General features: G+C 39.2%; 5 protein-coding genes across 8 annotated transcripts; 3 read left to right on the plus strand and 2 right to left on the minus strand.

Annotated features, from left to right (window-relative positions):
• Window positions 1-3,788: 3,788 nt before the first annotated feature.
• On the minus strand, window positions 3,789-13,814 carry rgra (retinal G protein coupled receptor a). 2 transcript variants are annotated; one of them, XM_084949252.1, is made up of 8 exons: window positions 13,440-13,814; window positions 12,988-13,144; window positions 12,506-12,627; window positions 11,828-11,981; window positions 11,612-11,729; window positions 6,963-7,076; window positions 6,482-6,674; window positions 3,789-5,097 (listed from the first exon to the last, which is right to left on the minus strand). In XM_084949252.1, the coding sequence occupies exons 1-7, from the start codon at window positions 13,516-13,518 to the stop codon at window positions 6,531-6,533; spliced, it is 888 nt and encodes a 295-aa protein (XP_084805378.1). In that variant the 5' UTR covers window positions 13,519-13,814; the 3' UTR covers window positions 3,789-5,097; window positions 6,482-6,530. The 2 variants fall into 2 exon arrangements, with proteins under 2 accessions (XP_084805378.1, XP_084805377.1); XM_084949251.1 differs by having other exon boundaries at window positions 3,789-6,674; window positions 13,440-13,813.
• Window positions 13,815-16,055: 2,241 nt separating this feature from the next.
• lrit1a (leucine-rich repeat, immunoglobulin-like and transmembrane domains 1a) lies at window positions 16,056-20,999 on the plus strand. Its single transcript, XM_084949570.1, has 4 exons — window positions 16,056-16,465; window positions 16,894-17,354; window positions 18,192-18,497; window positions 18,795-20,999. The coding sequence occupies exons 1-4, from the start codon at window positions 16,344-16,346 to the stop codon at window positions 19,859-19,861; spliced, it is 1,956 nt and encodes a 651-aa protein (XP_084805696.1). The 5' UTR covers window positions 16,056-16,343; the 3' UTR covers window positions 19,862-20,999.
• Window positions 21,000-21,087: 88 nt separating this feature from the next.
• lrit2 (leucine-rich repeat, immunoglobulin-like and transmembrane domains 2) lies at window positions 21,088-27,004 on the plus strand. Of its 2 annotated transcripts, XM_084947636.1 has the most exons (4): window positions 21,088-21,393; window positions 21,617-22,407; window positions 23,330-24,069; window positions 25,106-27,004. In XM_084947636.1, exons 1-4 carry the CDS (start codon window positions 21,284-21,286, stop codon window positions 25,130-25,132), a joined length of 1,668 nt encoding a protein of 555 aa, XP_084803762.1. In that variant the 5' UTR covers window positions 21,088-21,283; the 3' UTR covers window positions 25,133-27,004. The 2 variants fall into 2 exon arrangements, with proteins under 2 accessions (XP_084803762.1, XP_084803761.1); XM_084947635.1 differs by having other exon boundaries at window positions 23,330-27,004.
• Window positions 27,005-30,188: 3,184 nt separating this feature from the next.
• On the minus strand, window positions 30,189-41,924 carry cdhr1a (cadherin-related family member 1a). 2 transcript variants are annotated; one of them, XM_084948927.1, is made up of 17 exons: window positions 41,646-41,923; window positions 40,900-40,995; window positions 40,328-40,473; window positions 40,188-40,238; window positions 40,006-40,095; window positions 39,826-39,912; window positions 39,074-39,190; window positions 38,788-38,931; window positions 38,192-38,270; window positions 37,999-38,099; window positions 37,429-37,632; window positions 36,627-36,779; window positions 36,360-36,524; window positions 34,956-35,023; window positions 32,492-32,720; window positions 32,163-32,420; window positions 30,189-31,012 (listed from the first exon to the last, which is right to left on the minus strand). In XM_084948927.1, exons 1-17 carry the CDS (start codon window positions 41,722-41,724, stop codon window positions 30,467-30,469), a joined length of 2,613 nt encoding a protein of 870 aa, XP_084805053.1. In that variant the 5' UTR covers window positions 41,725-41,923; the 3' UTR covers window positions 30,189-30,466. The 2 variants fall into 2 exon arrangements, with proteins under 2 accessions (XP_084805053.1, XP_084805054.1); XM_084948928.1 differs by having other exon boundaries at window positions 30,920-31,865; window positions 41,646-41,924.
• A 6,474-nt stretch (window positions 41,925-48,398) lies between these two features.
• On the plus strand, window positions 48,399-60,467 carry chst3a (carbohydrate (chondroitin 6) sulfotransferase 3a). Its single transcript, XM_084948930.1, has 4 exons — window positions 48,399-48,940; window positions 50,904-51,060; window positions 54,420-54,956; window positions 55,224-60,467. Exons 2-4 carry the CDS (start codon window positions 50,918-50,920, stop codon window positions 55,918-55,920), a joined length of 1,377 nt encoding a protein of 458 aa, XP_084805056.1. The 5' UTR covers window positions 48,399-48,940; window positions 50,904-50,917; the 3' UTR covers window positions 55,921-60,467.
• Window positions 60,468-70,797: the final 10,330 nt, after the last annotated feature.

Here is a 70,797-nt window from a genome sequence, read left to right on the forward strand (position 1 = left end):
ATATTGTTTTTATATTCCCATTTCCTGTGTTGTAAAGCACTTTGTGATTTTTATCTGTGAAAAGCGCTATATAAATAAATTTTACTTACTTACTTACTTACTTAAACCTAATAACTGGTTGGGCCACTCTTAGCAGCAATCTTAAGTACCTTCATTTAGAAGCTGCTTTTTGTCTTTACTTGTTTTTTCTTTGTCTAGTATTTGAATCTGTTTGATAAACTTAAATATTTAATATGTTGTGTGAATGTAAATCATGTGAAGTATGAAGTGGCCTCAGACCGGTACATCCTATTCTGGTCAAAGTGTGTGGTTTAATGATTTAAAACAGTGATTTCTAAAGAGCAGTGATGCACAGCCCCCCTTTAATCCAGATTATAGTGAAACACTAATCCTGTAAAAATGTGGTTTCTTCAAAACAAATATGTTTTTGCTAATATGTAATGTGCTATGTATACATTGTTATTGGTAAGATGAATGTGAATATAGTGTTCACATGTCCATTCATTTTCTGCAAATCACACTGTGTACAAATAGTGGGATTTCTAAAATTCAATGAACTGATTGGAGGAGCAGCTGTGTTCAGCATTACCATTGATTGTCCTGTGGCAGCTCAACAAGAGCATTTGTGTTGCTGTGTGTTGTGTGTGTGCATGTGCAGTCTCATGTTGTCAGGGTTATATAATCGGCTCCACATCTGACAGTCAAGATCACAGTCAAGAGAGTTTGGTCAACCTGAGGCAGCCGACTGATGTTTTATCTTGTGTTTGTGCCCGGCTGGCCTGGGGTCAGTCATGAGGAGCTGAAATCCCTCTCTGGTTCTATTAAAAAGGGTGGCAGAGGAATTAGCACCCCAGGTTGGGTCTCTCTTTTCATTCCTCCTCACCAAAGGATTTAAAATAAGACCAATTGGGCCCTGTTGCACATTTATACTTTATTAATATTTTGAATTAAACCTGCTGAAATGTATAATTTATTCATTTATATAACAAACATTATTAAACACTTATTTTTATTTTTATACACATTTTAATCCATTCAGATTGTGATTATCTTTTCAATAATGGGCAGACCAATCTGAATGTGGGGCATTGTCACACATGCAGCAATTACTACCTGTATGTTTTTCAAAAAGATTGATTATAAATTTATTATAAATTATCGTTATGAATGATTTTAGATATTTTTGTTTTTCCAATATGCTATGTTAATCACCGTCATCCAAAGCCATGTAATAACACACCTCTGCCTCTGTTGCACTCGCTCGGTTTCCTGTAAAGTTCTCTTTACAGTGCTTTGACCTTTGTGAAATCATTGTTAAGCAAAGCATTGTCTATAAAAAATAAGAAGCTGTGCTCGAATCTGCTTTAAGGTTCAATGTAACTCAGCTGTTTGACTATTAGCAATTTCCTGGTAGCCACATTAGCTGTCTATTATTAAGGTAGGAGGTAGAAGCCAGTGATAAAATGATAGCATAAACATATTAATATTATATTAATAGAAAGTATTACTCATTATCAAGCTAATTTACTTTTTTTTGTTAGCAATTTTTCAGTTTGTAGGTCCAGCTCTATAAAGACGTACTGATGTAAGATTTAAGACTGACTAAGACTGTGTATGAAATAGAGCTAGGTCTCCTTTTGGTTTGTGAAGTCCCATTTTGAAATCTGATCTTTTGCATTTGGGTGTTTGAGATAAAGTAGTAAACATATTTAGACTGGAAGGTGGAGTGCTGTATTTTCATATACCTTGCAAATCTAGTGAGCATGATTGTGTATCACACAGAAGGATACTTGGTAATTAGGGCAAAGTCACATATAAATAAAATACTATAATATCAACAAAAAATAATTAATTAAAAACTGTAGACATTAACCACTTTGTTTTTTTTTTTTAAACAGTCTGTGCTTGAGACTACAGGATCCATTCAAACAATGCTCACATGCTATCTAGACTTGTTTTGGGGGCCTCAGACACACACACACACACACACACTTGCAATCGTATTCCTTCCAATCTTCCACATAATTTTTTTATAACACTGATTCATGACTTCTTTCTTTCTCGAACAGTCCAGACTCTCCTTGTCCCCCCCGCCTTTTCTCCAGCACTTGTAGTCATGTTCCTGTGTAATCCTCTCAAAAAGCCCATATGAAAACTTCATTGGTTGACCAGACATAATCCTCGGTGAACTCTAAGTACCTGAATATGTTTGACTGTAAGAGAAGGAAAGCCGATGGAAAAAAAAAAAAAGCTACCCGTGCTCTGCTGCCAGACATTTGGATTCAGAGTATAACATAATCCAGCAGCTATTTGAAGTAAATCTTTGGCCAGCGTGGCTTAAATAATTAATCCGCAGACATCATCTATGACGACACTTCATGATTAGCTATTAATAAACCCTTTAAAGAGATTTTATCTCTATCCTTAAGTATTTCACAGCAATTCTTCATAGTTAGGGATAACATACTGCACAGAAACAAGTATTTTCTTATTTTCTTTTCTTGTTTAATATTTTATTATCTAGAAAATATAAGCTTACTTCCTGTACTTCTCATTTTACTTCAAATTGCTGAGTTGAAGATGTTCCACTATTTTGATTCCTGGAGAAATTATGGTGATACCAGAAAGGAGCTGAAATGATGAGAGCTGGGTGAGCTTACTACTATTTTACTCTGGTGGTGAATTGACTTTCTAATTATTTCTTGCACAATGCTCTTTGAAACAACAGATCCTTTCATGTTGGCAGTTAATAACTGCCTGCAGTGGTTCAGGAAGTGGGGTCAGAGTAACCCTTCCTACCAGATGACAGCTCCATATGCCCACCAGTGTCCGGGGACTTGAATGTACATGTCATTAAGGCTCTGGTGGTTATTTTATGTTGATAATTACTAAAATAATCTCTAGAGGACTCTTGCATCTAGCAGAAATAGTCCCTTTTTTCAAGTACAGATCAAGGAACCATAAATGTCCAATTTTTAATGGAAAATGGTTGACTTACCTGCAATAAATGAGAAAGTTGCTGATGACACATGTGTCAGCAGTTCTTAATTATGCAATAACACACTCAACTGACAGACTGTCATCAGTTAATCTGCTTAAAAACACCAACTGGGGGCTTCTACTGTATGTTACATCCACTGAGTGTTAGGTCCACAATGCTGGTTGAATGAATACTACAGTGTAATCACCCTGACACACATCCGGTGGAGGAAGAAATACCCAGAGCTAAACTCAAGTACAAATAGCGATACTGAAGAGTAGAAATACACACAGCAATACATACTGTATACATCAGATCTTTATACAGTTAGATCTTGATGCTTATTTTTGATAATGGTGAATTTTATTTGATAGTTTACCTCTTGTACACAACTACAGTGGATTTTAAAGCAAACAATCAAGATGTGATTGACCTGCAGTGTTTTAGCATTAATTCAAGCTTTTCAGAAAAATTTGGAATTAGTTTTTTTTAGGAATTACAACCCCCTTCACACATCATTCCATATTTTCAGAGGGTCAAAAGTAATTGGATAATTCATGGACAAGCAGTTTCATGATCAGGCAAATCCTTTTTCCTTGTTTAGCTGATTCCAAGTGTTGAACTTGCTCTGTGCATCTTTTCATTTGAATTCTCAAGTTAAGGTTCAAGAGAAAGAGGTTTCCAGCACTGCACACATAACTGCTATTTAAACCTCACAAGGACTGTCAGTCATTAATGGTAATTTACATTTGTTAGATAAGCATCATAATATTTTTGAACATGAATAAAACGATAAGAAAAGACAAGAGAGTTTATCTATCTGCAATTCTTTATTAATTATTTGATTATTGAATGGATATTGAGTGCATGTTGTCACTGTTTTAGATTAATCAGGATGACTGCAAATTATAAACATTACATCAACCACACAAAAACAACGTTTTCCAGTATTTATAGGATTTTATAGGGACCGGTCATTATAATAATGGATTGCATTTATATAGCGCTTTTCGAGATCCTCATAGCGCTTTACAATTCCACTATTCATTCACTCTCACACACTGGTGGAGGCAGCTACAGTTGTAGCCACAGCTGCCCTGGGGCAGACTGACAGAAGCGAGGCTGCCATATCACGCCATCGGCCCCTCTGGCCATCACCAGTAGGCGGTAGGTGAAGTGTCTTGCCCAAGGACACAACAACCGAGACTGTCCGAGCCGGGGCTCGAACTGGCAACCTTCCGATTACAAGACGAACTGCCAACTCTTGAGCCACGATCGCCCAAGAGTTGGCAGTTCGTCATATGCAAAATTATACAAAATCTACTGTATACATTGTAGAGTAGAATTGTTGTCTTTCAAATTCCACCAACTAATATTTAAGATTTGAAAGGACTTCATTTATTTCATTCATTGCATTTTCCCAGGAAAGTCTCTTGGAGACATTTCTAAACACCTGCCAGTCCACAGTAATCAGTTCAATTAGTTGTACATAACGATGAGTTATTTAAATGTGTCACCGCTTTGCCAAGTACTGAAAAAACCCCAAACTGTCACCCTCAGATGAGAGCAAACTGATAATGATGCTCAGAAACAACACAAGACTGAGGGTACCAACAAGAATAAAGCCTTTGCTCCAAACTCAACACCTTCAATCTTGACTAAAATTTGGATCTGCCCAATTAATACGTCAAATGACTTCAGGAGAAAAGTTTAATTGTATGGTCAGATGAGACAAAGATTGAGCTATTTTGGCACAGTCACAAATACACATCAAAACTGATTTTGGAATCAATAAATTAGGCTAACAATAAACTTCTGAAACAGCCTTCCCAAAGCCCTGACCTCAACCCTACTGAAAATTTGTGGACTGTGCATAAAATCCATTTGTGCCAGGAACCCAACTAATTAAAATGAACTCTACTGATTCTGCCAAGAAGAAGAATATTAAACCACAATTATGCAGAAGCTTGTTTATGGCTGCTAAAAGCATCTGGTTGAGGTGCAACTTGCTAAAGGACCAAATAGTAGTCGGGGTGTGTGTATACGGGTTGGAGAAAAATAAAAGTACATTGAAACTTGGGCACCAAATTCTTGTTTTCTGACTCCAATGACTCCATCTGGGAAAATGAACAGTTCAAAGAAATCATTAAAAGCCCAGAATTATCATGACATTCATGTCCATGATGAGTGTGAATGATTTGTGACCACAAATGTATTTTATGTTGTAACATAAAACAGAAAAATGATTTTTTAAAGTAGTCCTCATCTTTAAAAACATATCCTTTTTAAAACAACTTTTATATTAAATTCTGAAGCACTCTGCTGTTTTCCAAAAGTTTACGTGTGTTATACATTTTAACATTTCATATTACGAGTATCAACAGTCGGTAAAAGAAAACCATAAGAATGTGGTACGTGGTTTTTGAAACCTACTTAAAAAAATAGTCATTTTCTAATAACCAGTATGGTACTGTGTATTGTTCAATGTCGTGCTTAAACAATAGTGTATTTTACATAAACATCAAAGTAAAAACAAATTTCATGATATGCAGAAGTCAAATGGATGAAGTGAAATGTTCCTTGAACATTAATTCATAGAGCACTCTGGACCAGACATGAATTCGCCTCAGTAAATAACACTGATTTATTCAGTTCTTGGTGATATTGTATTGTTATAGCAAACTTTGGATGCTGGCATGGAGGAAAGAAGCATGTTCAGTCGATCTACAGGCAGAGACTGTTGTGGGGGCTGTGAATTCAAGAATGGTCCTCTTTTTTAGAGGATTAATGCACTTCTATCCTGGTGAGAGAGATCACTCACAACCCTGCAACACATGATGGGATATCAGTGGCCTGAATGCACTTTCATATTTCATTAACAGGCACCATAAAGATTAAGAAACTGAATGTCAGACTGTGATGTCTCTTTTTTAGCTGAATTAATCTATTTAAGAGCCTTTCATCTTCAACCAGATAGCAAAATAGGCAACTAGTAAGGAGAAAATGCTCTGATTGCTGTCTGCAAGGACATTTGCACTATAAGCAAAGTGAAAAATGATTAAAATATCCCAGGCTGCTGTAGCAGAGTCCGTAAAAGAATAAATAGTCATATTTGCTCTGTGCATCACTTGCTCTGCAGGAGTGTTTGCATTAAAACTAACTGGATTAACATGAATGGATGGATATGTTTAATTCTGAACTCAAAATTAAAACAAATCACATTTGAATTGAGTGACAGAGAAATTTATGTGGTTACAGATGTAGCCAAGCCCAAAGTTTCTGCTGTTGTGTATGGAACTGTATATTATTAAACAGCACAATAAACTAATGCTGATCTCCCAAAGTCCATTAGGAGGTACTTGTTATTTCATATGTTTATTTTGTAATGTGACAATCATTTTAGAACTACAACTGCAGACACAACGGGGAGCAGAACAGGTGCAATGGCTACCACTGCTCAAGACACACAACATGCACAGACACTCACAAACATCTATGTACCTGCGAGAAACCACAAGGACAGAATGCATGTAATTATTGCATGCTCAGTTTATTTGGACTTGTTCTCAATTTGAGGCACATCAATCTTTTCCCCGGTGATTAACTGCCAAATGCCGCCTCTGTAGTTCTCATTTCCCAGTGCGTACAGGAGGGCATTGAAGGTGGGAGTAGTCTTAGCCAGGATAGGCGCGATCTGCAGAGACAGGACCCAAATATCATGGTCAATGAGATTTTTCTTAGCAGAAATATTAGGAAATAATTTGTGTTGTTTATTCATGTTTTGGACTCCACATGGCGCTTTGCATGTCTTCTGTAACAAAGGGCAGAATTCTTTAAATTCAAGGAAAAAATGTTTTATATTAAATATGTACATTTGAACTACATGCAAAAACAAGCAGCTAAGCTAAGCTGTATTTCTTTAATGCATTACTAAGTGGAGTCAGAAAAACTTTGTGCCAAAGTATGTAATGATAGTTGTTACCATTCTGAGCTTAGGTGAGACAAGGTTTGCATTCTCCACAGCAGCATAGAAAGCCAGGATCCCATAGGGCCCCCAGCAGAACAGCATAGTCTTCAGAGGAGTGTTGGGGTTGAACTGCGGAGGGGAAACAATAGGTAGTGGAGGGAGGATTAATGTGCAAAGGAATGAAAAGTGGGGAAAAGAGAGGATAAGAACAAAAACGATTAGCAAACCACAAAGAGTGAAGGTGAGAAAAAGGCTTTGTGTCATGAGGTTTTCTGCTTGGAGGCAAGTCACATGCCCGGGTGAAAACGAGTTTGTGCTAAGATCATTAATGCTAAGCTACAAAACAAAAACAGTGAGTGGGTGAATGAGAGGGCAGGTCGGTGTAATCCAAGGCTGAAAGCAGACATTATTCTGCACCATAGTTCACACGTACAAAGCAGCACTGACAAATTAACATATAGTTTTCACAATTCCTACCTATAAGTAGCTTTAGTTTTCTTAACATCGTTTCACTGGACACTATATTACCTTAAAAAAAAAAAAGATTTTTGACCTCACAGAACTGAACACTTTTGCTTCCTGTGCATACAAATGTCTATTTGTCACTTTTTGGTCATTTAATTGTATAGTAACTTTTTGGGTTACTGTGTCCACAGATTGAGTTTAGATTTACTCTGTTCACAGAGCTCCACAAATGTATGCTACACATAAGAAATGATGAAAAACTGGGGTTTATGTTTGATTTAAAAGTGGGATGAAAAACATATGATTTCATTGTGAAGCACTTTGTGATATTTATCTTGAAGGATGATTTATAAATAAATATTTACTTACTTATTTAATAGGCTATCATTACACACTCAGTTTGCACTGCCTGGGAAACAGACCGTCCATAGGGAAACCAGTGAGTCCTTAAAGACCCATTGTAAAAGGAAAGTCCGAACATTTTTTTTCTAAAAAATTTAATTTGATAGCTGGGGTCGAGATAAAAAAAAGTGTTAAATTTCAGTAAAACACATTTCTGTATGCACCAAAGCAGCTTTAAAACATTCTCCATAATGATTTCACACATTTCAAGCAGCACCCACCTAACTGGGCTACCATCACAACCAGCTGCCTCTTATAAAGACATATAAGTTCTTATTTTGCTCCTGATTTATGATATAGTAATCTTTTGAAAACAGGTGCCAAGCAATCAGAGTACATTAGTGATTTTCAAATATTTTGTGGGCTTTCATTTTTTTGTATCAAAGCAGGTTTAAACTTTAGGCTCTATGAGGACGATGTTGGCAGTGCAGTCTAGGTGAACTGCTACCAATTTGGTAGAATTGAATGAACTGACTTTCAAATGGGAACATTGCATTAGCTAAACCTCTATAAACAATTTGTTTTTAAGGCCATTTTATCAAATGTGTGTTTGTGAAAGACCGTCCTACACTGAGTGTTAATGTTAGCTCAGTAAAATGAGCTTGCTTCTAGGTTCATAAGGTAAATAAAATAGTTTTGTTTATAGAGGATCGTTTAATTTATCCCCAGAGAAAGATGAAGACTCCAAAATGCTCCAAATAAAGAAGTGATAACAATCAGACCAAGTCAGACAAGAATAGACAAAATTCTCTGTGTTTAATGATACTTTATCAAAATAAAGCCATATGCACTGTAGTGCTTTTGCTGGACATTAGCCTGATTTAAGCTTATAAAAATCCCATCTGTCCATCTATTTTCTGTATCACCCCTGACAGTGGGTGACATACAGAATACACACTAGGCAGGCTGCCAGACGAATTACAGGGCTAACACAGAGCCAGCCATTCATGCTCACATCCACACCTACATCAAATTTAGACTCACCAATTAACTTAACATTCGTCTCTTTGGCCCGTGGGAGGAAATCAGAGTACCCAGAGAGAACCCACAAAAGCACAGGGAGAACATGTAAACACTGCACAGTACCACAAAGTCTCTATTATTAAAGCTAAAAAGACGGAAAAAATATTGCTGACTTAAACAGGCTGTACTTAAAATAACAGTAAATATACTAGGCTTACAAAAAACTAAATAAAATTGTCCCAACAGCTATAATGGAACTATAGCTAAGAAACTGTGATCTGTCTGAGGTGTGGAAGAGTACACAAAGTCACTGTCTGTTAAATCCTGATCAGGCACTTACTGCTGTTGTGCCTGGCAGATAAATCTGTGGCTCACAAACTACTGTGTTCTGTCTTTTTCTAATACAAACAAACCAAAAAAAAAAAAAACCCTCAATGACATACGAGTCCACTTAAAGTCAAAATGTCCAAGTGTTCTAGCACCATGGTGAATCTGTGTGGTGCTGAGACTGTGAAAAGAATCTCCGAACTCCATCCACATATATTGGGGATTCCCTACATACTTATATTTAATCATCTGTAAGTAGTTGAAAAGAAACACTGACATTTGCTTATGCTTGAACCTTTCCAGAAGGGATAATGATCAGCTCTGTAAAACTGATTACACATTTACAAGATGTAGTTTTCTTTTAGATAACCCCAAATTATTTATGACCATTTTCTCTCCTTAATTTAGGTTGTGTCACATTCCTAGGCGTTGTTCTGCTTCCAAGTTTTAATGCAGACTTTCCCCCTTTTCTAATAATTTGACTGTAAACTGTTTGATTATTACATAATTACTGTTCTCTGGTAGAAATGGACCGATCCAAATATTAGTATCGGTATCGGTCAGATACTGACGTAAATTGGATCGGATATCGGAGAGAAATAAAAAATGTAATCGATCCATTAAATATAAAAAAAAAGCACCTCACAAAACTTGCGACAAGGCATAACTTGGATCATTAACCGTGGCAGCAGTATGCCTCAGGTGATAGAGCGGCTGTGTGTATAGCCTACCAATCCGGCATTTCATCTCCGAGGAAGTTATCCCAAGCAGAGAGAAGTAAAGCAAGTATGTAAGTTCATCTCTGAATGTTTGTAAAGCATTTCCGCGTTAAGCTTTACAACCGATATATGGAGCGACTGTCTCTTCTCTCTCCCTCCCTCTCCTGCTGCTACTTCAATCATGAAATCATGAAACTGATCAATGATCAGCTGATCGGCTTTTCTGTCGCGAGTCCGTCTCTCTTGCTTGTCTATCGCTCACTTCGCGCCAGAAAGAGGAAACCAGCGGCTGAACAACAGCAGCACGTTCAAGCTTGATAAGCTGTTGTTAGAATTTATTTATTATTACTTTCTAGACCAGGATCCTTTTTTACATAGCTGACGGCTGGTAACTGTGCAGGGGCAGTTCTAGCAAAGTTTAGCCAGGGGGGCCGATAGGGCATGAACAGGGAAAAGGGGGCACAAACACATACTTTTCTTTCTTATTCTCATTTAAAATGTCCAGCTTTTAATAAATAATTATCTGAATCTTACAACCAAAGTTTTAATCTGATGTAAAATTTATAGAAGTCCATTACTGTACATAGTAACTATTAAGTCTAATATACCCTAGTAAGCTATAATACTTTTTCCTTTGGGAAGATACCATCTGTGCAGTCTGCAATTCTGTTGAAGAAAGATGTTGAATCTATTTAATTATTCTTGAAAAATAATTGATTTCTGTGCATTTCTTTTTCACACTGCATCAAATTAAAGTTGATTACATCAATTAAGCATCACGAGGTGGGGGGTGGGGGTGGTTCCCTATTTTTATTTTTTTTTTTGCTGGGAGTTTTAGAGCCCTATTAGTTAGGTTGCTTACTCTTTAAAATACCAGAATAGGAAGGATGGAGTAGGTTTAAGTTTATTAGATTGATCAGTATTGCTGAACTATGAAATATTTTGGGTGCAGTGCATTTTTTGCATACAGGTATAACAGAATAGCTTTAGTGTTTGTTTGTTTTTAAACTTGAGTATGAACTTATACAAAAAGCAGCAAGATATTTAAAAAAAACTGTTTTATTGGTTAAAAAATACACTATATCGGATTGATATCGGTATCAGCAGATATCCAAATTTATGATATCGGTATCGGTATCGGACATGAAAAAGTGGTATCGTGCCATCTCTATTCTCTGGTGGAGTACTGGGTGTATCTACTGGGCAGTTTGTGTTTGTAATCAAAGTGTCCCTCCAGCCAGCTCGGATGACTGTAAGTAATGAGCTTATGCAACACAAAGAGGGTCACCTGATTCAACCCCTCCAGAACTCCACTCTTGAACATTGTTCTTCTCACTGCACACCAGTACCCACATTCCCAGCTAAAGCCACTGATCTTCACCCTGTGGTAATGACCTACATATATCCCAGCGTAAATGCTCTTCATTCACACTCTGTTTTGTGTCTCTGAATAAAGGCCACATGAGGCTATTGTGCTTACGCTAGGTTGAGGAGAATCCCTCTGATTTCTTTCAGTGGGCAACTTCAAAGCATAGAGAGCCTTTACAAGGACTACATATTTTAGAGGATTTATGCATCTGTTCTTATAAATGTCAGATTCTTTGATTTTGGAGTAATTCCCAAAATTCAGTTAAACTTGTTTGGATTTGTTCCGTATGCGTTTCTTGCTACTCCAAAGTGAATCTGGATATCAGTGCAATCTACAACACTTTTTTTCCCCAGCAAAAGACATCTTCTTCTAATCTTATGTTGCTAAAGTTTGTGCATAATTTAATTTACTGAACTTACTCTGGGGTTTCCTGTCTTCTTGAATTTCTGTGCAATGGACTGGTAAGAAGACATGACGACAAACACCTGGATGCCCATGTTGAAGATGCTCATTGGAATCAAGTAGGACACGTAGTTTCTATGGACAGAGACACACACAGCAGGTTAAAAAAAAAGTGAAAATAGCATATATTTATCTTGCAAGCACTGTGCAGAAATTATGTTTGTATATGGTACCTGTCTCCCTTGCTGTAGTCCAGTGTGCAGCAAGTCCTGAGGGGCTCGTAGTCGTACTCTCCCCAGCCAATGAGGGGCATGGCGGACCAGAAGGCAGTGAACAGCCACACAAACACAGCCAGAGTGATGGCACTGCTCCACTGCAGCTTTGTCCCTGGGAAGAACAATATTCTTTATGACTAGTCTAAACACCAGCAACACAATGAATGCATACTCAAGTAGGCTACTGATTTTGTTTCTGTTTTAAATGTCACACTGCTGCTAAGAAACAAATGTGCATTCTTAGCAAAACTAATATCTTAACTAGAGCTGGTTGTTTGCAACAGTTATAACAGAGTTAACAACAGTGTAATAATCCCTGCACTAACTGTTCAAACCAAGGGACATTTGAGTTGAGTCATTTCCTCTTGCCCATGTACCCTGGTAATGATGTTTAAAAATAGGGTGTGGGACTTATTGTTAACACTCAAGCCTTCCAGGTTGCAGTTTTAGTACAGAGGTGTCAGCCTGTGTTATAGCAACTGTTCAGGTTGCTATTTATTTGCATATTCTCTCATTATTTTGTCTGTAGAAAATTTAAAGACAGCAGCGTACTTGGCTGATTTATGTGCACATTTGTGCAACATAGGAGAGGAAAGGTTGACTGCATTTGGTATCATCAGCCAGATATTGACTTACTGGTGCAGTACTGGTGATATCTGTCCCAGGCAACGGCAGCTACAAAGTGGATGCTGGCAAGAGCTGTCATGAAGCCCTGGAAACCATGAGTCTGGCATCCATCAGAGCCATAAGGCCAATACCTAAAGACAGAGGATGTATTCAAAGTTGACTGACACAAGAAACCCCTTAAGCACCAATTTTAGTAAAATACATAAACAAATCACTAGTATAACATTTAATCCATGAACTGGTGAACACTGAGAGCAACGTGTCTCGTTTCCTGATTGCAGTTTGAATATGCTCTGTACTGACCCTCTTCACTGTACAGCCTTAATTGGACCACTCTACATCGATTATACAGCTCTGTACAGATGATTCGTCACAACAGGTGGCCAGCAGTAGCCTATTGTCACCGGCATTATTTTCTCATTACATTTCATCCCACCCACATGCGGATGGACCTCGATGTCCATTATGAAAGGGGTGGTTACATCACTCACCTCAGAAAGCTGGAGAAAGCGGCGATCGTGGCGTTCATGGAGATGCCAATATCAGCCATCGCTAAACTGAATACTAGGAAATTGCTGGGAGTCCTCAGTTCTCTCACTTTGAGGAAAGCAAGCATTGTGACCGCATTTAGAAAGAAGCCCAGCAGACCTTTGGGGAAGGGGAACAAAAAACACACACAATGCAAATCAGCGCGCACAGCGATGCTTACTGCGAAATAGCTCACACCTCAAGGCGAAAGAGAACACGCTCTAGACATGCGTCGCATTCATTTTTATTTTATTTTATTTTGTTTTTAGACCATAAGCAAGCATTATTTTGCAAGTTTACAGAGAAACGGGTCCGTGTCAGTGACCGGGAGGAGACATGTCCTGGCGTAGGTTAATGGCAAACACAGCAGGCAAAGTCCTCGTAGTATTTGGCTGAATTCCAAGACAAAACTTACCCTCCACAAGCAGACAAGATCCCAGGGAAAACACATCAAACTCGGAGAAGCCCTCTGGTAAAGGGTACGAAGAAACCATCCTGAAGCCTGGTTTGACACACCAAAGTGCAGCTGTCACAGACTCCTCTCGGTCCGCTTGTTTACGATGCCCCTCGGTGTGACCGAAGAGAGCCGGCTTTTAAAGGGGCATTTCACGTGAATGCGTGCAGTTTATTATGTAAAGCCTCTCTGTCGCCCCAATCCGCGCAGGAATGTCTTAATGAACGCAGAACGTAACCCTTAATGCGCATTTACGCGCCGCAACAATAAAGCCTTGCACAACAAGCCTTTGTGTTGTGGTGTCTCGGTGAGGTTGCAGCGGCTGCTGAAGTTAAACGACGAGACTCGGGTTTGACCGAGTCCACAGCCGTGTATATACACAGGTTTGCTTTATGGAGGCACAACAGGTGTTTGCAAACCAATGCCCCTGCCAATCAGAACCACATTCCCCATGCATCAGTGTTTAGACTTAAAAATGAAAAGCCTAAAAAGTACAACTGAAGCCATAATACTAAAAATACACAGTGATAAATGTCTGTGGGCATTTGCTGTTATCTGCATTCATACACATTATTCAAAATTAAGATTAAGATTAAGACTACCGTTTGCACACCAGTGCTTTGCAGCCTGTGTGTGCAATGTGTTGCAATTCAGTAAAGCTATCTTAACCAATTATTTATTGGAAGCACTCTACAGCGGAGCCATGCCAGTGCTGCTGTTCTGTATTTCTGTTTATAATTTTTTGTTCTTGTGTGCAAAGAATCAAAGATTTTGATCGACAGACTGACATCAAGTGGTTAAATCAGCTGTGCAAGGTGCCTGAAATGATAGAGGATAAAAACAAAAACTGGACACTTTTGGACCAGCATAAAAAACAAACAAACAGTATAGCAGACAGTGGGTTTGTGTGATTCAAGACAAAAACTTGTGAACACTAACAGTCAAGTTCAGATTTTTTTTTTATTGATCAACATTTGTGGAAATTACATGAAATCATGCTATTGTCCCCAGACTTATGTGGATTCCTCAGGTTTCAATATAGGGAGAGGGGACAGAGGTCTCTCCAAGTCTCATAAGGATCAAGAATCTGGATAAATTTAGATGGTAATGTAAAAAAAAGTGCTACTTACTGAAAAAACTCTTTCATAATGAAGTCCAAATGTGCAAGAGGTGTTATTTGCAAATGGCACTTTCTAAAAACAAAGTCTGTGTAGCTATGTAATGTATTAGATATATAGATTCCTTTTTAATCCTTTCACAATTGAGGGTGTTTATACACTACTTCTTTTGACCCCCGTTGATAATAGTGTATAATAAAGCAAATGCTTTTTGCACACTAAGTATGAGATTGCATCTTAAAGAATGTCCCTGGTTAATACATGTAAAGACGGCTTTACTGGCTTCTGTAAATGAGATTACTTGCTTGCCATACAATATGGAATATTTCTCCTTTCAGCACAGGGGAACGTGATCACTCTGGTTGCTTAACAACTTTCACAGCCACAGAACAGACCTCTGCAATTCTTAAACCATATGTAACCTGCGAGTTGAAGGGATTTTAATTCAAAAAGTCTCAGAGGACAATGAACAAAGAAAAACACTATACTCATGGATGGATTCACAAATACTCTAAATTCTCACCCATATGCTTTTGCCCTGATTTGTGTGCATCTATTTAGAGTGTATTTATGTATTTTGTGTGTCCCATAATGAAAAATTATTTTTTATTTGATCTTATGCACACACTCTCTGTCTATCTATTTTCAATCTATAGGGTTTGTTACTCTATCAAATCTTTAAAATCGAACTGCTCTGACCTGGCTATGACATAAAATATGGATTAAATTTGAAAAGGATGGTTGCCAAACACTCTAAAGACTTGTAATGCTTAGTTTCCAGTGCGATGAAAGCTTAGGGAATGCAGGGCAGGTGCCAACCAATGTGTAGTATTTACCTACAATGGAAAACAATTGGAGGTATTTACCTACTAGTGTGGGAATGAGTCCAAATAGGTCACTGAGGTGAAATCTAAAGGCCAGGAGGAGTCTCTTTCACTCAGACTTCCTTGGAAACACAGTATTTTTTCTTCTATTCTTTTATTATGTCAAATTATGTCGGCACTACTTGGATCCCTGTTGATAGTTAGTTTATATATATAAATGTAACTACATTGATGACATCACTGATGTGAGGGAAGTGATATATTCTGATGTGAATTTGTAGGAATTTATTTACCTAAACATGCATTTGAAAACCCCCGTTTTTGCTTTAATTCGCTTGTAAATAGAAGCAATAAAAGATCTTTGTGCTAAAATTATTAATTCATTTTAATTCTCCAGGTGAAAAAGATGCATAAATAATAGAACTTTGAATGAGGACTTTCCCTGCGCACAGGTCCCGACGTAGGAGCCATAGGGTATGATATAGGATAGGATATGATATATGCCACCTTGTGGCAAAACACGGTCCACTCCACTCCCAGATTAACAGTCACGGCAGGGCTCAAATAAACATGCTACATTTGAGGCAAAGAAAAAAAAAAGCAAACATCACAGTGGATTATGACCATTTCGGAAGTGTTTTTCTGGGGTAATAAATAGGGACGTCTCTGCGCAGCCTATCCGATTCCGGGATGCAATACGCATCCAGATGAAACGAACGCCAGCCTTTTCGCTAATCCTTGTCTATCCTTTTTTATCTCGGGACTCATAGTAGTCTGATCACTATGGGGCAGCGAAGCGGTGGGACAGCGCCGTACGGATGACATTCCTGTAAATGAAAGAGAAAAAAAATTGTCTGATTGACTTCAGTGGGCGCAAAGTGGGCGCATGTAGGCAAATTGCGTATGCATAAAAGTTGGCCAAAATGTTCCTCGTCCTGCTGCTGGGGCTCTACGTGGCCACGGGTCAACTTTTTTCCCCAGTGAGCGCCTGCCCTTCGCAGTGCAGCTGCTTTTACCACAACCTGAGTGATGGATCAAAGGCGAGGTAAGTTGGATGCCCAAAGTGAAATTAATGTATCTTGTGTGGTATTTTTTTGTGTGTTTGTTTCTTTTTTTGTTTTATTTGTTTTTTTGCACAGTGATGCATTTTGTCATCATATGAGGACAGATGTTTGCACAGAGGTGAACACGTGTACAAAAGATAATTCAGGGAGTGCATGCCGCTCCAATTTTATTTAATGCAGGATTATCTTTCAAAGGCACTTTCAGGCTTTCATCTATGCTTTTTTGTGTTTTGGTGGGACGGGGAATAAGTTTTTTTTTAAATCATTATCCACATGACTTTTGCTGCTTGTGAACTTTTGAATACACATTTGTTGTCATCAATTGTCGATTTAGTTTAAAGTTTTAGTGATTCGTAAACTATGCACAACTGCAATTTGTGAAGTTAACACAAATATTTCCGACTTTTAGGAGCGTGATTTGCAATGATCCCGATATATCTCTCGTGCCTGTCGGGTTCCCTGTTGACACCTCCAAGCTGCGGATTGAGAAGACATCCATCCAACGGATACCCAGCGAAGCCTTCAACTACCTCTCCAGTTTGGAATTCTTGTGGATGTCTTTTAACACGCTGTCCGCCTTGAACCCGGACAGTTTCCGGGGGCTTTATAACCTGGAAGAGCTTCGGCTGGACGGGAATGCCCTTACCGCCTTTCCTTGGGAATCTCTCATGGATATGCCCAGCCTCAGACTTCTCGATTTGCACAACAACCAGCTCACCTCCCTACCCGCGGAGGCCACCACTTACATCAAGAACCTCACCTACTTGGATCTGTCCAGCAACAGTCTGGTGACCCTACCTGCAGAAGTGCTGTCCAATTGGCTGGCTGCAAAGCCTGCACAAGGGCCAGACAGCTCCAAGATGATACTCGGTGAGAGGCAGTGCTCATCCTGACATCAAGTCTCCCTTTAAATCCTTTAAAGTGCATTTTAGGTGCATTGTTTTCTTCTGAGCTTAATGAAAGTGTGCTAATTTTTTGCAAAGCAACTTTTTTTTTTTTTTTTAAAAAGCAGTTTAAGATTACATAAGCAATATATAATATGACAACAACAGCTGTTTCTGGTGAGTAAAAACATGTCGCATAAAAAGTAACATTGGAAAAAATGTTGTCTTTAATATGAAGGTAACAATTTCAATAATAATTTTTGAAGCTCTTATAATATTTAATATTTCATCTTTAGATTCCATATTTAATAACTAATATTAACAGGCTGTATATTGACATCTATTACATGCTTTTTAGAGTGTAACATAGCAGATTTAAGCTGCTTTTGTTTAAAACATCATCTCTTATAATGGATGGATTTAAGTTACATTTTATTAAAGAAAAGAAAAAAGAAAAACATAGTTCAAATTGTATATATATAAAAATACACACAACTCTATGCACTCTGTTGGTGGAGGTGTTGTGATCAACAACGAGTCTTCTTATAATCTTCTTGTAGGGAGTGTGAAATGACAGCAAAGTTTGACCTTGATCTCTAGTCAATTTTCACCACCGTCATCATCGTCATCATCATCATTATCGTCATCATCACAATCATTGCCATAGTCATGGCCATGATGTAGTTTATGAATTAAATATTAATCCTCTTACAGGATTAACATCCCTACATCCACACCAACCATCTGTAGGCTGGTCTATCACTTCGTCCACAGCTGGACACTTGTCTTCCTCCTGTAGCCTCACTTGTACCCTTGCCCTTAGGTCTCCATGACAACCCCTGGGTGTGTGACTGCCGGCTCTATGACCTGGTCCAGTTCCAGAAGTCTCCGACTCTTTCAGTGGCTTTCATCGACACGAGACTTCGATGTTCAGCTCCGGAGAGTGTGTCGGGGGTCCTGTTCAGCGACGCAGAGCTTCGCCGCTGTCAGCTTCCACGTATCCACACAGCTGTGGCACGAGTAAGGAGCACTGTTGGAAACAATGTGCTGCTCCGGTGTGGGACCATTGGCGTCCCCATCCCAGACTTGACATGGCGCAGGGCAGATGGACGAGCCCTCAATGGAACAGGTGAGTCAGCAGCTATTTGGATAGATGAGATAAGATGATTTTGTGTGCTCTGTATTGCTGCTGTTAATTAAATAGAGAGCCACGAGTGGAGTTAGTAAGTCTGAGTGACATCTATTGCCAACACAGTGAGTTACGCAACACTGATCATCAATGCAACATTGTGTAATCACCAGCTTGTTGTCTCTTTTCACATTTGTCAAAGGGGACGTCTCGGGTGTCAAATTACTTTTCTTTCTTTTTTTAATCGTTCTTCTGTTGTTATTTTATAACTGTGTTATTCCATCTCTGCCACTACAGTCCAGCAGGAAACCTCAAAGGAAGGAATCACCTGGTCAATCCTCAGTGTACCAGCAGTGTCCTACCGTGATTCAGGGAAATTCATCTGCAAGGCCACTAATTACGCAGGGAATGCAGAGGCTGTCATTTCCCTCGTTGTCTCCAACTCGCCAAAATCAGAGGGGAACCAAACCAACAATGACAAGAAGCCCAAAATCAAAAAACCAAACCAAATGGGCAAAGCTGCCTACCAGGAGAAACTGGTGGCCAGATATGTGGCTCCAACCTCTGCTCCTTCATCCTTGCCAGCCCTGGATCCTGGCCTCCTGCCTGGTGTTGGGCCTGATCCTGGACTATCCAGTTACAGCCTGGCTGAAGGAGCCACCCCAGGGCCTGCCACCTCCCCCAACTCAGATGCACTGCTGGATCTGGAAAAGACTAATCTAAGTAACTTGGCAGCTAACGCCTCATCGTTACAGCAGGACCCGGACAGAGTGGTCCGCTCAGTAAAAGTTGTAGGGGACACAGACAATACAATTTCTCTAAACTGGAGAGCCCCTAAAGCCAAAAACACAACAGCATTTAGTGTGCTCTATGCGGTGTTTGGAGAGAGGGACATGAGAAAGATCAATGTTGGAGCTGGGCAGAACCGTGTAACCATCGATGGTTTAGTGCCCAGGACCAAGTACATTGCTTGTGTGTGTGTGAAGGGTCTGATCCCCAAGAAGGAGCAGTGTGTCATATTCTCCACTGATGAAGCAGCTAGTGCTACTGGTACCCAGAAGCTGATTAATGTTATTGTGATCACAGTGGCCTGTATCATTGCAGTCCCGCTCACTGTTATTGTATGCTGCGGGGCGCTGAAGAGACGCATTCAGAAGTACTGGGGAAAGAAATCAAAAGACATCCAAGATTCATATGTTACATTTGAAACACTCTCACCCAGCACAAAGGCCAAAGGGCTCGAGGGTGAGTATTTGAACAGACTGAATCCCGAGGAGTCCAACCGGCTGCTGTCAGCCCGCTCCAGCCTGGACTCCGAGGCCACAGCTAAAATAGAGGGACAGCCTAATGAGTACTTCTGCTGACGTCATGCTCCAGCTCCGGCTCCTGCTTCACGTCATCTTCCCCGCACTCACCCACACTCACGTCACAGTCCAAACCCCAAAACTCGTTCACATGCCCACCGGCACCCTCATCCCCATCTCAACCCACATCCGTATCCCCAGCATTACCCATATTCTCCCCCTCAGCAGCATCCTGACGTCAGTCCCCCTCTAACGCGCTCCCATACACCCCCTCCCATCCCTCCTCGCTGGATAATGCCACCAACTCCACCGCCACAGAGAGCCAACTTCTATCAACGGACTTTTGCACGCTGCACAATAATGGAAATATCAGTTTAAAGAATTTGGGAAACTGGGTAGATCTGGAAAATTTCATGTTTCTTGCAGATGTAGTGAAACTCACTGGACTGTTACACATATTCATCCATTAATATTAAACTGCAAGCGCGCTCATGCTTTTATGTCTAAAAGAATGTTTTTTATCACTAAGCCTGTACGAAGAAAACATGATGCATAAAGTGAAAGAGCATAGCAAACACTGTAAAGTTTTATTCTACTTCACGTGCACGGCCCAGCGAAGAAACCTCTCCAATCCAATTTAATTTAAAGGGAACTCAATGGTAGACAATCCATTGTTTATATCATATATGTATGTGTATGATTTGTAAATACTTTATCAGATTATGTACACATATACATATGCAGTTAATTCTGTGCCTCTGTATATATCTGTCATATGTTCTGAGAGAAGATATACACATAGGCATGGTTCATTTCTCTGGTGAATGGAGAGAAGCTGGAGCTGGAGAGAAGTACTGAAGGACTGAACTATGACACAATGTAAATAGGGTGGAGATGGTGCAAAAAGGAAACGTTAAATCATTTATATTCCCCCAGTTAGACACATACTTAAAATCTTCCCATGTGACTATTTTGTGCCACCTAGAGGCATCATTACCCCATTAAAAGTAGATCTGTTCGTTCCAATGATACTTACCTATTTGAATATAGTTAAATAAACTTTTATACTGCATGTACTTGAGTGATATTGTGTGTTCTTATAACTCTACTTCACCTCACAATAATAATCAGTTTCCATACTTTGGTTCTGAGATACTATGGGTCTCTGTAATCTTCACTCACAAAGTTCATTAAAAATTATTTCGTTTATATATCTGCATATTTAATCTCTTGGACAATATCAAACTTTGAACTATTTATAGTTTACTAATCAGAATATAGAGCTATCTAAAAGGCACAGTGGGTCACACCTAGTGACACTAAGTGTTAATCGTGCGTGTCTTGCCCAAGATTTAAATGTCACTTCTTCCTGCACTGTACGTCAAGGATTAAGCTTAATAGGCTTCTCTGGTCTGCCGCACTCGGCATGTCTGGAGCACGAATGTAGCCCTCAAATTCAGGATCTTTTTTTTTTTGTGGACTATGGACATAATTTGTTACCTGCTTGTTATAGTTTTAATAAACATTCAGGCTTGTGAAACTTTTTCTCAGTGTTTACGCGGGTGCAGCTGTGTAGAAGACCGACATGGAAGGTAAGAACTGGTTTCAAGTAATTCAGTCCTCCTGGGGATTTCTGTTTTATTTATATGTCAGTGGGTGTATATGAGTCAGTGATACAGAATATAGTTATAATATATAGTTATATAGTTATATGCCTCCAGAAGGTGACATTTGTTTTTTGACGGATCCTAGCAGTCAGTCAGATATTACAGTAAATAATAACATCATCATATAAACTCTTTCTTTTAATCTTAGGTCATTAATATGTATGGAGGAGAGCGCATTTGGGGCTATACCACAAGACCTTCCACATGAGTTGACAAAAATACGAATTGAAAAGTCTCAGTTTACTGAAATACCCAGAGGGGCTTTCTCAAAAACGTTGACGTTGGAGAACTTGTGGTTGAACTTCAATGAAATCACACTGATAAACTCAAAGGGTCTGGAGGGTTTGAGGAACTTAACCGAGCTCCGTTTGCAAGGCAATAAGCTACGTTCAGTACCATGGACAGCATTCGAGGACACGCCGGCTCTCAAGATCCTGGATCTGAAGCACAACCAGCTGGACGTCCTACCGGAGCATGCGTTAAGGTTTTTGCCAGGTCTGACTTACTTAGACTTATCCTTCAATCGTCTTACGGTGATATCGAAGGAGGTCTTCCAAAACTGGCCTCTCTACCAAAAATTACAGAACATGGAGGAGCGGGAGGCGACAACATCTGGGCCAAACGTTGTCCTGGCACTCCACGACAACGCCTGGCTCTGCGATTGTCGCCTAAAGGGCTTCGTGGAGTTCATCAGGTCTCTGAGCCCTCCGATTATATTGATGAACTCCTACTTGACCTGCTCAGGGCCGGACTTTAGGGCGGGCAAGTTCTTCCATGAGATAGAGCTACAGGCATGCATGAAGCCCGAAGTCAGCACCCCATCAGCCAACATCAGCCTGCCACAGGGTGCCAACGTCACCCTGCGATGTATCGCCAAAGCAAGGCCTGACCCTTCAGTGTGGTGGACATATGGTCTGAAGATAATCAGAGGATTTCATGGTAAGAGTGTGGTGACCATAGTGTGTAATAAACTACAGCACATCTGATACTTAAACACACATTTCAATGGTGGCGCAGCAAACCTTTATTAAGATCAAGAGGATTAGAACTCAATGTATGCACATGGTGATGTAAGCACCACCAATCTCCCAATCTGCACAACACTGTCAGTGTTGATTAAGAGTGTACACTGCTGTCCATCTTGTTTGGCCACCTTGTAATTAAATAAACCGGCGTGTCATTAGACTTAACTTGCTGAGAGGAGTGCTTACTGCAGCACTCCTACAAACAACATGCAAACTCATAATAACCACACTACTGCCCCCATTGCTATCCCACCACTATTTCTGCTGCTGACATTCATCTGTCTTAGCTCATAAGAAATATTCTCAAACATTACAACAATACTGAGCCATGCAAGTATAATAACTACAGTCTACAATGTGAGATCACAGGAGAATAATTATTATTTTAAACCTTTGATTTTGTGGATGAAGCAAAACAAACCATCCTCTATTTTGACTTAAGAACAACAAATTGTTCAAGTTGCAAAATTCTTGGGATTTGTTATAGATGGAAATATAGTGCAGGCTACAGTAAATTGAACTTTTTAGCTCCTATCAGGGTAATGATCACTTCAGCTTAGGTTTGCACAATATATAATGAACATTAGTTGTTATTTTATGAGATGTTGTAGACTGAACAATTAACTGTTTAAAACAAAAAACAGACAATGTGTATCTATGACTGTCTAATAAAGTACAGGACTCTTTAATTCTATGTATGTTTGTGGAAGATCAGTTGCAGGACACTTTTGTTTAGTCTTTTTATTTAATTTTATTTAATGTTCTTTAATTTTTAAAAATATTTTACTCTGTAAGCTTGTTGTTCCCATAAAATAACAGCCCTAATGTCATCCCAGAATCTCAAGAAAGAGTGGATGATGACACCATCAGATCCCTCCTGGTGATCCCCTCTGTCCATGCAGCTGATCATGGTGTCTACACTTGCATCGCTGTCAACTTCATTGGAAACTCCTCTGTCAGCATCTTTCTAGAGGTGCGCTCTGCAGGAAGCTCCCAGTCTTCACTCCTCCCAGCTGTACCGCGGGCTGGTGATGAAAATGTCTACATCGACATCCGCATCGCCAAGCAAACAATACGGGGTATCTCCATTGAGTGGTTCGCTGCCCTAGAACGCCCCACTGAAACCTGGTTCACGATCCACTTTGGTCGTGCAGATGCTGATAAAAAAGAAATAATCTACATTGGACCTGGGATTAATTCTTACTCCATCTCTGACCTGATGCCTGCGACTAAATATGAAATCTGTGTAACCCTCAAGAATCACGCACCACGCCCAGAACAGTGCATCATCTTTGTAACAGGAAGTGACATCACTGAGATGGAACAGAGGGAGAAGCTGATACATATAGTAGTGATAGTTTTAGCCATGGTGCTGGCAGTGCCTGTAGGCATGTATGCATGCACCACTGACACCAGGTTGGCCTGTTTGGATGGTATAATGGAGAGCTGGAAGAACCGAAGGAGAGACAGAGGCTCAGCAGGAGGCATGGAAAGGGAGAGGCAGGGTACCTTCGACAGTCTGCAGGCTGCCAGTGATGAGGGCCTGGTTAATAAAGGTTCCAGTGAAGACAGGAAGGTGAGGAGGAGGTCAGAGGACAGACTGAATAAGGCCAAAGCTGACCACAGCAGACTCACAGCTGAACTATATTAAAAAACCATCAGTTAAAACAACAACAGAAAACATGGCAGTGACATTGTTATAGAACAATGTCTTACTTTCTATTTTTGGAATAAATAATAGAAATACTAGCTCTACTATACTGTGAAAAAGTCTTGAGCCACCCCTTATTTCTCGATATTTGGCTTGTTTTTTGAATGTTTTTTTTGTGTGTTAAGCCACCTAACACTGACCTGAATCATTCATGCATAATAAAGACACTTGTGCCTACACATAACAAACAACTTAGTAACAAACCTATTTTAAATTATATCTTTAGGCACTTTGTTTCGAACAGCCTGTTGCAAAAACAGATCATTTCCTCCATTTCTTTAGTCTATGAAAAAAGCCAAAGGTAACACAGTTGGATAGACATAAAAAATATGTTTGCTTCAACAAGGTGAGTTTCAAAGTGCTATTAGTTGAAAACGTCGAGGAATGCTGTGCAGTATATGCTTTAAAAGAAAAGAAAAGCCCTGACACATGCCCTGAGTGAGGCATTGGGCCCTTCAGTCGATCCATCGACTCTAGAAGAGTAGATTAGAGTACTCTAGAAGAGTAGATGGATCAGCAGATCTAGAGCCCAGACCTCAAATTTTTGAAGAGAACAGAGAACAGAACAAAAGGCAGCCAACATCCAAAGAAGACTGCTAAATTAAATTACAAGAAAGCTTGTCTCATAGAGTTAAGGATGTGTTGAAAAGTATAGATTTTTATTGACTTTAAAGCTTGTTAGAACTCTACAAACTCTGTTTTTGTCTTATATACTATAATTCTAAAAATTTGGGCATGCTTTAAAAAAATTGTTGCACTTTTTTCCCTTTATCCTAGCAAAACATGCAGAAATGAGGAGTGGCTCAAGATCCAGTGCTGTTAGGCTTATATTACTACAATATTCAGGGGAATGATCATATTTTCTGCCTTGCTTTTAATCTCATCTCTTCCTCTGTTCTAGGCCGAGGAGGTTGTTGCAAAGATGTGAATGATGGCCGTTATGTCAAGGATTTGCACCAGGGTAGAGGCTGTGCTGAAGTTGATTTTTTTCAGACTGAAGTATAATGCATCTCTCTCTTGTTATCACAATGCAGCATTTTTAACTATCAGTAATAATTCATTTTATAAGTATTTGTACTTAAAAAAAAAACAGAAAAGAAACAGCCTTTGCCATTGATTTCAATCAGAACGATATCAAATGACTTTCTAAAGAGGACTTTTTTCCAGCTTCTCCAATGATGGATATTAGCTTCTTTATCAACTATTATGTGTTAGCACTTAAGCATTATTCTATGGATTTACATGCGTGTTAATTTTACCTCATTTTCTTCTTGTCATGTCAAAAGTGTAAGTTAGGATGGATTTTTAATTAGAAAAACAGATGGTTATTATATGAAAAAACTGCGCACCTTGTAAATAGAAAATGTTCTAGTTACATTTTTTGTGTGGTAGTGCATATATACCTCAACATGTTTCATGTGTGCAGACTAAAGTGGTTGTTTTACTACATTTTCTATAAATTCTACAAAGCACATATGCAAGCACATATGCAGAATTAGTGTCAGTTACTATAGATTCTTACAAATACCCATCGGAAAATATATTTTGCTTTAAAACATACTGTCTGTTGTCAGTGTCTGTTTATCCCTTTTTATAGTTCTGCTAAAGCAGGATTATAAGGGGAAAATCTCAAAGTAGGGAGAAAACCTTACCTTTGAGTCTGGTTTTATGTAGTTTGCGGCTACCAGAAAACACAAGTTTATTTGAATCTCATTGTTTTATTATTTAAGTTGTGTGTTCCATATTTGAAGATAGGCATAGCCCATAGATCAAATTGCAAAAATTGCGCTTGATTGCATCTGAGTGAAATTCATTCATAGGATTAGGTTATGCAGAGAGGAAGTTTCCTTTTTGTGGATAATGTGCTGAAAGGCATTCAGTTTAGTTTTATTCATTGATTTCTTTAAATCCTATCTCAGTCACTGTACATGTACGTCACAGTTCCCGTTTTTTTTCTGTGTACACACGCAACACAGCAACGACGTATCACACATGATCTGCACTGACCAACCCGCACAGATGGCACATCAGATATCCTTTGGCCAATGGCATTGTTCATTTGACATAATACCCAAACACTGGCATCCTCTCCAATATCCCCTCCTGCTGTCACTTTATGATCAGATCACACAAACCCTCTCCTCCAACTCCATGTGTTGTCCCCTGTGACGCAAGAAGATCAGTTCATCTCTTCAGGGTTTTAAATGACTGGCTGAGATTGGCAGCTCTCATTTTCTGGAGCACAGATACATCTGCTTTCTTTCTTGTTCCGATGTGTTTATATGATTTGTGGGTGGGGGATTGATGCTGCTTTTTGTTGTAATCCTTTTCCACTGCCCATGACACAATGCAATGTAGAATTCTATAAACACACAATTTCAGCTACTTCAGCACAGAACAGCACAAGATTTTATCTTATTTTTTCCCCACTTGCCCTAATGTTGCCTAAAGCAGTGCATTATTATTACTGACCTCAGCAGTAGCAACATAAATAAAAGAAACGTTAACCCTCTACACAAAAGCCTTTTTTTTTTCTTTTTAGTAAGGAAAACTAACATTTTATTTACCTTTTAAAACTTTTGTTGCTGCAAACATATTGTGGGTGCTTTGAACCTTTCATGCTTTCTTTCACTCTAAAGCATCAATGCTCTTTGCAACTTTCCACTCTGTAATCCTCTGTCAAATAGCCCAGTAATCCTGGCTGCCTCTTACATGTCATAATGCATGATCATTTGGGCTTCTCCTCATATTCCCCCATTTCACTCCAGAGCATTAACAGCTTGCAACATTGGAAAAAAAAAGGGGGAAAAAATGTGAGTTTGGATCCTCAAAAAACTTTAAACTTTAAGTGTCCTGACCTGCAAAAAAAGTGAAACCGTTTTTGTATGTGGATTTTCTTTTATTATAGTTTTGTCTCCATCGTACTGGAGGCATAAGCAAGTCAAATGTGTCAGGTGAGGCTGCAAAATGTTCAGTTTCAGTCACACACATCTTGCTGGTTCAAACTAGATCAGGGCAGATGGACTTTGCGTTTTAGGCCGCTATGCAATATTGTGCAAAGATGAACAAGTTGTTTTTTTGGATTAGAGAGGGTAATCTGCAAATTTCATGTTTTATGTAACTCTGAAATAGTGTGCATGTTTGCCTGATGTCTACACAAATACCCAGAGATTGGTTTAGTGTAACTTCATAATTAGTAGTGCTGACATTGACATTGAATCTGAGCAGAGCAAAAGGGCTTGTATCAGCATAATACAGTATATTACATATTTGCAGAGTACAAATACTTTGTTGCTGCACTTAAGTAGAATTTATCTGAGTAGTTTTTTAATGGAAACTCTTTTACTTTCAGCCCTACGTTTTAAACAAATATCTGCACTTACTTCTAACATTTTAACTCGTTACTTTTGATTTAACATTTGAGGGGACTTATAATTTCATGTCATTGTGGGCCTTCACACATCAAACCCATTTGAGCCTAAGCAGTAACACATTAAAGGCAATCCTGTGTATTAATCACCAGGAGATGTTGGGTAAAAAGAGATGAAAGATGCAAAAAAACTGTGTGCCACAGTTTGGGGTTAAAGTGAGCCAGTGATTTTTTTAAAAAATTGTTTGTTTTCTGGGGGTTTTGGCGTCAGAACGACTGCAGGTGTCCACAGGTAAGCGGTGGTAGCGGTACTTCAGCATCTAGCTAGCCCTACAGAAGAAGAGTGACCATAAAGGGAGTTATATTTTGTGGCAGGTAATTTCAAATGCAGCATTTCTACCAGCTTAACAAACATCAGCAAACATACAAACTGTTTGTGTGTGACATTATTAATTTTTATATTATGCAAAATAAAATGAGGCGGGCTGACTGTGTTACTTAAAGGTTGCATGAAAATAGTCTGCAGTTTAGTGCAGGATAAACTGGTTAGTTTCCTGTACTGTGATGGATTTAAAGTGTATGTGACTGGTGCACAGTGAGTGTGGTGCTCATGGTCAAGTTAAGTTACATAAAGAGTACTAGAGATTAATATGAACTTTAGCTGATAATGCCTAGATTCATTCATCAAATTCTAGCTGCATACCAGCTGCATAGGGTGTAATATAAAGACAGCATAAACAGTGTACTGTCAGTGTAGACGATGGAAATGAGCCAGGACAACTCATGAAACACCTGCTCACATCTGGTTGAATTCAATTGTGTACATCCTCAAAGAGCAGCAGGTCAGCTAATCACAGCCTGTACATTGAGAAAATCTATTGAAGTACTCAACAGAAATTATTGTGAGCTGTGATTCTTTTTCCTCATACTGAGCCATTACAGCTGATTTTAGGGTCCCCCCACCTGCTGAATCCCACTTTAAACCCTGATTGTGTTCATATGATCATCATGTGATTTACAGAAAATAGAGCTATTTTTTATTATTTTCCTTTTTTTTTCCTGCTCATGTTCAGCTTAACGGATTCAAGCAGAGTATGTTTATTAGAATGAATATTTAGACTGAAATAAAGTTTGTATTCATATCTACTAATTTAATTGAATTATTACATGAATAAGGCACGAGGTCCAGTTAGCTTTCCATAAAAACAGGTCTAGGAGTTACTTTCTAACTTTGAGTATATTTCTGAGGCAGTACTTTTTTACTTTTAATTGAGTACAGAAGTTGAATCAGTACTTCAACTTTTACTGGAGTATTTTTCAACACTAGTGTCTGTACTAGTGTCTACACAGGATGTCTGTACTTTTGCCACCTCTGCATATTTGCAGAACATCTGGTTTAATGAAAAAAACAAACAAACAAACAGCACATGTGTAATATTGTTGTGTAAGGCCTTCTTCAAGCATCTCATTTTAATTCCTGTTGTTCATATTTTCATCGTGCTCCAAGACTATTAGTGCTCGAATTATGGCAATATCGCAACAAAAGCTGCAACATGAACATTTGCGAAGTTGAGAATAGCATTTTGAAGTATTTTTAAACACCTTCTTTGTGTTTCACCTCAGGGACAGTAGTTTAAGCAGCTTCTACTGTTACCAGAAAGTGGCAGTAGAGTACGGTTTGCAAGCTCATTAAGACGGCATTTGTCTTAAATTAATGACATCAAAGCTGTGTTTAAGTTTGTGTCAGTGCCTTCAAGGCTACTTTGGACAGGCACACCCGGTAGTGATGATACATGTCACATTAACTATGTTGCAGTCTGGATGCCTGAACAGTTAAATCAGTACGTTTATAAATACTTCAATAAGTACCTTTTCAAATTTTACAGTTCATTGAAAAGTTAAATTTGCTGGTGGAGAAGGGGAAATACTCTACTCTAAAGTAACTCTAAATAATTGTAACCTAAATAAAGTAATCTCATCTTGCAAACTAACAAGTTAATAGAGCTGTATCTATAACATACAGCTTATAATTTGATAATATAGTTTAGGGAGAACTTTAATGTTGCTACGTGTGTTGTTACTTTATTTAACTAAAACTGCATGTATTTGGAAAAACAATGTGCCTTTATTAGTAGTAAATTCCCAAAATCTGCCACATAGAAAACAGAAGAAAGAAACACCCAGAAAATAAACATATGGCAGTTGCTACAAAACAGTGATCCAAACAGTACAGCACACCTGCAGAGTCGGATTAAAGGCCCTTCTTATGTGATCACTTGGTCTCCTTCACCTGGGCTGATCTTGTCATAGAGTTCAAGTGTCATGAAATCTCTTGTAAGGAGCTTGGATAGATCCTAAACAAACAGTCTCATTTGTTGAATTCTGAATGACTTCATTTCCAAAACCAAGTTTGCGTTCAGGAATTTTAAATTTGGTGTGTCACCACATAAATAAGGGGGATCTAATTGTTTCAGAGTCATACAAAAGCCAAAGGGTGTGAACTGAAAACATGGTTTGAATAATGACAAACATGCCAGGAATGTTTTTCTGTTTTAATAAAAAATGTGTTATTGATTTACAAGGAGTGAAGCTCTTTGTTGTTTCAGTATATTTCACACACACACACACACACACACACACACACACACACACACACACACACACACACACACACACACACACACACACACACACACACAAAGCACTGTTCATGTAGGTTATGAAAGCATCAGTCTACCGAACAATCCCACCTTCAGGTTCATTTGCTGGCTGCTCTGGAGCTTTTTATCATCACACAGGACTTAACGAAACTCTGTCTGATTGTCTGTCCTTTCTAAGTTCTTGAGATGGCCTCAGGTCTGAGAGTAAAAATAGAACCTTGATTAAATAGTGTTAATGATCTGACTTTCTCTTCTGCTCCAGCCTCATCTTGAGCTCTGAAACCAGCGCTTTGCTCACAGAGTCCTGCCTGGTCACCACTGCCTTCTTTAGAGGTTTGGGTGCCACGGTTGCTGAGACTGTGGGAATGACCCACTGCCTCTCCACCGGGAGGCAAAAATGTGGTGGAGGTGCACAGGGTGGCGGTGGCGGTGGCCACTGTCTCAAAATCCTGCCAGCATTGTTGTTGTGGTTGACATTCTCCACGATTACCTCTGGTTCCCGCTCTTCCTCTTTAACCTTAAATTTCTGTTCGTTCCTTTCGGGTCTCTTTAAGGGGTTTTTAAAAAGCCAGGTGTGCTGTGTCTTCAGCCTTCTCTTCACACGGCGATTGGGCAGGATCCGGTTGGACTTTTTGTTGCGCATGAATGTTGCGGTGGAGATGAGGACTGTCACTATGATCATGAGACTAATGATACCAGCAAGCATACCTAGGATTTGCAAAGGCTTGTTTCTATTCTGCATTAAAAATGATCCCAAAGGCCCCCCTTTGAGTTGAGTCTGTAAAAGAGCACAGGGAGAATTCACATCCATGGGAGTGAAGTCATACTCTGTCACACAAAAATATGTCCTGTGTATGTTTTGTTGCACTTTGTGCGTTCATCATTTGGTAAAAGATGTGTTAAATAAGTCTTTAGTGCCATTATAATTTACACAGACATAAAGAAAAACAAAGTCGCTTATTTATTAAATATAGTTTCCTTGATGGACGATTGATTTTGTTGCCTGCTTCACTAATTTTTATTAAATTAGTATTCTGCTCTTTTTATATTTTGTCAAGACAAGATCAGAGAGGTTGTCTGGGAAACTAGTGGAGACCATTCAGCATCAGAATCATAATCAGCTTTATTGACCAAGTATGTGCACACATACAACGAACTGGGCTCCGGCTATTTCTCTGAAAATGAGAATTTGTGTATGACTCAAACACAAACGTAAATAATGTGTTTAATTTGGTCGTAGCGTCATATTAAACCAAAAATACAGGTAAAACAAATTGTATAGGATGATTTATATTGTGCTCCTGTACTCTTTTACAGACACAGCCTTGTTCTGAAATAAAATACTCTGGACACGGATTGCTACAAATTCTTGGTACCACATACTAATAACAATAGTATTGCTGTGCTGATGAGCTCAAGGCGAGCTTCCTTTATGGCACAGGCCTCCTTATAATCTTTCTGATCTTGCCCTGAGGTTGCACACGTGTCTTTTTCAAAGAGCTGCAGTACATAACAGTTGAAATGAAGACCGTCAGTGAAATGGCAAAGCTGACAATGGTCAAACAAATCCCAAACACTGTCCCTGGACGTTTCCTTAGGCCCATGAAGTATGAGAAAAATCTGGATTTGATCTGTAAACATGACAATTGCATTTGTGTGAGATTCAGTTTTGTATATCACTATACATTCTCAAATTAAAATATTATGGCATAGTACTTTGTATAGTGTTTCAAATTTGATGAATGTGCATAAAAATAATAATAAACTGTGGACCTTCTGTTTGATATCACGCTGTTAACATCGCAACTGTGCAGGATGATTTATACAATGTCGATGCATAAAAAACTGGTATCTTAGTGGATTTATCGTGAAGGCCTCACATAGATTTCATTGTCATATTGCTGGTCTTTTGCTTTGTTTCAACTTACAGCTTCAGTGATGTCGATCTTGACAACGGCGGTGGTGGTGAGGGATGGATGGCCTCGGTCACGGGCCTGCACCACCAGCGACCAGGTGCAGTCTCTCTTCTTGGTGATGTTCTGAATGATGGCCATTGACTTGATGTAGGACTTCAGCATGATCTCGCCTGTGTCAGCGTTAATGTCAAAGATATTGTTTTCTGGCTCAGCTTTCATGATGGCATACTCGATAACGTTGTTGGGGACCTCTGCATCATCATCCACAGCCTGCAGACAGTAAGGGTACTGAAAATATTCACTTTTACCAAGTTTCATTTCGTTTAAAGAGAGCTGTATACCTCTATTTTCACTGGAGCTCCAATCACCATGGTCTTCTCAAGGAAGTTATCATAGAAAGCAGGAGAGTGGTCATTCAAGTCCAACACAGTCACAAAGACTTCAGCCAGGTTGTATTTCCCCTCTGTGTCCTCTGCCTTCACATAGAAGTTATACTTGGACCTCACCTCAGCATCCAGGCTTGCCCACGGCTGTGTGTAGATGATCCCAGAGTCAGGTTTGATCAGGAACCTGTGTACAGTGATGAGTCTTCTGTAAACTGACTTCTTTGGACAGTGGATATCAAGACACCATGCACCATGAACATTTTATACGTATTTGTTATTGTACATTATATGATACTTTTTTCCCCTAAACAATTAGTCATCTGTTTTAAGCACTTGGATTGCACTTCTTGCTAAATCTTGGCACTGATTTTGTCACACAGACTGTGAGTTTTGGAGCTTTGAAATATAATTGTGATGTAGGCTGCTAATACCCCAACCTCAAATCTTTAGAGTGACATTTAGGTCCAGAAAAAAACTACCTCATTTTTAAATGAGCTAACACAAAATAAATCTTATTACTTCTAGAAGCCAGATTGTTTTCGTCAGCTGGTCCTGTGACCTTATAAACACATACATTTGGTGCATTATGAAGTGATTGTTATTCAATGGAATGATTTTGTGATTAAGATCTTTTATAGAGTATGCAGCAACAGCAAGTCTTAGCATGGCTAGCTTAACGTTGTATAAAGACTGGAACTAGTTGAAGTCGTGCAGATGCTTTCCAGAGTCTTGTCTCACTGAAAGGTTGCCCTAACTTCTCGTAAATCCAAAAACTTTCATTAAATTGAACGAACAAGATAAAACAAGTTTGAAAGGTGACTTCAGAGGTGTTAGTGAGCGAGGTCAAACTCTGGTTCTCTAACTCTCGGGGTAGGCTCAACTGATGGAGCACAGAACCACTCCTGATGAGGTGAGGACAACCAGGGGAAAAATATGAAATTGAAATAAGAAGAATACTTTTTGGGGGAAACATAAACAAGCAGGATGCTGTTATGGAGACCTTCATATTACTAAACTTCAACCTATAGTGCCAGATTTTCTTTAATTATGCGATGCTGGAGAGACAAGATACAGTAAAAGATACAGATTGTTTCACAAACTGACTTGTTTAGCTGTCCTACAAGGTTCCAGCACAAGTTAGTCAGAAGCAAAGAGCAGTCTATTTTCTCCTCCAATCCCATTAAAGGATTATCGCAGACCGAGGGCGGGCAGGCAAAAGGACTGTCTGCTCTTGTGTACACTTAAGCGCTCAAACACAGAGTGTAAAACAGTGTAAAGTCTGCAATATGAACTGCTTTATTCTTTCAGATGCAGAGCCAAAGCATGTGGTCATGCATTGCTTCATAAGCATTTTAAAATCAAAGCAATTTCGAGAATAATCTGAGGTGACACAGTTTCAAAATCAGTTTGACTAAGCAAGCACGCACTAAGCTAAATCTCTCTCTCCTCTGCTTATTTTGGAAATCCTTGTCCTTGATGCCTTGATGTGACATCACATATCTCTTCTAATTTATTGCTACAGAGGGGTGCAAAAATACTTTTCCCTTGCATTTGAACAACCAAAGTAGATGGTAACCTTATTCCTACCAGCATGTGCCTGTGGGTTTGTGTTGCAGCTGAACAGACAGTTAACATAAATATAAACCCAAAAAATAAAAGATTTTTTTAAGAGCAACAAAAGATCCTAATGGCAAGATGTGTCTGTATTTGAAGTGCGAGAAAATGCAAGCTGTGGATATACAGTACTCTGTATTATCAGAAAGAACAGTGCAGTCTTGGATCTGGAGAATGGATTTCTGCTGGGAAACTAATAAAAAGTGAAAAACACCAGTAAATCCTCTGGGCTACAGTGCTTAGGGGAAATAAAAAGAATCAAGTCGTGATATGAAAAACTAGTGTGCTCTTACATATCTGTCCAGCTTTCAGGCAGATGTGTTTTTGCTACAGTGTATGCTTACAGTGTAGTGCATTATTTGAAGAGATTTCATTTATTTGAGCTTCTTGACACAATTGTACATTAGATATAATGTTTATTCTATAAAATTTGGTTTCACTACTGGAAAAAACCCCACATGCCAGGTGTTGAATTACTATATTTTACTATAGTATAGTAAAATATATTCTTTTTTCTTTGGACTATAAACATTAAAAATATTCTTCTGTGATCACTATCCAAAGACTGATGAATAGACACAGTGAAGGCGACAAAGTTATTTAGTTATTCTTTGAACATTTAAAACATATATTCTAAAATCAAATTAATGCTGTTTCTACACCAATGCCTGTGAATATGTGGAGGTCTTGTGGAGATGTTGCAGAGATGTTACATCTGAATATGTGAATGGAACAACTGCATTTAAAAGGACTCATTTTTGCTGTGTCCTACTGGCAAAACATAAAGCTCATTTATTGCACTTACAGCTCAGCCCCTGATCCATAGATAGAGTACTTCACTTCACCCCAAGGTCCTGAGTCTGGGTCAAATGCCTGTAGACAGGTATCAATGAATCAATCAGTCAATAAAATCTTTATTTTGAACATAAAGTAAAGACAAAATCAGCAACAGCCATCATATTCACATGGGAAAAACAAAAATAAAATTCATATTCATACAGATTCATGTTATTGTAATATGTTTATGCACTGAGTAATTATACTTTCATTAATTATTTGTAATTATTTAATAATTATTTAACTACTCTAGTATTGTAACAGTATTATTTTTAATATGTCATTAGATACAAATATCCATCCATCCATCTATCCGAGCAACCACAGGGCGAGAAGGAGGGTCCATGCAATTATCAATATTTAATGTACAGCCTAATAGACATTTAGCACCCTGTCTCATCCATATAGTGCTGTGTAAGTGTTTTTTTAATATAATTTTTAAAGTGAATGACAGAGCTATGATAGATCATAGAGAATAAAATGTCATGTTTGGTTGTAGATTAAACACCTGAATTCAACACAAGTTTTACAGCAGTGAGTTTAATATGTTGCAGTACCTATCCTACACTAAACTGTCATTCAAGCACGGCCAATGACCAGTACTGTGTTGACTTGCCTTTTCTCTTTCCTCTTTCTTTTTAGTTTGCATCTGTTTTCGTCATGAATTAAGAAAAATCTGCACTTTCATGTTGTCTGCCAGCATGGTCTCAGTAAACTGAATGAAAATTGCTCAACTGGAACATGATGTTTCAGGGGTCAGCTATAAAAAGACAGATTTTTGATGTCATGGGAACATCATCATCATCAGCTAATCTTTGTGTCTGTAGCTGCTGGGATGCCTGTTCACTGTCTCTATGCGTCCAAGGTCAGTTGTTGGCTGCTCTTCTGTCTGATTGAAATTGCCTGGGATCAAGGCTACAAACCCCTGTGGTGTTCACGCAAGGTCAGGATTTAATAATGAGCCTCCCTGTTGCTTTGAGCCCCTGTGGGGCTGACAGGAACAGACAAGGGCAAAAGACGATGTGATCCAAGTATCAATCAAATCATCATGTCCTTAAGTGTTCATTTTACTTCAGCACATATTTTGATGCTGTAGAGACATGTGCTGCTAAGCATCAGAGAAAAAAACATGTCTGTGAATTTGGTGTTACACAACAAAATGAAAGTGATAGCCATCTGGCAGCTTACGTCGCCTAGCTTTTATCTACATGTTTTCACATATTATCCCAACCCTCCCCGCTCAAAAAGTCTACATTTAGGGGATTAATAGCCCTCTTGGGCATTTTGTTAAAATCAGCATTCCTCTTTAGCTCTGAGTGACGTACATTGGTGATGGCATGTATTTTTAGACAGGATGAAGAGACTGGCTCACCGTGACTGTGACCACATTGGAGCCACCGGGTGAATTTTCTGGAATTCTGGCAATGTAGTAATCTGAAGAGAATTTGGGAGCGTTGTCATTGGTGTCCAGGAGATGAATGACGATGTCCGCTGTAGCGCTGAATTTCTCTGGTGTGTCAATCTCAACCGCAAGGAGCTGAGGAAGAAAAAATATTAGAAATATACATGCATTTTTCAAACATAATTTTAATCTACTGTAGTGCATGTATATTTTGGCATGCTAGTGTAAATAATTTACCTTGTATGTTAGAAAGTGGTATTTCTCATAGTCCATGGCAGCAGAGTCTTCTACTAAGATTGTGACTTGGGCCTCGTTGAGTACAGTCTGAGGGACAACTCGCAGCATTCTTCCTGGTCCAATCAGTCTCAGATTGAATTTAGCATTTGCACCCTGCAAAAGCAAAAACACATAATTATCATATCAGATCCATGCTTCATATGCATAGATCTGTTAATACATAATAATCTGCATTTGTTTCAGAGCTAAAAAAGCAGGCATGTAGTAAAGTCTCTTATAAAAGTGATGAGTAGCAGCAATAATATTCTGGCTCACACAGAAAGATACTGTCTGACGCTGCAACATTATTATCAGAAAATATATTTAGTGAAAATCAGTCATATGGCTCATAAAGTACACAGAGCTGAAAACACAAAGACACTTGCGTAAGCTGGCAAATGGCACAGAAAGCACCTTTTAATTGTGTTGGATTCCTTTCAAACTCATGCAATTTTAGAAGGATTGACTGTGATAATGGCAGGATTAAAGTCATTATGAGGACAGAAACACAGACTCTGTCCTGAACACTATGCTGTGCTATGATTGATGTTGACTAAATCAGTTACTCATTAGATAACATTATAATTATTACAGAAAACAAATGCTATTACATAAAAACCAGTCATTGTTACTCTTGGCCGGCTAAGGCACCTTTGAAAGACAACCATGAGTGGTACGAGTGTTGAAAAATACCTGCAAAAAAAGGAAAACTTGAAGCTTGTCATAGTCAGTGTAGAGAAAATAAGACAACAAGGGTGTTCACCTGATCAGAGTCGTTGACGGTGATTTTCAGCCCCCGGAGGATCTCTCCCTCGGGTGGATGCTCATACATGGTCAACTCAAACGTGCTCTGTGGGCCGTTCTCTCCATAGAAAGTAGGCGGATTGTTATTTAGGTCCACAACACGGATCACCACTGTGGTGACCTCATAGTCCATGAGTCTGCCTTCGGGACTTACTTCTGAAGCCTGAACAGAAGGAGTAAAAGTCAAGGTATATTTATCACTCTTAGAATCAGAGACATGGGCCAATTTGGTATTTTATCTACCAATTTTACTACCATGTTTTTTCCCCCTAATTTTCCTTGTAGATTCATTGAGCCACTGTTCAGCTAATCAATGCACTTTGATTAGGTCTATAAACATTTTTGTGTGGACACAAGCACTTGTAAATAAAATCAGAAGTACAAAAAAATCCCAAAGTGTTTTTTTGCAAGTCATTGGAAAATAGCTGTCTGAGAAGATCAGGCTTTGATTTATAAAGCAGTTATTATATTAAAATAATATAGGAGAGAATGTATGCAAAACAGAGTTGGTGACTGAACAGCAACTTACCCTGACTTTAATGTTGAAGATTTCTCTCTTCAGATAAATGGGGAGAGTCAACAGAGTGATGCAACCGCTTGTTTTATTGATACTAAAAACACCGTCATCACCTGGTGAAAAATATTAGATGGATGAACCTTTATATAAATATTTCTCCCTTCATTTTAAGATGATTGTAGCTTTCTTTGACAAAATAGCTCACCATCATCGAAAGAATAACGGACTGGATTTGGGTTCCCCACGTCACCATCTCGGGCCTCAACAGTGAATATTTCAGATCCCTAGAGAGAGTAAGGTAGAAAGATTTTGCATTTAATAAATTGGTGGTGGCATGCATCTATAAAAATAGATCTTCAAAAGCCTCTTTTTGAACCACCATGTGTCTGGTGCAGTTAGTCACAACAAATCACCAAAATCTAACCTTCTCCCTGTTTTCAAAGGCTCATTTAAATGTCACACTCCTAATTATTCTCATTTGGATGAAAGTCAGACTGTGTAAACTGGCTGTGATGAGCTACTGCTGTGACATTTTGCAATAGTGATAAAGCAGTGAAATGCCAGTAATTAAAGCTATGTGATGTGCCTTGGGTTTTGAGCTCTTTTGTTAGTTATTATTTATACTGCCGATATAAAACCTAATCATTCCACATGATGCCGCTTTATGACAGCAGTGTAACTATGTTGTCCTAAACGAAAAAGAAAATGACAAAAATGTAGCCATTGTGCTAACTGCCACGTATTTCAACTCTAGACTAAAATCAGTGCATAAAATCACCGGGGGAGCGTTTTCATACTCACTGGCACTGAGATTTCATAAACATAGCCAAAGTAGGGTGTCCCAATGAAAGATGGCAGAGTGTCTTGAGCATCAATCACATTAATTGTCAGGGTAGCAGAGGAGGACATAAACTGCTCCTTCCCATTAAAGCTACCACCACCATCCTAGAACAAAAGTAATAACAGTTTAAATCTGCATTTTTAAATGTAAGTTTCCTAGATCAAGAAATTGCTAATTTACATGTTCCTCTGCTATAATCATGTTTCATGATTTTATGTTCATCTTTGAGTATATTCCACCAAGTACCTTTGCAATAACAATGACAAAGTGTATCTTTGCTTTCTCATAGTCCAGCATTTCTCCAGATTTGATACGAAGGACTCCACTGTGTCTGTCGATGGCAAACAGAGTGGACTGAGCACTCTGCAAAGAAAATGGAACAAATGCATGATTTTAAAAGCACACGCAGAAATACAAATAAGGGGTTACATGAGCAAAAGCCTGTCACTGGCACTCTTAAAACCCTTTAACAAACACTCACATGAAAAGTGGTCAGATGGCAGAATAAAACCACACAAAAGCTCCTTGAAATAAGCCAATTCCAATATCCAGTCTTTGCCCATCTGGATGCAAAGTACCCATATGCTCAAGGACATAGCAGGTAGGTGAAAGCTGTTGTGTCCAGATGTGGACTGCCTGTCTCGTAACTCCTACTTCCAAGCCAGCTGTTCTTTGGTCTTAATAGTCCAAAGTGCAAACTAACATTGTGTCGCTGAGCCACCCCTCGCCAACACAAATGTAACTGTCATTTAATCCCCATCTTCATAACTACACCAACATATTCAGGCACAAATACACAGTAACACAGGAAAATATATGTAACCCCTGCTTAGTACAACTATACGTCATCAGTGTTGAAAGCAGATTATTGAAAAAACTTAGCGGTTTACAATTTTACCTAACAAGTAAAAGAGCCCCGGGAGATGACACAAATCCCTTTGGGGTTGTGTAAGGAAGGGGGTGTGAGTGGGCAATATTTTCCTACTGCAAAGTGATACCTGCAGGTAGTAGGTGACCGAGCCCCCTGAGCCTGTGTCTCTGTCCACTGCCTCAACTTTGTAGATACTGCTTCCAGACTCTGTTGTCTACAATGTCCAAGAAAGAAAAGGTAACATTTAGAGCTTGACGAGACCTTTTTCACTTGGAGAGACAGATACTGTTGTCTCGGCTTAACTTACTTCCAGTACATCAATGATCGCAGGCATGTTTTGGAATTCAGGCTTTTCATCATTTGCATCCATTACAAATATTGTCACTCTTTCCACAACCTAAAAGCAAGAACCAACAGGAGGATAAAACCACAAAGCATGTTGAAGTTTAGTATTTTGACTTTTTTTTAAAAGGAGCTAAAAGCTGATACCTTGCTTTGCCCATCAGTGATGCTGACAAGAACATCAATAGAGTCTTGTTTCTAAGTAAATAATAGTAGTAGGTTAATACAGCAACCAAGTTGTTATAAAAACACTGAATTGTCGATCTGTACATCTTTGTAAAGTTTACCTCTCTGTCCAGCTTTTCTACTAATGTAATGTTTCCAGATTTGGGGTCAACCCTGAAGTACTCTTTGGACCCTGGATCAAAGGAAAGGCCGTACCTCACCTCCTGGCCTTCAGGATCTGTGCCATTAAGACGATAAATTTGTGTACCTATAGAGAGATATCATTATTAAGAGTAAATATCCCCTCACAGAAACAAATCGTGGAAAGGTAAACAGTTTCTAACCATTTACTATGAGGTGTACGTTTCTTTTGGTAACAACTGCTGTGGAACAAACCAGGCTGAAACACTAAGTACCATTTGGAGTATCCAGACTGATGCAAGGTGTAGAGGGACAGCTGCACTGCATTCGCAGCCAGCAAACTGTCCCTGACATCAACAGGTGGCAGCAGCAGATGAGCATGTTAGTGTGAGTGCATACACGCCACGCAACATCTGTTCATCTATCAAAGACTACTTAACATCCTGGACTCTCACATATTGGCCACCACAACACACCATTTTGATGATTGGTTGTTCTACAGTCCTATTAGCTGTTCACACTAAATGTTCCCCAGTCCAGAGGTCAATCTCACCAACAGCAGTGTCCTCTGAGAGGCTGAACAAGGCCAGGTTTCCATTGTAACTGTAGGGTCCATTGTCGTAGAAATATGGAGCAAAATCTGCTTGTGCTGCCGGCAGACACATAAATCAGAGGAAATAATATTTAAATGTCACAGGTTTATTTGGCATAATATTTGAAAGAAGAAATTGTGCTCCCTGAACTATCGGTGAGTGGAGGTAATAAAGCACAACCTTAATCTATGACTGAATCAGTCTACTGAGTGTTTTGTACACATACTACTGATATGAATTTGTAATTTTAATTGGTTCTCTCTCTATAAATGCTAAAATGGCAGAAGAAATGCTATGTAAACTGTATACACAACCTCCTCTTTCTTTGCACTTTGTCTGGGATTAAAGGTGCATTACATCAACCTCCTAAAATACTCTTTCTATACATAGACCTGCGATCTCTGCTGCTTTTACCTGTAATACGATTCCTGTTATTTAAAACAGTTTTAACCTACTATTGCATATCAGCTTTAAAACTAATTTCATAAAACAAGCAAATAATTTTGTGTATCTTAAAAAAAATACTTATATTTCCATTTGGAAAACCCAGGGCATAAATAAACTGAAAACTGAGTGGAGGTTCTTTATAACAGTGACAGAATTACAAAATTAATACATAAAATAGCCCAGAGTCTGAATATCATTCACAATCTGATCGCATCAGGATTAGTAAACAGTAAACAGACAAACAATAAGGTAAACTTACCAAAGCAGGCATGCACAAACACAAACAGTAGTAGCAAATGTGGTATCCTTACATGCTTCATCCTAAAGAATAAAGTCATGAAATCGCACCATGAAGACGGCTTCGTCAAGAGACCTCTACATGAGCTACACTTCTCAAGGTGTTCTCTGGCAACTGGAGAAGGCTAAACGCAGATGCTCACATACTAATCCAATGACACATCTTAAGAGCTGCTTCAGGGCCCCCGTAGTCTCCAACTGGGCCTTAGCAACCAAAAGGCCAAAGGAGATGACTCTGTCTGCAAAAGCTGTACATCTACAACTTTGCAGTAGATGTACAGCTATATTCTTCACATTTTCAACTTTTAATGTAAATTGTGTTATTAATAGCCAGAAATACTACATAAACTCTGTTTTATTCTGATGTTGTCAAAATGATAATTCATAAATGTAAAGTTATTATCGCACTTTTTACAATCACTGGTCACAGTGAAACATAATGATCAGGATGTTAATTTTGTTTTTTAGTTTTAAAGCTTTGATTTATGATCTGCTCTGAATGACCGCAGTCATTCAGAGGGGGGGGGGGGGGGGGGGGGGGGATGTACTAAATATAACTCCTGGCACTGAATTATGACCATTTTACATAAAATATTGTGACCAACTATGTTTGATGTAAATTCTATACTGTAACTGTAGTCAGTGATTTGTTTATATTGGACAAGGGTACCATCTGCCATGCAGACTTTACAACCATATGTTTCAGTAACATAAAAAACCCTCATTACCTATGCAAGTAGCTTTTATGTTGAACTTTTATAAGTAAAAACATCACTTGTAGTACGTACTAAAGTGGGCTAATCTTCTTGACCGATAATCTCATTTTCCAGCAGGTGGAAATCTCCTGTAAACAAATGTTATATAATACTTATCCAGAGGTCCTCTTTTTACCAAGGTAGTTATTTATTTATTTTTACAAATATTTACAAACAACACATAAATGTTTCCAAGTTTGATAGTTTTAAATTCATTTTTTCATCGGGTGGGGGCCTCCAGCTCGCACTGGAACGGTTCGCAGCCGAGTGTGAAGCAGCGGGAATGAGGATCAGCACCTCCAAATCTGAGGCCATGGTTCTCAGCCGGAAAAGGGTGGAGTGCCCCGAGTTCAAGTATCTCGGGGTCTTGTTCGCGAGTGATGGGAGAAGGGAGCCGGAGATCGACAGACGGATTGGGGCTGCAGCTGCAGTAATGCAGACGCTGCACCGGTCCGTCGTGGTGAAGAGGGAGCTGAGTGTAAAAGCGAAGCTCTCAATTTACCGGTCGATCTACGTCCCTACCCTCACCTATGGCCACGAGCTGTGGGTAGTGACCGAAAGAACGAGATCGCGGATACAAGCGGCAGAAATGAGCTTCCTCCGAAGGGTGGCTGGCCTCTCTCTTAGAGATAGGGTGAGAAGTTCGGCCATCCGGGAGGGGCTCAGAGTAGAGCCGCTGCTGCTCCACATCGAAAGGAGCCAGCTGAGGTGGTTCGGGCATCTGACAAGGATGCCCCCTGGGCGCCTCCTGGGTGAGGTGTTCCAGGCATGTCCCACTGGGAGGAGGCCCCGGGGCAGACCCAGGACACGCTGGAGAGATTATATCTCTCGGCTGGCCTGGGAACGCCTTGGTGTTCCCCCGGATAAGCTGGAGGAGGTGGCTGGGGAGAGGGAGGTCTGGGCCTCTTTGCTTAGACTGCTGCCCCCGCGACCCGGCCCCGGATAAGCGGAAGAAAATGGATGGATGGATGGATAAATTCATTTTTTCACTAATCCAAATAGTCAGTCAACATCACTTAAAGTGACTCAAATAATCTAATAATTCTTTCTCAGTTCTCTAGAGTGCAGTGATGTTTAAAAATCCAAGTAAAGACCTCAAACTCGCTGTTTCTATCCTGCTGAAAGAGGCCTAATATAATGTACGAGGGTGTACATGGTCTGCAACAGGGCTTAAGTAGGTGGTACATGTGAATGTAATGTCAACATGGATGGCAGGAGCCCAAATCATCACACTGTCTACCAGTTTACCTTATTCCTGGTGCCAGGTGTTCCCCAGGTAAGTGATTTACACACAGTGGGCAATCCACGTGATGTAAAAGAAAACATGATTTCTCAAACCAGGCCACCTTCTTCCATTATCGTGGCAAGTTCTCATGGTGAAGTGTCCATCGTTGATGCTTTTGGTGGTGGACGGGGCCAGCATGGGGAGCCTCACTAGTCTGCAGGTATATATACACAACAAACCGTATTGCACTGTGTATTTTGACACTTTTCTATCAGAACCAGCATAAACTTTTTTAGCATTTTGAACTACAGTAGTTCAAAATGCTCATCACACGGCCCAGCCTTCACATGGCTGCCCATGACTCTGTTGCTCTTTCACCACTGTTGGTTTCTTACAATTTTTAATAGATATTGACCACTGCAGACTAGGAACACCCTGCAAGAGATGTAGTTTTCAACATGCTCATCCAGCCATCAAACTCAAATCCTTACACTTGCCCATTTTTCCTGCTTGTAGCACATCAACTTTTAGGACAAAATGTTCTGTTGCTCCTTAATATGGGATGGAACAGTATCCCACTCACTAACAAGCGAAGAGATAGTCAGTGTTATGCCTGATGTGTGTTTATAGATAGCCTTTTATATCCACATTTTTATTGCATAGCTATCTACTATCTACTTTATAAGCTCAAAGTGCAGACCAAAAAACAAGAAGGAAAAAAAAATCCTATTTGTTTTTCACTGGCAGATGTTATATGTTTCTTCCCCACTTGGAAAAATAGGTCAAGTATACAAATGCATTGTTTAATTTCTATGCATACCATTAAAACACTCTGCATGAAAGAGGATTTACACACGTGAATAAAGCATTTCAACATCCAGTCTCGTGCTGATATTAAATCTACTATATATAATCTGAGCTTTTGTACTAGAACTTATAGTGGATAACATGTTCTAAGTGTGTGCGTAATGCACAAATGTTTTCACGCAGAAAAACACAACACACAGATGCAGAACATCAGGAGCATCAGTACAGTTTAATATCACTGACCTCTGACAGCAGTTAAATTCTCAGCATATATGATGAAAGCTTTCGGACTGGGCATATAAATATCCAGCATTCAAAGAGATCAATCATTTTCATGCCTTTTGAAACTCTTACACAATATACTCATTGAAAATGGTCACATGTCAAGTTACTTCTGTGTTGGTAGTTAGGGTCATGCCTCCAGCTTTAGTTTTTGTAATACTGACGGATGGCATACATTAAACCACTGTTCTCTAATCTGTACACATGTGATGCATGGAGCCTAACTCTGGTAATATAAACTACATCAGATGTAAATATGAAGCACAGTTAGCACTTACATTGTGGTTGTAAAAAAGCCCAACTGAGTTATGGCACATAACATTATGTAGGTTCAAAAACAAGTACTTTATATGTGTGCTTACATTTAATAATAGTCATATGAATGCTATGAAGGTTTTTATATCTTCCCAATGATGAGTGTAAAAAGTATGGCTAAAAGTTCACCGTTTTATAGTTTCTAGTATTGTGATTTCAATTATTGTGACATATGTGATAAGCTTCTGATTGTTGGTGACAGGCCATAAGGATGCCCAAAGGAATTTTAGGGCCATGCCTAATTACTAAGACTAAACCTGCCTCAGTGTAACCTGAACCATTTGTACTAGCAGCCAACAAATGACAATGATAAGCTTCCAGATGGGTCACATTTGTCATACCACATTTTTGAATGGGTTTATGTTAACATAAAAGATTTAGCATCAAGATGAAAACATAAAAAAGATACATTTAAGGAATAAAGAGCAGCAGAAGACGAACATGTATCACAAAACAATCAGGGAAGCAAACACGGCAAGAGAGTTCTTTCCAAAATAAAGGTCAAACATGGATTCAATCACTTATAGCTTCTGAATATGTGTAAAACACCTGCATGAAGAATTGTTCAAACCAAGTATTAAAAAGGGGAAGCTCTTCAAGTTTCATTATTTCTCCATAAAGCGTTACAGTTACACTGGATTTTTCCTTTCACATATTGCAGCTACTGTTTAGTGACAAAAAATAAACCCTAAATTATAAAATGCCAAATGAAAACACTGATTATTTATTTACACAAAAGAAAGTAAGCAAACTAAAACTGTAGCCGACTATTTTACAAAATTAAAATGATAGCTGAAGCATTTAAATACATTTTATTTCAGATTCCATGTAATGATGATCATATGACTGAATGTTTCTGCCATGAACATTTCAGCTTGTTGTACAGGATTAGAGTACATAGCTCATATTTAGAACACGTTTTTGGCCATTTATCAAGATGCGATGTTGACAGAGAGAGCTACATGTAGAATTAGTTTGGCTCTGTTTCTGTACATGTCTATGAAACGTGAGAGTCTGGAAAAAGGACTAGTGAACATGTAGATATGTTTATCACTAAGACGAAGAATATTTTGGATTAATCTTGTTGGGTTTGAAAGAATCTCAAGCATACCAAAGATACACTCAAATCATATATTTTTATTCCCTGAAAACAGACTTTTGGGTTTATACGGTATCTGGAGAGCTTGATATGTTTAACATAAATTGATAAAATTCCAGTTAAAACAAACTGCCCTTTCCCCCCTGCTTAAAAAAAGAAATGAAAGGAAAGTCATGTATTTACCTGGGCGGAAAAGGAGATTTACCAAAAATAGAAAGGGAAACTTTGAATAAACTGAACAGTACTTGTATCACTACAAGAGCACCTGTTCTCAAGCTCCCCACTTCAGCTTTGGCCCTTTGGATTATTATTGATAATCTCTAGTGTGGTTTGCCAAGGCCAAAGGTTTGCTTTCAGTCCTGGTCCACTCTAAAACTGGGTCATGCCTTTAATCTCTCCATCTACAGTATACTGTAGGTTAGCAGCCTTTCATTTTCATAAACTGCAGAATGAATACACAGCACATTTTTTCTGCTGGAGTAACTGTGGACTAAAATGATCATTAGCATCTGTACAATAAGCAGTTTATATATAATCTATTAACATTTTATTTTCATATTATGGATGGGTCCTGACTACATTAAAAATAAATAAATAAAAGAAAATGTAAAATTAAAATGAGGGTTTATCAGTGAAAAAATATCTAGGAAAGCAGCATCAGTAAAATAAAAAAAATTTGTATTCACAACAGTATTAAACTAAAGCCTAAAGTAATGTTAACATATGCAGAAAAATACACAAAATATGGGTATGGTGAGCTTACCTAGTTTGTTGTTTTCAGGGAATGAAAATATATGATTCTTTGGTATGCTTGAGATTCTTTCAAACCCAAAAAGATTAATGAGGATGACAATGCAATCTGACAAAAAAATCACAATGAATTAAACACTTTAAGCCCTGACAGGAGCCTACTGAGGAGTTCAAACTAAGCATTTGCTCTCTGATGCACTGCTCCATACTCTGCTTTTACTTTGCTGCCCCCAAGTGGTACAAATCAGATGGTAAACACTACATGTAAAAATAAACAGGTCTGTTTATTTGGCGTGCGTTTGCTTGGATACCGTTTAGAGACAAGACAAAACAAAACAAAACAAAAAACAAGCATCTATCTCAAACAGCGGGTCAACTGTAGTAGTATCTAGCTGTTATATGCTTATACAACCACATCTGTAGATGTGTTCTGGACCTTTTTGCCAACATACATGTAACAATAATAAGCATACATGCAACATTAATAAGCATACATGTAACAATAATAAGCATACATGTAACAATAATAAGAATAGCAATGTCTACCAGCACCCCACAGACAATGTGAAAGTACATTGTACACAGTACTGCATTATGATTCCATGCAAGTTCTGTGAAAATCAACTGGCTCTGTGAAATTGAGGCAATACTAACTAAATACACACACCTGCTTTTGTGACATGCTTGAATGACAGGAAATAAATAGCTTATGAAAGCTACAGCATCTGCAAAAAGCTTTTTTTGCTGTGCTCTGCTGTTTCTTTCAGTGTAAAGGTCAGCACTGCTCTTCAAAGTAGCAAGATAGGATGCTAATCAAACGAGCTGCTTAACCTACCCCTACCAAATATAGCTATACAGTAATCAAACCAGTGCAGCAGGATATAAACAGGAGTACATCTGCAAAGTCTCACCTGTAAGAAATGAATTATTTTACACTGCAACAATCGAAAGCAAAGAGTGCTTTCTCGTTTTTCTTTGTTTGAATTATTTTCTTGTGGTCTACAGCAGAAGAATAGGCTCAGCTCATTCATTGGGAGTGACTAGGACAAGGACAAGATTAGAAATGAATATATCACAGGGACAGTTCAGGTTGAGTGGTATGAAGACAAAGAGAAGGAATGCTGTGATGGTTTGGACATGTACAGAGGAGGGATAAAGGATACATTGGACAAAGGATGTTAAAAATGGAGCTGCCAGGCAGGAGGAAATGAGGAAGACCACAGAGAAGATTCATGCATACTGAAGGAGGACATGAAGGAGACTGGTGTCACAGAGGAGGATAAGATAGGGTGAGATGGAGGCAGATGATCCGGTGTGGTGAGCAGCTTAGTCATGTCATGACCACATTGACTGCAACTTAAAGACAAACATCAACAAAGTACATTTATTTATACATTAAAAAATTTTTAGGAGCTATTTCAGTACACAATAAGTTTTACTATAGCCCACTTTAGCATGAATGATTCGCGCAGCGCGACGAGGCTTTACCTCTGACAGGAGGTTATTTTAATAGGAAAGGTTCGTTGGAATCACGTGACCTTGCCAACCAACACAGGCTGTCCGGGCGAGAGTTAGGGGTGCTGTGAAGCGTGGCCAGCTCGCTCCTCGTGTCGTGGTGTCCAGCACGAGAGAAAAGTTGGAGGAAAAGTTTTGTAAGAGGAAATACTACGCTTTAACTAGATTTAGGCAACACCGGTGCTTAATTACTTTTATGCGGTTTATCGTTTCCTCTTTTATTGCTTTACTTTTTAAATCAGTCAGGTTTACTTAAAAAAAGTATATATATATATATATATACATATGCTTTCGCACTGGTCACTCTTTTTAGTCTTCGTAATATCAATGTTTCTGTACGAAGCCTCTGTGTTACATCTGGTGGAGGAGAGCAGCCCGAAACCGGGGATAGTACAATGAAGCCGTACGTGCGTCCATCTCCGAGACAAAGCAGCAGGATGCTACGAAAGGACGGTATTTCTCACAAATCAGGGACATTTCACTTGAACTCACCAAGAGGCCAAACAAAGGTTTGTAAGACACACCATCTGAACATCCCCGCTTCTCATTTTAGTGGCTGCAAATCGCGAAATGGTTAAACAGCGCATATGCAGAGCCGTCGAATCGCACGGGCTTGTAAACATCCTCTTCCTTTTGCTAAAAAGGATGTTGAATTGAGTTTGTTAACCTATTGTTTCAACCTCAAATGCGCGGTTTGTTTTCTGTGATAACAGCAGAAATATGCTGCAATAAGCTGCATTTCCGTTTAGCCCACTTTCCATTACACATATCAATTTCTTATTTAAATAAATCGAATATATGAAAGAATAATGCTTTGATTCCTGCTCATTATATACTGTATTAATACTGTGCAGAAGTATTCAGTAGTCTGTATTTATTCTGGATCAGTAGATGGTACAAATTGCACTGAATTAAAATCCCCCTCCCCCCATGAACGACTGCCAGTGCCATAGTATTGAGCACACCACACATAGAGGGGTGCAAGTGTGAAACAGCGGTAAACAGTGAAATTAAAGTCAGTCAGTTACATAGAAATAATAACACCTGTGCAAACTATAATGGCTCTCAGTATTTGCCAATAGCACCTTATTGTTTACACTTGCACTCCTGCAGGAACAGCAAATCTTTCAGTGAGACTTTTTGGCTTTTAACATCTCCATGAGATGCTGCTCGGAGGCTTTGAAGGCAGCCATTAATGTAATTTGTAGTGAGATGATAAACAGAGTGATGTGTGTTTCTGCCTGAGCAGATAGTCAGATTTGCCAAACGCTCCAGTGACTCTTGAATATGTAAAAGTGCTCATCTCAAGCGCTTCAGCCTGACAGTTTGACGGCTTTGCCGTATTAAACTAAGATAATTGGGGGATATTTACTCACGGAGCACACAATCATTTCACAAACTACTTGAAAACGGCATTTTTTCCTTTAATTATATGCTTTGTAGAAATTATTCACTCTCCTGACAGGACCAAATGGCATGTGTGTGCGTGTCTACATTTCTTTCTCAGCAACACGGAAACGGCATTATTCAGAGTTAAGAAATTTGTTGTGCTGAATGATTTCAATTAAAATTCATTGTCAATATGGTTAACTTGTTTTCAGAGGAGCACTATGACACCAGTGTGGGATGTCTTCCTAACTGGTTTTCCTTGTTATCCATGCCAGCACAGCTCAATATTCCCAAAGCATGGAAGGATTACTACTTTAGCTAATGACACTGAATAGTATTGGAAAATATCATGCTCTGACTTACCCAGCTGTCTATGCTGATAAATTAAAAAAAACAAAATGAGAGTTAGAATTGAAGATTACTCAACTGAAAACCTGCTGAGGCTTGTGTCTTAAAGGTTACTCCACAGCATGGGAAAGGTTTTGGTTTCTAAGAAGGACATGCTGGTGATAAGATGATGATAAGATGACCCAATTCATCAACAGAGACAGTTATAATATGTGTAAAGCTCTACTCAGTTTCCCACGATGTCTTGGATTTGGCTTAATGCTGAATCACTGGGAGTGTTGAAGGAATACTTTGCAGTTTTAGCCCCTGTACCTCACTCATTTGATAAAAACACTCCTGTTTTTGTTTACCCCTCCCCCTTTTTTTTAGCCTTTATTTGACACATGCAGAGTGAGACAGATTTGAACCCAGGCCTCGGCTGTAGGCCTCTGTTGCCTGTTCCAACATTTGTCTTTTAACTTGTGCCATTCTCCAATCCTGGTGAAAAGCAATAGTGTCATTTTCTGTAGCTCTAAGAAATAAGACAAACAGATTTGTAAAAGCTGTTGCTGTTGCACAAGCACCTCAATATAGTTGAAAAGTCAGAGCAGCACAAATGCAACCGCATATTGGTTAGAGATTAAAAATAGACTGGTTATGTTTCGGTTTGTCTTTAAGCACTAAGGAAGCTCTGTGATAACACAAATAGCACAAGAACTAACATCCTATTTTTATTTGTCTTTTTTTTTTTTTTAGAATGAAGCCTCTGCATGACAAGCTATGACCCACAGAACAGCACCGTAGAGCTCACATTGCAAAGGGAAGACTTAAGAATGAAGACCAAGTATGCAATCGTCTTTATCTGTATTGTGGCCCTGGTCATCATTGAAAAGGAAAGCAACATCCTCTCTAGGTAAGAGTATGGAGAAGAGTCTGTAAGAATCTGCATTTACTTTAAATTTTATATTATATTTGTGCAAATCAGAGGAAAGCTAAAGTGATCTTGTACTTTTTGGGAGGTGTGTTTCCTTTCTTACCAATAAAAATACATATTAAGACCCAGCAGTCTACCTTAGCTTAGCTTGCCTTGATGTAAAGACTTCAGATGTGGCGTTGCCCTGCCCAGATGTGCTTGCCAGCATGTTTCCATGCTTCAGATGAATGCACCTTCTTGATTTAACAATCATAAGAACAATAATCTTAACCCTAAAGCAGCATAAAGCCGGGCAGGATATAATTCTCAGGTGTGAGTTGTTTCACAGGGAGAGTTTCAAGCCTTTATCATATTAAGCTTTTGTTTCCATGCTGAAGTTTTTTTTGAGAAAAACTGTGTTAAGATAATTATGAAAACTTTTGACCTTTGACGGTAGATGACTGTGTTCTTCACTAAGGACACAGAATCTCTAAATACTGGCATAACGCTAGCACAGTCTATTGATTCTTAGCAGTAGTAGTAGAGAAGCTCAACTACCCTACAGCAGATTTTGAAATGAGAAAATCTTATAGATAAGAAACCCTATCTAAAAAAGATAAAATGGTACAGTGTCAAGATGTGTAGAGAGTAAGGAGCCAAAAGCAGGACTCAAGGTTGTCAAAATAAAAAAAAATTAAACATTTTTTAGGTCAAAGGGAAGAAAACTGAATTCAAACAGGGATCACGCCAGAGTAGATGCAGGGACACTTAAACCAAGTACAAAACCAAAGGAACTTTCAGCTGGAATCAAACCAGTGATCTGAGGAAATGTGTTAGCCACTTCACTGTGAAGGCACACACACAAAAGAAGGACAAATAGACAGAAATATAAAAATATACACCGTAAGCGCTGGTAGGCCAGGGCTCTAGAGTGCGACCAATTTGGTCGCAAATGCGACCAAATTTTTCAGTGGTGCAACTAAAAAAAAAGATTTGGTTGCACCTGTGCGACCAACTGTTCGGGTAGCAAAAAAAAAAAAAAAAAAATCTGCAACCTTCCCTGTGGTCAACAACAGACACACATTATGCCCCTATCGTGGACTAAACCAATCAGAGATAGTAAGGGGCGGGACCTCTCTGATTGGCCGTGGTCCAGTTGAAAGTGCAGGTGGAAGTGGGAGGTGAGTAGCTTGAATAAAGCGATATCAATTCATTAAATCCTGAATCGACTTTTAAATATAACTGTGTTTTGCCAGAAACGCCAGATTCTCAGATCAAAGCTCACAAAACCATTTCAACAACAACCAAACAGCAAATGAGAGCAGGTACACGGATTCCACACAAAGATGTAAACACAGAACGGACCGACGCATCAGAATCAACTTTGTCTTTCTCGGCTTTCTCACCCGACGGCCCGTAGACGGACACGCTGTCGGAGCTTAGCGATTCTGATGCGTCCGGTCCGCGCTGTGTTTACGTCTTTTTGGGCTGATTCTGAGCTGCAGGTTTTGTCTCTCTCCAACCAAAATTCACTGAGCCAGCAGCAAAAGAAGCAGCAAACTGCGCTTCACATTTGATCAATGTCGTCATGAATTTTGCTGTTTTGCTTCCACGACTATTAAAAATCACACTCCATGCACAGCTAGCTCTCTCTCTATCTCTCTCTGTACTTCAAGAACAGTTTCCCGTCTCCGATCTCTGTTTTCCGTTTTATTCATTCGCTTATTACCCACCAGTCTACCATTGTTTACAGCGCTGTCGGCTGCTGTCTTTTTCTTTTCTTTTTCTTTTTTTCACTTAAATGACCTCGGACAAGAAAGCCTATTTTTTCTGTTGTTCAATACTGAAGAAATTTAAACTTTATATGCAGAACATTGTAGAATATTTTTAAGGTTATCTGCTATAAAAAGCCAGACCAGGAAAATCTCCTTCATGTTTTTCTGTGTTTTATTCTCAGTTACTTTCACACAAAGGCATCTGCTGTGATGTTCACAATTCTGATGAAGTCAGTTCTGATAAATGATCAGAATTATAATATTTCTGACTGTCTGAGGCTAAGTTGAATCGAATCGGGACTTTGAAAACCGGAATCGAATGGATTATAGAAATGAGTGATGATACCCAGCCCTAGTGAGCAGCTCAGGCACGACAGAAGTGGATGTAGCTGTAATAGGAAAAGAACTATTGCTAACTTTTCTGTTAAGTTAAGGCCTGATCCTTCTGAAATTCATAGCCAGTGCTCTGACACGGTGTCATCAATCTTTGAATGCTGAAAAAGCACAGTGTATCCAGAAAAACACATTATATTATATAAATTATTATAAAATTTGTGTGCGCCTAACTTTTGTGCCGGTACGCCTAACTTTTTAAAGTTAGGCGTACCGGTACGCCCATGGCAAAAAGTTAGTCTAGAGCCCTGTAGGCCAGAGGAGGTAGACTTGAGGACAAGACACTGCTGAACATAATTAACTCAGATTGAATGTCGTGATGCATGCTCAATCATCCAGGTAAGTAAATCCCAAAAGGTTGATTCTGTTCATCTGGACGTAGTGTTTTCAGTGGGAGAAACGTTTTGGCACTCAACCAAGTGACTTCTTCAGTCTCAGCGGACTGCAGGTTTCCCCAACCTTATAAACAATACATTTGCACAATGACTGAAACTAGCACCACTGACGAACAATGGGCTGTGAGGTTAGTTCATTGATCATTAATATGCAAACTGTCATGACCATTGATCAACAACCCCATTGATCAGTGGCCATTGATCAATGGCCATGAGTACCATTCACAGATAGTTGGGAAATGGCTGCAATCACAGCATTGTAAGATGGTGAAAGATCTACCCTTAGGCCCCCTCCTCGATTCAGAGATGGTCTTCTCTGAATCGGTCATCTGTGAATCAAGTTGGGGGCCAAAGGGTAGATCTTTAGGTAGGTTTACTTGGTTTAGCAGTTGTAAATATTTTGTGTTTTTGTACTGTTGTGTGTTTTAGTCATGTTTTTGTGAAGGAAATTTCTAATTTCTTTTGTTTTAATTTGTTATGTAATTTTATTTTGAAAGGACTGGGTTGTAGTTGTACCATGCTTTGGAAGGTGGCCTCATGTGTCAGTGTCACTGATAACTGATCGGGGTTCTGCCTTCCTGTAGGCTATATACAGATATATATATATATATATCTTTTTACCTTATAAAAATCCTCTGTGCCTCAAAAGTGCTCTCACCCTTGCTGGTTGTTTTAGTTATAACTCAGACATAAATGCAACTATCAGCTAAATAAAATATATAAAAAAAAGAATAAAATGTAACACCTTATGGTTTGCCAATGGATATTTCATAATGAAGTCTATTTATCTTGTCAGGGTCTCTGACAGATTGATCCAGAGGCAGATGCCGCAGCAGCAGGATTTCAGCAACATAACACAAAAGGGCTCCTTGATGGCACTCAAAATGCTGCTGTCGCGACTCTCTGGTACAAAGAGAGATAGCTCAAATTTCTCAGAGGAAGAAGAGGAGGAAGAACTGGATGATTCGGGGACATACAGCTACGCCGGTGGCCGTAAGCACGTATTACTCTTGGCCACCACACGGACAGGTTCCTCATTTGTGGGGGAATTTTTTAACCAGCACGGGGAGAACATGTTCTATCTGTTTGAGCCGCTGTGGCATGTCGAGCGCATGCTGACCCCGGCTGCAGAGGCAAACAATGGGACAGTGTTGTCGGGAATTTACCGAGATGTACTCCAGGGGCTTTTCCTGTGTGATTTCTCACCTCTTGAGAAGTTCATCTCTCCCCCACCTCAGGACCATGTCACCCCATCTCTTTTCCGCAGAGAGTCTAGTTTATCACTCTGTGAAGAACGGGTCTGCAGTCCTGTAATCAGAGATGTTTTTGAGAGGTATTGTATAAGTTACAAATCCCAGTGCTGCTAATCAAGCCTGTAATCTTTATTTATGCAGCTGCAAAAGGAAGGGCCTGATGGTTATGACACTACTTTAACACTAAGCTATCGTCTGTGTGTCTTATTAATAATATTCCCAATGTTCTTCTGCATGACAACAGAGAAAAAATATGAATTTAGTATATGCATGAAATATTAATATTCCCACTATTCAGTTTTGTAAAATGCTTTTTATCATTTAAAAACGTTATCGTCTTGTTTTAGGTATCACTGTAAGAGTCGTCGCTGTGGGCCACTGAACCTAACTCTTGCATCTGAATCCTGCCTTTCCAAACAACACCATGCCATTAAGACTGTTCGTGTGCATCAGCTGGACACACTGCAGCCTTTGGTAGAGGACCCTCGCTTGGATATCAAAGTTATCCAGCTAGTTCGAGATCCAAGAGCTATCTTAGCATCGCGCATGGTGGCGTTCTCTTCAAAATATCACACGTGGAAGGCTTGGGCGCAGAACGGCCAGGTGCCCGAAGATGATGAGGAGGTGAAGAGGCTCAAAGGAAACTGTGATCACATTAGGATGTCTGCAGAGGTTGGACTGAGCCAACCTCACTGGCTCAGGAACCGCTACATGCTGGTCCGCTATGAGGATATCGCCCTCTACCCTATGCAAAAGGCAGAGGAGATGTACAAGTTTGCAGGGATACCATTTAGTTCCCTGGCCAGGGAGTGGATACTGAGGAACACCCAGACCACACAGAAAGCCAGCGGGATTTACTCCACTCAGAAGAACTCATCAGAGCAGGCAGAGAAATGGAGATTTACAATTCCCTTTACATTGGCTCAGGTAGTTCAGAGAGTGTGTGGACCCACCATGAAGCTGTTCGGGTACAGATTTGTGAATGATGAAACGACACTGACCAACAAGTCCATTAGTTTGCTTGAGGATAGATTACTTAATTAATCAGGAGGTCAACATACAGCTGTGAAGCTGCAAAATACTGCATGGCATGCAGTGCATGTGAGCCAGCAGAAGCCATTACTGTTCAGATCAAAACTGTTAAACAAAGGTGCCATAAAAATACAAACAAAGGTGCCTCACATGTAGGCCATACAGTAAGATGCTCGCCAATGATGTGCCTCATTGAAATAATGAAAAGCTACTTGATAAAGTATTTATTTGCATACTGTGTTCACTGAGTAGCCTGAAGATTAAACTTTGTTTCATGCTCTTTATTTCATTTAGAAATGAAACAAGCATAGATATCAAGGCCAAATGTGACAGATTGTTATGTAGGATTTTTCTTTAAATCTTTGTCATGGTTGAATTTTAAGTGACAAACTTAAGGTGAAAGTTATGTGCATATGTTATCTAAGGGAAATTTTGTCTTAGAGGATCCTAAGACCTTTTCTTAATAACACCCAGTTTGGCTGGTTTCATGTTTTTATACATCAGCATTAGTCTAGGCATTTGCTAGAGTTATGTTCGAGTAGACATGATGTGCTGTGATAGAGTTTTACAAATCTTACTCAGGAAAAGTATGTTGTGTCTCGATGACAAGCATTGATATTTTCTCAACAGTGTGCTGTGTAAGAGAATAGGTTCTTCTTTCGAAAACTCTGAGATTAGAGAAGATAAATTAAGATTTATTTATCAATTTAAAGATGATATATGAGAAGTAGTAACACTCATATATCTATATGAAATATCTACTCAACTATTTTTTTTGTTTTGTTTTTTTTTTATTTCTAGCCAGCAGCCTTAACTGCATCTGTAGTAAAGTATTTCCCACTTCTCTAAACGTCCAAGTAGGTTTTGTTTAATTTTGTTGCTTGCGTGAGAGCTGATCTGTTCTTATGTTGGTCATTAAATGTAAGTTTTTTTTGTTTTCTTTTAAATCACACAACAACTCAAAGTAATAAAATCACCCAAAAATATTAAGACCTGCAGAATCCACCCTGTAAACATGTGTTGTGTTTTGATGTGACCTGTGTAGGTTCACTCACTGGCCAATTCATTTGGTACACTTGTTCAGCTGCTTGTTAACACAAATATCTAATCAACCATTCACATGGCAGCAACTTGATGCATTTAGTTATGTATGCTGAAGTTCAAATTGAGCATCTGAATGGGGAAGAACGGTGATTTAAGTGACTTTCATGCTGTTGGTGCCAGATACGCTGGTCTGAGTATTTCAGAAACTGATCTGCTGGGATTTTTCCAATAACCATCTCTAGGATTGAGGGGAAATGATCTGAAAAAGAGAAAATATCCAGTAAGCTGCAGTTCTCTGAAAGAAAATTCCTTGTTGATGCCAGAGGCCAGAGGGTAATGGCATGACAGGTTTGAGCAGATAGGAAAGCAGTAGTAACTCAAACACTCATTGAAGCCAAGCTATGCAGAAGAGCATCTTTAAGTGGAAAACCCATCGAATCTTTAAGCAGATGGGTCAAAACAGCGGAAAACCACATCTGATGCCAATCCTGTCAGCTACAAACAGGAAACTCAGGCTATGGGGCAAAAAAGATTTTAAAATTATGTTATCTGATCTTATGAATCTAAATTTCTGCTGTGACATTTGGGTGGTAGGGTCAGAATTTGGCATAAACAACCTGAAAGCATAAATTCATCCTGCCTCGTGTCAATGGGTCAGCCTGGTGATGGCAGTTTAATGGTGTGGGGGATAGTGTTTTAGCATGCTTTAGACCTGTTAGTACCAGCTGAGTATTGTTTAAACACCACAGGCTTCCTTGAATATTGTTGCTGATCACCAGCATTATTGATAACCATCTTCCATGTGTCCATCTTCTGATGGCTGTTTCCAGCACAGAAGGACCATGTAACAAAGTTCAAATCATCTTAAAACTGGTTTCTTTAACATGTCACTGTCCTCAAATGGCTTCTAAAGCCACCAGATTTCAATCCACTCCTTTTGGTATGCTGTGGAATGTGAGAGTCGCATCACAGATGTGAAATCTGCAACAACTATGAGATGCTATCAATGCAATATGAATCATAATTTATGAGGAATGCTTCCAGCATCCGGTTGAATCTATAACACATTGAACTAAAGCAGTTTCAAGTAGGGCTGTGCGATATGACCAAAATCTCATATCCCGATATAAGAATTCTATCATCCCGATAACGATATAAATCACAAAAATGTAACATTTTCTGTAAATTCTTTGACTCACGGGCAGCTCGACTTGCGTGAAGTGTTTCCAGCTGCGCGTCGCGTACCTGGAGTCGAGTGTTTTAACTGATGCATACATTACAACTACTATACATTTTTAGACATAAGTTGTAACGTTTTCTTTCTGAGTATTTATTACACAACGAAAAGCCTGTTCTAACGTTTGAGTCTAAGGTTTATTTTTTTTTAGCACCTGGCGGCTCTTTTTTACTTGTCATCCGTAAATAATCTGCTCTTTCACGTGATTCAGTTTTGAAAAGTCTCAACAGGATCTTGAGCTTTATTGTGAAAGGTTTATGTGGAACATAAACAAGCGGACACGCACTTGTCCGTCTGTAGTGTGGTTATAGTAAATATAAGAAAAAGAGAGAACTTTAAGAAATGAATATAGCCACTACAGTGACCATCAAAACGATGAAAAAATATTGCCGTAAACAGTTTATTTTGTGACACCACGAAACAAACGATAGCGTAAAATGAAACATAGACGTTTTTATATCGTCATCCGATATATATTGTTATATCGAACAGCCCTAGTTTCAAGTAATAGCAAGATATACCTAATGAAGTGGCTGATGAGTGTATACAGCCTATGACTTTAAGTGAAACCCAGGTGGTGCTGGCTTAACTGTCAGTCTTGATAAAATATGAAGTTAAGCACTGTGACTTCAGATAAATGGCAACATTGTGCTCAGTTTCGCTGTGGCTTCATTGAAGCAGCTGTGAAAGGCATATGTTTCAGAATTTCACGGAGCTTCACTTACCTTCATTTTAAAAACATACATATGAATTCATATATATGTGTGACATACTGAAGCCAGAACAACCAATTTTGTAGCTCAAACAGTGGGTGTAGTCACAGTGCAACATAGTATGCATTTAACTAATGCAGCTATTCGGAGTGGGAATACATGCAGTTCCTTTTTTTTGGTGGGGAGGAATACAGATGTGCAGTTTCTCCCTGTTGTGGTTTTTGTTGTGGCAAAAAAAACAAAGAAAATCAGAAAAAGTTTGAGTCTAAGTCAATTCACCAAAGGAAATCTGTTCTTAAGTCTTACTTTGGCTAATTTAGTTAGTTGCACATTTTAGTTCTTTGAATACTGAAATACTAAAATTGTTCTTTTTTACAGCTCAGATGTAGTTCTTTCAAATGCACAGTCTGCCATTGAAATGCTAATTTAAGGGGGCATATAAATATTTGAATTTCAAGAAATGATTTGGTGCTCAGGGGAATCAGGTATTGAGTTGGCATTTTTGTAAATTAAATCTGACTTAAGCACAAACCTCTGGTTATCAGCAATGTAACAAAGTAAAATAACGTCTGCTTTCTATTTAGATACATTTTACTGAATTAACCGAACAGTGGAAAACTTGACAAACCTTGACTTGACAGAACGATAGAGCAGTAAGTTGTACAGAATGCAATTGGTAAGCAAACACTGGCACTATGTTTACTATAGTCATTGCTTTGATGTCCAACTATCCGATCAGCTTATTTTGCTTGGAATGGAAGCAGTTTGAGAATGAAATGGCCAAAATGCAAATTCATGTGGAATTGTTGATGTAGTTCAGCTGCATATTAAAATACACACTGCTGCTGCCTGTGATCCTCTAAAGGCTTAGTGTGAGTAAAGCAGAAACAGGGAACCCATTCAGGCCTGCATTCCGTCTATCTGCCTCACATCTCAGCTGAGAGAGAGCACTTTAGAGTACACAGCTGTTGGTCAAGCTGATTTTCTCCCAGATCATTTCCCTGATGTTATTTCCACAGCAGAGCAGCAGCTGTTTCTTCCCTGCAAATGAGAAAAGGTTTCCACAATGGGTCATTGAAGAGTTGAACCTGGCAATGTGTCAGGTTTTCTCAAGGTATCCAGTGTTTTTGACCAGAACTCAGACCAACTTAGTTACACTCACTGAGCTGAAATACAACCTTGTCTTTTCACTTTGCCATGTGTTTATAATTGCTAATATTTTGAAAGTTTTCCTGACTTTGGTTTCAAGTGTTTTTAACTGACACACTCGACTTGTTGGGCCTGGTTTAAGCCCCTGGCTATCACTCAGGTCTTAGATTCACTGAGTATTATGTTCAGAGGATGAATCACTGAACATGCACCATTCCCTCACAAGATGTGAGACTGTTTTCAGCCACCCATTTTTTCATATCGCAGATTTCACCATGAATCACCCACTCGAATCATGTTCATTCACATGGTTGCACTCACTCACTCACTCACTCACTCACTCACTCGGTGAAATGACCAAAATAAATAATTGAGTGATTTAAGTTATTGACTATAACTGAGTGTAAGTTCTGAAAATAAATGGATTGTTTCCAAAAGCAATTTGTTTGCTTGGTTTTGTCCACCTACCCTGGAAAGTTTACTCATGGTTGTTGGTGCCACAACTGGAGACTAACACAGATTTGAGGAGGAGCAAGTAACTCATACTATAAGGCTGTATTTTGGGTTATTATTATTTTTATTATTATTTGGGTTATTATTGTTGATGATCTGTGCAGAAAAATAAATTTTGAACTTCTGTTTGTAAAATTACACAATTACGTTCTCTTAACTGTAATTTGCAATGCATTCAATCATATTGCTCAAAGTGAGTACAGAAAAGAAATTCTTTGGATTTCTTCAGCATTTGCATGTGGGGAAATGTTGAGATAGCAGGCCACATGCATTAATGGCATTAAATAAAATCATAAATATAATGTTTTGAATGTAAAAATATAAGCATTTTCTGTTGTGTAATCGATACTGTTGACTATAATATTCTATAAGGGAAAAATTAGAGCATCCTGCAGGTATTACAGGTACTGAACTGCAATGGTTTGTTCCATATCTATTTATTAGACTCCAATTTGTTCATATAAATGGAAAGTCCTCTTCACACACTAAGGTTATTTATGGACGTCGACAGGCTCTGTGCTATGACCAGTTCTGTTTGCATTATACGTGTATCATTAGAAGGCATAGCATACATTTTCACTGCTATTTATCTATCCATGAAGCCAGATAACAAACACAAATTAGTTAAACTGCATGAATGTCTTAAAGATACAAAGACCTGGAGGACATCTAACGTCCTGCTTCTAAATTCAGATAAAACTGAAGTTATTAGCTCTAGAAATCTTGGAAATATGTTATCTAACCAGATACTTACTGTAGATGGCATTACCTTGGCCTCCAGTAACACTGTGAGGAACCTTGGAGTCATTTTTGATCAGGATATGTCATTCAATGCACATATTAAACAAATATGTAGGACTGCTTTCTTCCATTTGCGCAACACCTTTAAAATTAGAAATATCCTGTCTAAGAGTGACGCTGAAAAACTAGCTCATGCATTTATTACTTCTAGTGTGGACTACTGTAATTCATTATTATCAAGATGTCCTAAAAACTTCCTGAAAAGCCTTCAGTTAATCCAAAATGCTGCAGCAAGAGTCCTGACAGGGACTAGAAAGAGAGCCTTTCTCTCCTATATTGGCTTCCCTTCATTGGCTGTTAAATCCAGAGTTGAATTCAAAATGCTCCTCACATACAAGGTCTTGAACAATCAGGCCCCATCTTATCTTAATGACCTGACTCTCTTCCACAGCATGTCTTTCGTCTTGTCTTCCTCCCCTCACCTCAACCGGTCATCTGCTGCGACCGGTTGAGCCCTGAGCTCGGTTCGGCCGGAGGTTTCTTCCTGTTAAAAGGGAGTTTTCCCTTCCCACTATTGCCAAATCGCTTCCTCATAGGGGGGCCATATGATTGTTGGGGTTTTCTCTATATGGATTATTGTAGGGTCTACCTTACAGTTTTGGTAGCTTGTAAAGATGCACTTATTTTTATTTTTTAGATCTTTGTAATTCATAACAACCTGAATGTTCACCTTATTACTACCACACTTAATTGCTAACATTTGAAATTACAAGCGTGACACTGGCTTCAGACTGTCATGCCATTACTGTTCACACAGTGGCTTTTATGCACACACAGATTCAATGAGTCAGCTTGTGCTCGAGAACGAAGGGGTGGAGAGCGAGCTAATGCAACAGGAAACCCACCCCCACCTTATCAACTTTTTTGGACTCTTATCCATGTTCCTCCTCTTTCAGACATCTCCTTTGAGAATTGTTCTTCTTTCAGCAGATAGGGGAGTTTACTTGACTCATATCGCAGTTGAAATCACATGGTTTTGTTTCTGTTCCTATGTTGAGTTTTCTTTTTCTTAAGGATTATGACACATAGTTTTTTAGCTTAAGTAATTCTGTGTCACACAATCCTTATGCTTCCTCCCAGCCCCTCCACCCCTCATGCACACACTTTCTTCACCCCGACTTTTCTTTAAGCACACTCAGGCTCCTCTTTCTGGCTGCCTGTCGTTGGAAGGTAAATAAATCCTGTGGTTGGGGTGGAACACTGAGTGCCCTCATATGGCTCTGGAGGTACTGTGCCTGAAAGAAGTCTTGTGTTTGATTCTGCATGGTAGATTCACTCAACCATTCCCTGCCCACGAACAGAAATGGTGCTCTGTTGGACCACCTCTAAATAGAAATAGAGTCCTTATAAATATGATTTCAGTCTAAACATAAACTTGGCCTGTTCTAAAATATATTCTCCTGTTTTAGCTATATGCAATAATAATTTTGGATATGTAATGTTAAATAAAAGCTGTGATATATCTATGTTGGCTACATATTATACAATTCTGCTGTTTTGCTTTAGTCCTGCAGAGGGCAGTAGACCCCAAAGGATCAACGTGCGTCTCCTGTATGGGACTCTGTGTGTGTGTGTGTGTGTGTGTGTGTCGGTGTAAATAGATCATACGACTGTACAATATGTGTGTGAGCAGTGTGGAAATGCATATATGTATGCGTTATTATGCATGTGGGCATATTTGCATTTGCATGTCTGTGGGGCCTCTTTCTGGTGACTGCTCATCCGTACAGCTGTAATTGTTGTGACGCATTATCTTCCTCATTAGACAGAAGTTTTCCTGCTGCTTCGAAACAAGCAGAAGAAGGCTCCTGCTTATGCCTGCTTCTCTTTCTCAATCCATTGTTGGGCTTTCTGTTCCCTTCACCTTATCCCTGGAGCTCAGTGGCATGGAAGTGTGAAACATGTCCACATCAAAGAGGGTGCAGGCCAGCACTAATCCGCAAATAATGACGGGCAGGCAGGGTTGAGTTTAACACACATGTCCCCTTATAATCTGGGACGGTATAGAGCAGTCCCTCATGAGGTTGTCGTTGTACAGCACTTCTACTTCTGATAAAGATGAGTTAGAACCGTCACGGCAGTCACAGAAGGGAAACGGATTTCAAGACACCTTTAAAAAGTCGGGTCTTATGTTTTGTTATTTTGTTGAGGCTGCTGAGTGTGAAGGCTCACACAGACACACACACACACACAGACACACACACACACACACACACACACACACACACACACACACACACACACACACACACACACACACACACACACCTCTACCTTTTGACTGTCAGGTGGACAGGCCCTCAGGGGGAATTCTTCCAGACTCACCTGTATTGTTTCTTCTGCTCTTCCTGTGTGAGGAGTCTGTGTTGTTTGAATACAATGGGGTCAGAGAAATCACAGCACCTGTCAGACAGACACTCCATCATTGTGACAGGGAGGACTGGCAACAAATGGCACAAATGCTCACAACCGAATAACCCCATTTTCTTCCATTAGAGAGCAAAAATGTATATAGAACCTTGATTAGCAGAGTACGTTTCATTCATATTTTGCACTTGTCCCATTCTCTTCAGTACAGGTTTTCATTTTTGCAGCTTAACAAACCACCTTGTCTTTATCCTTTCTTTGTGGATTATAAGTTGTCAGCGCCATATTTACGATTTTAAATCCCCAGTACAGGTTTTTCGGGGTTTTGGTAACAGCTGGTAATGTTTCTAATTGAGCCAAAAACAAATAAATTAAGAAATAAGTCCAGCCACTTGGGGGCAGGGGAAACAAGTTGCAAACAAAACATTGACAAATCATTGCCTTTTCAACTGATATAACAAATTATTTTCAAAGATTTGGTAATTTACACAAGGAGAAGTGACAGAGCAATGCTGACGGTCATGTAGCTGTCATTTGCCACATCTCGAAGTACAATGTTTACTCTTTTAGCCTTTCTTTTGGTCTCTTTATGACCTCCCAAGGGGAAATCTCTGGCTCTTTAATTGCTGAAAGCTCCACAGTGTTCACCAGCTTTGTTGTTAAACATGCTTCCCTGCAATTTGATACTTAGCAAATAAAGTAGGCTATATTGTATTTATTAACTTATCGAGGCTGAATAAGATGCAAAGGCACGGAGTTACTGGCAGAACAGCTAACAAACTAGGCATATTTGAAAACTATCATAAAGCTCAGCAAAGCAGATCCAGGTGATAATTTTGTCATTTTTAGTTATTACAACTATTCTGCAAGACAAGGGTTTAATGAAACATGACATCAAATCATAAACTTGAAGAAATTTAAAATTAAATATATGATATTTTTCTATCCCATCGGTCATTTTAAGTCCTCTTTAAGTCTCAAGTCTCCCATTTGTCCAAACCCCAAGTGCCATCATTGTTTAGTACTACTCAGCACACCCTGAGTGATGGGTCTTCCCCATCAAGGCTAGCCCAAAGCAAATCCATTCTGGAGATTCTCACTGTTACCTTATCCTGTACCATCTCCTTTGCACCCCTCTGTCAATCAGCCTGCCAGTCCAACCTTCTCGAGTTGCATACGTTATGATTAGCAATTTCTACCATTATGTATCCTTCCTACATAATTCATACTCTTGGTTCTTTCCAACTGTGGGATGGAGAGAACATGAGAGGGGAATCCCACCCTTCTTTAACAATCCCAGAGGCCTTGTCTTGAGTGAAAAAAATAATGTTGCATTTTTAATTATCCAACTACTAGATGATTTATAATTGATGAGGGTATGATTGGGGGCTTGCAGGTTTGCCCCTCCACTGTCAAGGAAATGAAATGGTGCGGGTCAGCTGCGTATGATAATTCACCGTCACTGGCTAAAACAGGGCCAGCATTTTCCCTTCCCTCAATTGAGTCTGCTCATTCAGTTGTGTTGTTTTATCCTAGTTCACTGTTGAATGTTAGTGTCAACCTGACCTTTCTGGGGTTGGTTTAAGAGAAATGTCCTACCTGTGTAACCACACTTAGTACTTCTAATGAGTCATTGGCTTTGGTTGATTCAAATCATCTATCTATCTATCTATCTATCTATCTATCTATCTATCTATCTATCTATCTATCTATCTATCTATCTATCTATCTATCTATCTATCTATCTATCTATCTGCTTTCACGTGCAACTTATACACCCAACTATATTATTTGACTAAAGAACTGCCAAGAAAACAGGTCAAAGGAACCTAACATTGTTCTTGTCTTTGAGGGGGATGTTTAGAAATGGGCAAGTAATTCTTAATCGCTGTGTTTTCATCTCCAAGCAGGACAGTAATGACCAATTCTGAGTGACTGACCATGGGAATGAGCACAGCTTAAATCCCCTTCATCCTAGTCACTCTGTGTGCTTTAGTTTGATTCCCAAACTCTACACACACACACACACACACACACACACACACACACACACACACACACAGACACACACACACAGGGTTACAGAGTTGAATCTGCTTTATGGCGTAGCCACCCTTTGATTCACCGCTCAATGAAACTTGTGACTGTTTTAATTAAGGGGAAAGTACACTGACAGTGTAGCACACGGAAATCCGCCACCATGCACATAAAGGGCGCTAATGCTTTTCTTCCTGTCAACGCAAGGCTGGCCCCCTTTTGTCGCACTGACCATTCACTTCTCATTGATTTTCTTTCCCTCTTTCTTCTGTTCTTAAGTATGGCATTGCATGAGGTCTGTTGCTAATGACGGGAAAAACATATTCAGGGCCCAGCCAGGTGAAAGACCTTCATGTGACCAGTCGGGACTGACATTTAGTGAAAACACACATTTCCTGCTTTGTTTTGTGTTCTGTTTGGGACAGTACTGCCACAGGGGATTCTTTATGGCAGCTGAAATGAACAACACAGGGAATGTGTCATGCTCTTCTGTTGTTTTGTGTGCCTAAGGGCAAGAAGAAGTTTCCCCTATTATTCTGCAGGATAAAATTAGAATGTATCTTCACTCTCTATTTGTATAATTCTGCATGAGAGGTATTAAAAAAAATACAACTCTCTAATCAGAATAACGTTTGTGGTATAGTGAGGAGTTATACTTTTTGGTCATCAACCAGCCAAACAGCTGACAGCGTCTGTGGGTTCTCATGTTAGTCACACAGGTACAGTTCTCTGTTGTCCTCGTTGTGGTATTTTGACAGATGTTTCACCGAGGTTTGTGTATGCTGATGTGTGACAAGTCCTCTCTTCCTCTGGGGATCAATGTCTGTCCTGTTCTCTCAGTGATCTGATGTTTATCTGCTGGTGATCAATCACACTGCTGACAGCATGAGGGTTAGTGTTACCATCCCTGCTGCCTCAGAGTGGGCATTCAGATTCAATACACAGGACAGGTAATAACTAATAAGAATCAGTCTACATGTGTTAATCAAATATATGCCAATATGTGTTTGAAAGCTGCACAGTGTATGCACGAGTGTGGTAAATGACATACAAACTTGACACTACCTGGCATCTATCAACAAAAATCTGCTTTATTATATGAATTTTAACCTATGAATTAAATCCACTTTGAATAAATGCTTACAATAAAGTTGAGATTTTAAATAATCTTCAGTAACATGTTTATTGCAGTGTTTTGACAATAAAAGGAATCCTGCAAAAATTCTTTAAAAAAGATTTATTAATTGCCTTGCAGACTCCACCATCCCAGCCCAAAATAAAGCCTCTACAGTGGAAATGGCCTCTCCACACTTAAAATAAATGATTGATGATGACTGCCTACTCAAAGCCAATGGGCCAAATTTTTGTTCTAAATGCAGGTGTCAGTAATCCTCCTCTGCCTCTCCAAATGAAGGTTTTAGCCCGAGGAAATGCTTGACCAGATTCTTCCCTTGCTGCATAGAAATGGTGTAATCTCTCAATTTTTGACACAGCAAATAAACACTGCACAGAAAGAAAGCCTTGCAACTTTATCTCTTACTTCCCTCTACATTGTCTTCTTGACAAGTTTCATGGGAACCTCTCTGAGGAGAGAAAAGAGGAGACATATTTCTTAGGTAACAAGCCCAAAGGGGCTATGCCCAGGGATTGAAGGTTAAGTGCATGTACTAATACTCACAAAAAGCAACTTAAAACCAGAATATAATGACCCTGCATATACTTCCTCTTGACCTTCCATTTGGTCACCATCCCTGGCGTTAAATAGCACAACTACCATGTTATCATCTTACATAATATGGAAAGGCAAAATGAAAGGCCCATTGATCACCTATGTCCATTATGTCATTCATAATACTGTAACTACAGCACCTAATTGGAGGTTAATGTCTTTTAAGCTCTCTTATAAATTATTCCTTCAGAAATCCAAAGTCACACTAGTAGGCCATCTTTCATTTTACTTGGACAAACCACCTTTTCTTCAGGAAATAATCACACCATGGCTCCAGGCTTTCAGTTACTTAGTTACTTTTTAAAAACACGATTTACAACCTGAATAGGTGATAAAGCGATAGATCTTTCTGCCCAATTCTACTTTTTCTACATAATCCATCATACAAAATGTAATTAAATGGAAAAGTCCCTTTTTAAAACGTGTTTTATTAGTTTTAATCTTTTAACTTTATGCATCAAGCAAAAATTTAATTATATGCAACATTCTCTGACTGGAAGAAATTTGTTTAATATTTAAACCTATTTTCTGCACATTCCAGCACATAAAATATTTTTTTGTGTGTGTGTTTACACTCACTCTTTCAAATAGATGCAAGTAAAACACAGCAGAAAATAAATAAAGTCAAAGACTAGCGGTCCTGTTGCTCTATTTTCACCTGTAAAGCAGGAGTAGGGTAGGCGGAGGTTTACCCTGGTGCAGGTGTGCCGCAGCGGTCAGTGGAAGAATCCGCGAGTTTCTCTGTGAATTTCCCATTATGTGGTAGCGCACTCGGTGTTTTCTTGGAAGTTTAGGGTTTTTTTCGCTGTAAAAAGGCACAGCGGACACTAATGTTTTTGTCACTTTTTATGGAATCAAACTTAAAGTAAGGTCAGTACTTCCACGCTTTAAACGCTGCACGCACATACTCTCTCCGCACTCGATATATATTTTCCATTGTTGCTCTGCACACAGCTGTTTTCACAAACGTCGCACTCGCTTACGTCACTGTCATGAGACATTCTCGCAAAAAAATCACGGTTTTAGTAACGCGGTAAGCGTTCCTACGGGAAGTAACGGTAATCTAATTACCGATTTTGCATTAGTAATCCCTTACTTTACTCGTTACCTGAAAAAAAGTAATCGGATTACAGTAACGCGTTACAAGTAACGCGTTACTGCCCATCTCTGGTCGGCACACTGTGCATGAGAACACATGTGAGATCCCAAACAGCACAGACATTGTCTAAACACTAGCATATTGGACCCAGGTTTAGGAGACTCATATGCTAATACTCAGAGGGCTGCTGTTGCTAACATACAAGCAAAGTTTGTGCAGTACTGGTTTCACCAATCCATTCTCTCCAAAAAGATAGTTCCACGTTGTTGCAGATCTCATCCAGACCCACAAAACACAGAAAGCAAAACCCTTGTGGTTGCCTGAGTATCTGAAATCCAGTCGGGTGTTTTGTGACATTCAGGCATTCAGCACTGTCATCTTTTCATAGTTAAAATTAGAACTACATAAGCTCCTTTCAGTCCTGCCAAGAACAATTTCTGATGAGCAGCCATTGATTCAGTCTATGATCGCAGACTCTTCTATTATGTGTTTGGTTTGATATGCACAGTTGTGACGATGCACCATTTGAGTCTGATCTCCAGGGCCTCTCAGTTGTTACGAAAATCAGTGTGTGCATACACAGGATGAGAAATATAATAATTTTGTTGTTGTACATCAGAGACTACTTTGTCCACTAAGGGAAATTGCAACAATTACAGCACTTCCTATGTCAGACATCTCATTTTACTGGATTATGTTAGAAATGCTTTGCCCCTAGCCCTGACATGGTTTGGTAGAGAGACAGCAACCTAAAGCCGAGGTTCAGCAGCATCAACGTGATTAGACCTGCCATGCTCACACCCAACACCTCACTCACCCGCGCGAAAAGATCTGAAGTTTACTCAAAGTGAAATTTAATCAGCGTAGCAACATAAAAACAATTTTGGGTCTGCGCTTCCCTGATTGTTAATGGAAGTCCTTAAATTCTCTTTTTGCCTTCCACCCCTAAGGGGCAGCAGAGACCTGTGTTAACTTAAGGTAGCTCATCTTTGAGCAAAGACTGTCAAGTAGGGCCCTCTGTTTTTTTTTTCATGATCATGAATACAACAAAAAGGAACAAAGGACCAAAGTTCAATCGGCTCAACTATTAAAGTCAAAGTATTTATTCATTAGTCATCTTAGTGAGTTTATTTATATGTATTTATCTCTATATTCTGGTCTCCAGCTAAGAACTAAACTGAGGTTTACAGGAAGAACAAGTAAGGTAAGTTTTAATGGAAAACAAATCTTCTTTTTTCTGTCATACACACACAAGCTTCTTTCAGAGGGCTCATTGTCCTTTCAGTAAACGGGTTGATATGGTGACACAGCTGCTGGGTGGGCTCTCTTCTGTAGAACTGGAGGGTCCTTGGTTCAAGGCTATCAAATTAAGCATCTCTGTGAAGTATTTTGTTTTATAGACTATATATAGTCTATATATATATTTACAAAGCTTTGTTGATAAACAGAATGTGGCAGTATTTTGGGTCAGGCTGTGGGATGCGACAAAGATTAATAAAGAGGTCTGCAAAGGGAGAGGGTGACGGTGAGGTTAGCTAGAGGGCCAGCGCTAGATGAAAGTGGGAACTCTCTCCCCCAGCTGTCAGCAGTTTTTAATGTGAACTTTGCTATTGATTGGCAAAGTTGTCCAGCCAGGTTCTAATACCAAACTTTTCTGGTTTGGGGCTTCTGTTTTCTCCAGTGTTGGGTGGATTGTATGGTGAGTGTTAAGAGTGTCAGGTTTGTCGTCGTCAAAATGTTTGGACTTATGGTCCATTCTATCATCACACTTTAATGTCAGTGGCTGAGCCATGTGTTGGATTTATTTATGGGTGAAAAAACTGTGTTGTTTCATTTTTCCCCCCTAGCTGTGGAGTGGGAGTATATACTGTAATTTAAAACTTCTAGACTTCAAAGTAGCTCCAAGAGTGTTCACTTAACCTATTTTACTCCACTGCATGTGTGTGAAATCGGCATCTATATTTATCTCAGATACAAGTGAGGTTCCATGTAGAATACAGTAATCTTTAGCCTTTACAAAGCACTGTAATTGAATCAAGCCACGATCTTTCATCCCTGTAGTTATTTTAAGACATGAATGACACAACAAAAATTGAAATGCGCTCCCTCTCTCCCCCTTTCCATTTCAACAAAAGGTCAGAAATTCAATCACCACTGCTGCTATTGCTATAATAATATATGTATGGGAAACAGCTACAGT

This window comes from Perissodus microlepis, chromosome 13, assembly GCF_051167445.1.
Source record: "Perissodus microlepis isolate ML-2025 ecotype Zambia chromosome 13, ASM5116744v1, whole genome shotgun sequence".
In the NCBI taxonomy this organism is placed as follows: domain Eukaryota; kingdom Metazoa; phylum Chordata; class Actinopteri; order Cichliformes; family Cichlidae; genus Perissodus; species Perissodus microlepis.

What these genes read in the sequence shown, in the direction of transcription:
- rgra (XM_084949252.1), bottom strand. Translation starts at nt 13,518, where the DNA reads ATGGTTTCTTCGTACCCTTTACCAGAGGGCTTCTCCGAGTTTGATGTG. An exon ending in ATATCACCAGTACTGCACCA is followed by an intron (nt 11,982 to 12,505) that starts GTAAGTCAATAT and finishes TGTTCTTCCCAG; the next exon opens with GGACAAAGCTGCAGTGGAGC. An exon ending in GACTACAGCAAGGGAGACAG is followed by an intron (nt 11,730 to 11,827) that starts GTACCATATACA and finishes CTCTGTCCATAG; the next exon opens with AAACTACGTGTCCTACTTGA.
- lrit1a (XM_084949570.1), top strand. Translation starts at nt 16,344, where the DNA reads ATGTTCCTCGTCCTGCTGCTGGGGCTCTACGTGGCCACGGGTCAACTT. An exon ending in AGTGATGGATCAAAGGCGAG is followed by an intron (nt 16,466 to 16,893) that starts GTAAGTTGGATG and finishes TCCGACTTTTAG; the next exon opens with GAGCGTGATTTGCAATGATC. An exon ending in ACGAGCCCTCAATGGAACAG is followed by an intron (nt 18,498 to 18,794) that starts GTGAGTCAGCAG and finishes CTGCCACTACAG; the next exon opens with TCCAGCAGGAAACCTCAAAG.
- lrit2 (XM_084947635.1), top strand. Translation starts at nt 21,284, where the DNA reads ATGGACATAATTTGTTACCTGCTTGTTATAGTTTTAATAAACATTCAG. An exon ending in GTAGAAGACCGACATGGAAG is followed by an intron (nt 21,394 to 21,616) that starts GTAAGAACTGGT and finishes TTTTAATCTTAG; the next exon opens with GTCATTAATATGTATGGAGG. An exon ending in GATAATCAGAGGATTTCATG is followed by an intron (nt 22,408 to 23,329) that starts GTAAGAGTGTGG and finishes ATGTCATCCCAG; the next exon opens with AATCTCAAGAAAGAGTGGAT.
- cdhr1a (XM_084948927.1), bottom strand. Translation starts at nt 41,724, where the DNA reads ATGACTTTATTCTTTAGGATGAAGCATGTAAGGATACCACATTTGCTA. An exon ending in TCACTGATGGGCAAAGCAAG is followed by an intron (nt 40,096 to 40,187) that starts GTATCAGCTTTT and finishes TCTTGCTTTTAG; the next exon opens with GTTGTGGAAAGAGTGACAAT. An exon ending in TATGGATCAGGGGCTGAGCT is followed by an intron (nt 32,721 to 34,955) that starts GTAAGTGCAATA and finishes CACTGTACACAG; the next exon opens with GTTCCTGATCAAACCTGACT.
- chst3a (XM_084948930.1), top strand. Translation starts at nt 50,918, where the DNA reads ATGACAAGCTATGACCCACAGAACAGCACCGTAGAGCTCACATTGCAA. An exon ending in GAAAGCAACATCCTCTCTAG is followed by an intron (nt 51,061 to 54,419) that starts GTAAGAGTATGG and finishes TTATCTTGTCAG; the next exon opens with GGTCTCTGACAGATTGATCC. An exon ending in ATCAGAGATGTTTTTGAGAG is followed by an intron (nt 54,957 to 55,223) that starts GTATTGTATAAG and finishes GTCTTGTTTTAG; the next exon opens with GTATCACTGTAAGAGTCGTC.